Source organism: Pyrus communis, chromosome 5, assembly GCF_041283825.1.
Source record: "Pyrus communis isolate YQ-2024b chromosome 5, ASM4128382v1, whole genome shotgun sequence".
Classification (NCBI taxonomy): Eukaryota; Viridiplantae; Streptophyta; class Magnoliopsida; order Rosales; family Rosaceae; genus Pyrus; species Pyrus communis.
In genome coordinates, this window is record NC_142569.1 from 26,876,882 (window position 1) to 26,948,970 (window position 72,089).

General features: G+C 39.1%; 2 protein-coding genes and 2 pseudogenes across 2 annotated transcripts; 2 read left to right on the top strand and 2 right to left on the bottom strand.

Moving 5' to 3' along the window:
- Nucleotides 1-7,998: 7,998 nt before the first annotated feature.
- Nucleotides 7,999-11,640, top strand: LOC137726711 (cytochrome c biogenesis protein CCS1, chloroplastic-like). Its single transcript, XM_068465646.2, has 8 exons — nt 7,999-8,522; nt 8,915-9,134; nt 9,227-9,338; nt 9,479-9,751; nt 9,914-10,179; nt 10,432-10,588; nt 10,678-10,761; nt 11,128-11,640. The coding sequence occupies exons 1-8, from the start codon at nt 8,072-8,074 to the stop codon at nt 11,281-11,283; spliced, it is 1,719 nt and encodes a 572-aa protein (XP_068321747.2). The 5' UTR covers nt 7,999-8,071; the 3' UTR covers nt 11,284-11,640.
- A 1,624-nt stretch (nt 11,641-13,264) lies between these two features.
- On the bottom strand, nt 13,265-16,366 carry LOC137725313 (4-hydroxy-3-methylbut-2-enyl diphosphate reductase, chloroplastic). The gene is made up of 10 exons (XM_068463959.2): nt 15,948-16,366; nt 15,650-15,846; nt 15,103-15,282; nt 14,883-15,014; nt 14,690-14,764; nt 14,496-14,601; nt 14,314-14,408; nt 13,880-14,065; nt 13,636-13,722; nt 13,265-13,511 (listed from the first exon to the last, which is right to left on the bottom strand). Exons 1-10 carry the CDS (start codon nt 16,204-16,206, stop codon nt 13,446-13,448), a joined length of 1,383 nt encoding a protein of 460 aa, XP_068320060.2. The 5' UTR covers nt 16,207-16,366; the 3' UTR covers nt 13,265-13,445.
- A 22,605-nt stretch (nt 16,367-38,971) lies between these two features.
- LOC137724982 (BURP domain-containing protein 3 pseudogene) lies at nt 38,972-44,419 on the top strand (annotated as a pseudogene).
- A 5,614-nt stretch (nt 44,420-50,033) lies between these two features.
- Nucleotides 50,034-50,932, bottom strand: LOC148697045 (uncharacterized; annotated as a pseudogene).
- Between the last annotated feature and the right edge of the window lie 21,157 nt (nt 50,933-72,089).

Genomic DNA, 72,089 nt, shown 5'->3' on the forward strand with positions numbered 1-72,089 from the left:
GATGCATTGCATAAGCTGAAATATGCGCTTCATCAAGAATTACTTTCTTTAATTCCAAATTATTCGACACACACATTCTACTATCCTGCATAAGCATGCCATTAGTTTCCTGAACTCTGAGATCTTTCTTTTTCCCTTGACTTCTTACTTCAATTAACTCTTGGACTTCTACATCATCCATCTAAGCCTCAAGCACTCAATCAATTAAAATTGGTCTAACTTGAAAATTAGCAAGTAAAGCTTCCTCCCAATCTTCTACCTCTAACTTCACTCCTGTTGATCTCAAGTCTACCAGAAGAGGAATATGACAAGCATACAAAACGTTCATACGGCCTTGATATTTTCTGCTAAGTGCATCAGCTACCACATTTGTATGACTAGGGTGATAGTCAATCGTGCAATCATAATCACTAAGTAGTTCCAACCATCTCCGCTGTCGAAGATTAATATCCCTCTGAGTGAAGAGATATTGAAGACTCTTAAGATCTGGAAAAATCTTACATTTTTCTCCATAAAGATAATGTCTTTAAATCTTCAAGGCAAAGATAATGGATGCTAACTCCAAATCATGTGTAGGGTAATTCCTCTCATGAGGCTTTAATTGTCGTGAAGCATAAGCAATCACCCTACCATGTTACATCAGCACACATCCCATACCATTCAAGGAAGCATCACTGTAGACCTCAAAATTACCACTATCATCTGGGAGTGCTAAAACAGGTGCATGAGTGAGATAATACTTCAACTCCTGGAAACTCTGCTCACAATTATCATCCCACTCAAATTTAACCTCTTTTCTAGTCAATCTCGTCAATGGCAAAGCAACGACTAAAAAATTTTTAACAAACCGTCTGTAATATCCTGCTAAGCCAAGAAAACTCCATACCTCAATGATGGTTCGAGGTTGCTCCCAATTCTCCACTGCTGCTACCTTTTGAGGACCCACCGAAATACCTTGAGCAGATATGACGTGTCCCAAAAATGACACTTGATCCAACCAAAATTGACACTTGATCGAACATGCTCTGATTTAGACTTAGAGTATACCAGAATATCGTCAATAAAGACAATGACAAACCTGTCTAAATATGGCTGGAATACTCGATTCATCAAATCCATAAAAGTTGCTGGTGCATTCATTAATCTGAATAGCATCACCAAAAACTCATAATGATCATGAGTCCTAAAAGCTGTCTTAGGGACATCCTCACTGCTGATCTTCAAATGGTAATAACCAAACCTCAAATCAATCTTAGAAAATACACAGGCACCTTGAAGCTGATTGAACAAATCATCTATGAGCGACAATGGATAACGGTTTTTAATTGTTACCCGATTCAATTGCTTATAATCAATGCATAGCCTCAGAGTCCCGTCTTTCTTCCTCACAAATAACACTGGAGCTCCCCAAGGTGAAGTACTAGGCCAAATAAAACCTTTATCGACTAATTCCTGTAACTAAATTTTCAATTCCCTTAATTCAGTAGAAGCCATTCGATAAGGAGTCAAAGATATAGGATCCGTACTTGTAAGCAAATCAATAGTGAACTCTACATCTCGGTCTAGCGACAATCCTGCTAAATCATCAGGGAATACATCAGGAAAATGCCTAACTACTCATAAATCCTCCACACTACTAGGAGCAACATCATTCAACACCACATGAGCTAAATATCCCTGGCAACCTTTTGATAATAATCTTTTTGCTCTCACGGCAGAAATAACGCCATGCCTCACCCCACTCTGCTCACCCACAAAAGTAACCATAGGTAATCCAAGATGATGGAAAGTAACTATTTTCCCATAGCAATCTATATTGGCACAATTATAATGCAACCAATCTGTGCCCAAAATCACATCAAAATCAACAATATCTAACGGGATAAAGTTAGCTGGCATAACTATATCCTCCACCATCACTGGACATCCTACATATACACAATCAACATAATATCTCTCTCCTCTAGGCATAGCAAACTCTAGATCATACCCTAGAGGTGTAGGATGAGGTTGTGTCACTTAAGCAAATGTATGAGAAATGACAGAATGTGTAGCACCACAATCAATTAACACTCTAGCAAAGGGACCAAGAATATTTAACATACCCATGATTAAGTCAGGATTCTTTTGAGCATCCTGCAGCGTGATGTTGTGGATACGCCCATGGGTCTACTGTCGTCCACCACAACCTCTGTTAGTCTGACCACCTCGACCCTGCATATTACGCCCCTAACTAGGCTGACCAGACTGCCTTAAAGATCCTGCACTACTGGAAGCAATCTCTCCTTGTTGGGGCTGTCCTCGCTGGTACCATTGAGATCCACCAGCTGGAATGGGAGGATACGGCGTATAACCTCCAAAATATTGAGGATAACCACTTAGGTAATAAGGATCCTGGGAATACTGATACTGCCCTGAAGCATAAAGAACGACGTCACCCTGATAATGGTAAGCACTACCACGACCCATCTGACCATAACTACCAAACCCTGGAACTTGCTGGAACGGCACTGGTGGTGGCAATGAAGGCTGCTGAGGCCTCTGCAGCACAACGAAACCCTTCCTCTACTATCATCCTCCTGTCTCTAGAATCTAGAACCCCGAGAAAATCTACCACCTCTTCCCTGACCAATGGCACTAAAACCCCCATTGGAAAAACTGGAACTAGCTTCACTTCTCTTAAAGCTCTGAGTCTTGCGAGGTCCTTGAGATGCTTGACTTTGCACAAGAAGCACAAGGAGTAGTGGTCGCCATAGAATGCCACTTCTTCTTAGTACCCAATCTAAAACAACGAAGCATCTTAACTGAATTAGCAGCAACTTTCGGATCATAGCGAGACAAATCAGTGAATCTCCTGTAATACTCATTCGCTGTCATCTTCCCCTGTCTCAATTGAGTAAGTTCTTGCTTCTTGCGATCAATATACTCAGGGGGAATAAACCTTTTCTGAACAACTGCTTAAACATTTCCCAGTCAGCTGCTTTCTTTGGTGTTATCGGATAAGCCTTTTGTTTCCACCAGGATGCTGGTTATTTACCTAAGAACCATGTAGTCATCTTGACCCACCTTTCATAAGGAAGATTCCCTTGACTTTGCAACACTTGGAATGTCTTTTCAAGATGGTTGAGCCACTGCTTTGCCCCTTCATGACCTTCATTACCCTTAAACTTATCCAACTTTAAATTATACATAGTCTCCAAGGGTGTCCTTTGAGGAGAGCGGAGCGCAAACTGAGTAGCAGTAGCAATAACTTCCCCTAACTGAGCTATATCGGGGAAACTAGGCTCAGCTGAACGACGTGGCTTTCTACGAGGCGACATAGTTCTGACAGAAGACACCAAAATAATCAGAATATTCATAAAATATGCAAGACTGCCAAACCTAGGCTCTGATACCAAACTGACACACCCCGACCGAAATCAAGGCGTGCTGGCCGTCATGTGAGGGTGACGTAGCCATGTGCACAATGTGAAAGCAATAATAATAAAAAAAATGCAAATAAATAAAAAAAACTACTAGCAGTACTAGCTAAGATAACATGCTAGTGCGAGATTAAGTGTGATAACACAACCAGAGCATAAGTAGCCTAAGTGCAGTCCAACAGGACAAATACTAATTATACAACACCCAAAAGTGACCATACAATGGTGATAATCTGTCAGAGCTGCTGTGGATTCCTCGCAAGCCACCAAAAAGTACTCCTAACTAGAACCTGGAGGGGCGCAAAACGGGAAGTATGAATGGGCAAAACAAAGTTGTTCAAATCATTTCATTTCTCAAAAGTTCTAACCCCTCGCTGTAAAACCTATATAATTTCCCAGAAAATAGAATAAATATATATATATATATATATATATATATATATCACACCATGCTCAGAATAGCAAAATTCATGTGACATCCCGACCACGCCCTCACGGTTTTGTTTCCGGGAACTCACACGAGAACCTCCCAGTGGGTCACCCATCATAGAATTGCTCTTGTGCGTTACTCGCTTAACTTCGGAGTTCCTACGGAACCCAAAGCCAGTGAGCTCCCAAAAAGCCTCGTGCTAAGTAGGGATGGGAATATACATATAATGATCACTCCCCTGGGCGATGTGGGATATCACAATCCACCCCCCTTAGGGGTTCGACGTCCTCGTCGGCACACCACAACCAGGGATTGGCTCTGATACCAATTATCACATCCCAGCCCGAGGCGGATCACTTCCCAGGCTCGCACTAGCTGAACGACATGGCTTTCTACGAGGTGACATAGTTCTGACAGAAGACACCAAAATAATCAGAATATTCATAAAATATGCAAGACTGCTAAACCTAGGCTCTGATACCAAACTGACACACCCCGATCGAAATCAAGGCGTGATGGCCGTCATGTGAGGGTGACGTAGCCATGCGCACAATGTGAAAGTAATAATAATAAAAAAAATGCAAATAAATAAAAAAAAACTACTAGCAGTACTAGCTAAGATAACATGCTAGTGCGAGATTAAGTGTGATAACACAACCAGAGCATAAGTAGCCTAAGTGTAGTCCAGCAGGACAAATACTAATTATACAACACCCAAAAGTGACCATACAATGGTGATAATCTGTCAGAGCTGCTGTGGATTCCTCGCAAGCCACCAAAAAGTACTCCTAACTAGAACCTGGAGGGGCGCAAAACGGAAAGTATGAATGGGCAAAACAAAGTTGTTCAAAATCATTTCATTTCTCAAAAGTTCTAACCCCTCGCCGTAAAACCTGTATAATTTCCCAGAAAATAGAATATATATATATATATATATATCACAACCATGCTCAGAATAGCAAAATTCATGTGACATCCCGACCACGCTCTCACGGTTTTGTTTCCGGGAACTCACACGAGAACCTCCCAATGGGTCACCCATCATAGAATTGCTCTCGTGCGTTACTCGCTTAACTTCGGAGTTCCTACGGAACCCAAAGCCAGTGAGCTCCCAAAAAGCCTCGTGCTAAGTAGGGATGGGAATATACATATAATGATCACTCCCCTGGGCGATGTGGGATATCACAATCCACCCCCCTTAGGGGCTCGACGTCCTCGTCGGCACACCACAACCAGGGATTGGCTCTAATACCAATTATCACATCCCAACCTGAGGCGGATCACTTCCCGGGCCCGCTCCACCACCGTAGCATGATATTGTCCGCTTTGAGCCCCAACCACGCCCTCACGGTTTTGTTTCTGGGAACTCACACGAGAACTTCCCGATAGGTCACCCATCTTGGGAGTGCTCTCGCGCGCTACTCGCTTAACTTTGAAGTTCCTACGGAACCCGAAGCCAGTGAGCTCCCAAAAGGCCTCGTGCTAAGTAGGGATGGGAATATACATATAAGGATCACTCCCCTGGGCGATGTGGGATGTCACAATTCACCAATATACCATGTCAAATATCTCAACATAAAAAAATATGTAAGCCAGGTGATATAACTCAATGCAAATGATATGTCAACCAGAGTCACCTAACATGACTTGTACGGCTGAATCTAGAGCTCATCCATCTAGTCGGAGTCACCTAACGTGACATGTATGGCTTAAATCCACATCTCAACAAATATACCTGTACACAAGTCGGAACCACCTAAAGTGGTATGTACGATAAGACTGGGTGTAAATAAATACGCTCAAGTGCTACGATCACGTGAAGACTGTGCGAATAATAGCAGGTCACCCCCGAGTCGGAACCACTTATAGTAGTCTGTACGACAGGATTGTGCACCTAACTTGGATCCAAGATGAGCATATAATGCGAGAGGTGAACATCACGTGAAGGACGGTGCCCTAACTCTGGGTGGGAGCACTAACACCGGGGTGCAGGTTTATGAGCTCTCAACACATCTCACATAATCATCAATCTCACAACCATAATCTATAAACTTACCTGGTACTTACCTGTGCACCCACAACACCAATCATAAATATATGCAACTACTAATGCATGAGTAAAATAGGCAGATACTTTGCATCGCCTTTTAAGATGTATAATCATTCAAATTCATTTTGTGGGAAAAATTGCCAAGTATATAGGTATATACTAAAAAAACAAAAGCCCACTCACTGGTATGTGGAAGGGTCGTAGCCCCCGAGCCTCGATTAACTGCACTCGTCTTGAGAATAGGTCTCACCTATATGCGAAACAACTGTATAAACGTTAATTTAAAGCACAAACCAAAACTAGGTAAGAACTTCTCAAACATTGCTCAAATGGGGTGTTTGAATATACCAACGTGATCTATTCAACACCACGAAATCTCCATATTTTTAGAAAAATTTTCCAACCACCCACGCGCCAGCATCGCGCAGGCACGTGCCTGGCACACGTACAGAAACCCTAATGGCATTAAGGAATATTCCGTCCAAAAATGGAATATACCGTTATATATACCTGACGCCATTAGTAACGTCGTTAATATATTCTGTCAAAGTTGACGGAATATTCATCGTCTTCTTCGGTGATCCTCGCCGAAGCCGCCGCCGGCCACCGTTTGCGTCGCCGAAAACTGGAAAAACTTAGAACTTCAATATCTTCTTCATTTCTCAACCAAATTCCATGAAATTTGTATCAAAATGAACCTTACAACGAGTAGAACAAAACCTTACCACTTTTAGAACTTAAATACAACGGAATCTCGCCGGAAAAACCCACGATAATCCAGCCAAACTTGAAACTCGCCAAACTTAACTTCCCGACGTCCAAAACACTTCGTTTTTTTCTTCTCCAATCTTCGTGAAGACGTTCTAAAGCTCCCTCGAAGCTTAAAAACTTCCAAAAACTTCACGATCACAATTGCATGAACAATACCCAAATCAGAGCTCGCGAGAAACTAGGGTTTTCGAAGGTTTTAAGTCCAAACAAAGGTATGGATCAACTCCTAGGCTTGCAAGGACCTTGAATGTTAACATTAAAAACTCGATATGTGCCTGAAATGGTTGGTTGAAGGTTTGTCCGTATGCTTGTACGGAAATGGCAAGAAAATCCGAGAGATGGAAGAGAGAGGTCTGAGTGTTTGTGTGTATGGTACGTAGGAGTGTGTGTGTGTGTGTGGTCCAGCTTGATCACCAACCAAAAACCACAAAAAGCTAAGTTCTAATTGGGTCCAAAATGATAGGGACTTAACATAAATGGTCCACATCCAAAGTAAAACCACACAACACCACAAACGTTCAAGGGTACTTTAGTAATTTCACACCATCGATACAAATATTTCGGGATAGGCTATGACAGGGAATCATCCAATACGTCATATACATATAGATAAAAAATAAAAACCCACATAGTTATCTGATTATTAAACCACTTAATAACCAAGTAATGCTAGGAAGGTACATAATTATACTACATTAGTAATCATATGATATTATAAATGATTCATCAACATCCAATCACTCATTAGTTGACATGACATATACACATTATTTGTCATTTTAGATGGTACACCAATGTGATACAAAATGTAGTATAGCATTATTCATAATAAAATGTAAAATGAGTTTCTCATGAACCGTTTGATAATCATTTAGTTTTTAGTTTTTAGTTATTAGTTATTAGTTTTTTATTTTCAATTTTCACTTTTTTGAAAAATGAAATATTGTTTGTAACTATTTTCAACTTTCATTTAAAAAGTAAAAAAATAAACACTGAAAATCAAAGTGAAATCTCAAAATCAAATTTTGAAAGTTCAAGAAAGTATTTCAATTTTCATTTTCTTTAAACCTGAAAATTGAAAGTAGTTACAAAACAAATTTTAATTTTCAAATATAAAAAAAAAAAAAAATGAGAATACAAATTTCATCGAACGACATTTTAGTAAATATAAAAATAAATCGACAAACATGTGTGCTTTGATGGTTCAAATTCGTATTTGACGAGAATCGAACATAAAATATATCAGTTATAAAATAAAATGAATACTATTACACTGTAATACTAAATAACGAGCGTTTAATTGTATAAAAAAAATATCTTCCTTTGGGATAAACTAACAAAAGTACCGGTCGTTACACCTCACCTCCTCAACTGAATCAGTTGCGGAGCTTGATATCAATGGAGGCTCTAAACCCCACCACAGCCCCCAAATCATGTCTACCCAGAACCCATTTTCTCAAGGCCCCTCTCCTCCACTGCCCCTTCAAGCCCATCACACTCTCTTTTCACAATTTTCAAATTCACAGACGTTCCTTCCGGCGGCCACCTCTCTCCCTCTCAGTCACCACCACTTGTGGGCTGAAGACCCCTCAAGACAGGAAGAAGAGCAAGAAGAAAGGAAATAACATAACCAAGCAGATTATACTCTCCGAAAGAGTGCCACCAACTCTGGTGGAGAAGAGTGGCGACGCCGACGGAGGCGAGGAAGCTCCGGTGAAGTCAGGGAGTGGGAGTGGGAGTGGGGTGATGGGTCTGATGAAAGGGTTGTCGAGAAGGGTTCTGTCGGTTCTGTCTTATCTGCCTTTGGCTATTGGAGAAATGTTTGCCATTGCTGGTCTTATGGCTCTGGGTATGTTGAGTTTTTGGGTTTTGTTATCTTTGAGTAAGCAGCTTAATGACTTTTGCTTTTGGCTTTTTTCAGTTTGTTGTTTGCTAAATTGGGTTACTTGCTGGTGTGCTTGTTAGTAGTTGCTTTAAATTTGGGTTTTTTTTTAATTTTCAATCCAGTTAGCTTGTTTCCCTGGCTTATAACTGTGGGGTGGAAATAAAATTTGATTTATTTGTTTTGGATAATTTTTTTGTTTTTCATGAAAAATTAGAGTTTATAAGCAATGCTCTTTTCGGAATGCTCATAATTGTAAGCAATGCCTTGTTTTGTCTTATGAGGTATTGTAAAGAGAGATGTTTTTATCTTCATGTGGAATTTTAAGTAGGCCTTGTGTCAATGCAATACTTCTGCAGGAACTTTCATTGATCAAGGTGAGGCCCCTGATTTCTATTTCGATAAATACCCTGAAAGTAATCCCGTGTTGGGAATTTTCACTTGGAGATGGGTTCTCACCCTTGGGTTTGATCACATGTTCACATCGCCCATTTTCCTTGCACTTTTGACTCTCCTTGGTGCGTCACTAATGGCCTGCACTTACACTACACAAATACCCCTTGTCAAGGTTGCAAGAAGGTTTGCTTTCATTTTTCGTTTTACTTTATGATCCCTAACTGGAAATGAGTTGCGCACTGCCCTATTAACCGTGGATTTAATGGTAATAACAGATGGAACTTCATGCAATCTTCTGAGGCCATCCACAAGCAGGAATTTTCAGACTCTTTGCCGAGAGCATCAGTTGAAGATTTCGGTGTTGTTCTTATGGGAGCTGGATATGAGGTTATATATTTTTATATTCTTCTTTCTTTGTTTACTCTTTTTAGGAAACTTTTATTTTTTGTTAATTCCTCCCCCTGAATTATTTTTATCTCCTTATATTTACAGCTACGTGTTCAATATGGGTCGCTTCATCCTTTCAGGTATTCTTGAAGGGGCCTTCTTTATATGCTTTCAAGGGGCTGGCTGGTCGGTTTGCCCCTATTGGAGTACATCTAGCAATGCTGCTAATAATGGTAGGTGGAACTCTTAGTGCAAGCGGGAGCTTCAAAGGAACAGTTACGGTTCCACAGGGTTTGAATTTTGTTATAGGAGATGTGATGCACCCTATCGGGTTTCTCTCTACTCCAACTGAGGCTTTTAATACAGAGGTTCATGTCAACAAATTCTACATGAACTACTACGACAGTGGTGAGGTGAATGTTTATGTGCTCTATTTTGTTTGCTTTATGCTACCTTATCTCGCATGTTCTAAATGATAACGTTTATAATGACGTAATCATCTCCCAAATTTTGCTTGCTCAGTACTACTAAATGCATAGGTGGTTTACCTTTTCGTCCCCTCGTTTGTGTCTCAGGTATCACAATTTTACACTGATCTTTCACTATTGGACCTTGATGGTAAGGAGGTGCTAAGGAAAACAATCAGTGTAAATAACCCTTTAAGGTATGGAGGGATCACGATTTACCAGACAGATTGGAGTATTTCGGCGCTACAAGTTCTCAAGGATAATGAAGGACCCTTTAATTTGGCGATGGCACCTCTTAAGATCAATGGAGACAAGAAGCTTTATGGGTCCTTCTTACCCATTGGAGATGTGAATGCTCCTAATGTTAAGGGAATGTATGTGATTCTCCTACAGCTATATCTTTTCTTGTACCATTTGAATATGGAAGCTAAATTCCCAATTGGTTCTTGTTGGTGTTTCGAACAATTACAGAAGGCTCAATTGGGATGGAGAACCTTTAAAGCTTAGACGTTGCTCTATTTCCCCTGCCTCTTCATCCTTAAAAAAGGAGGGGCAGTGACCACATCTTTATTGACAGATAATTGTTTCCGGTTGTTGCTTACCTACATTCTTTTATCTAATTTCAGATCAATGCTTGCTCGTGATCTACAATCGATTGTCCTGTATGATCAAGAAGGAAAATTTGCTGGAATCCGACGACCAAGTTCCAAGCTTCCAATTGAAATTGATGGCAACAAAATTGTTATTGTAGATGCAATTGGGAGTAGCGGTCTTGACTTGAAGGTGATGCCTAAACATTTTCTTCAAAATTGGTGTACAATTTTCTTCAACTGCATCCATTCTGCCTTGAAACTAAATCGTGTTCTTATCAGACTGACCCAGGAGTGCCGGTTGTATATGCTGGATTTGGTGCTCTAATGCTCACTACTTGCATCAGTTTTCTTTCTCATTCGCAGGTAGAATTCAATTATACGTCTTACCGGTCAGTGTTTTGTGTTTATAAACCAGAAATCATGTACCCCAATTTTGATGAAGGTTAAAAATGGTTTATATTTGTCTTCATCAAGTAGGCTTACATGTAATCTGGTGTCATCAATTGGCACTACCTCGATTATAATCGAACTTTATAGTAGGATCACATAAAGTTTCTAATGCACAAGTATTTGTAGTTTGGGATGGTATCATAGATGGGTGCCTATATCTTACATTGATATTTCTTTCTTTGGTTTTGTTATACGTAATTGTTACGATTGTTGAAACTGTTCCCCCAAATTATTAATATATGCTTATGTTCTTTGTTTTCTCCTCTGCTCAAACTAAAGATTTGGGCCTTACAAGATGGAACAGCAGTGATCGTAGGAGGAAAAACTAACCGAGCAAAGGGAGAGTTTCCAGAGGAGATGAACCGCTTGCTTGATTGTGTTCCAGAATTAGTTAACTCGCCTCTTTCCAGGCAATCAGATAGCATTGTTGGCTAGTCTTTGAGGCATCTAAGATGGAATAGCTGTTCTTCTGAGCACCGAAATTAAATCCAGATATCGCTCCAGTTTAAAATGATTGCACAGAACTTCAAACAAAAAGAGAGAGAATTCATTACAAATTTATGAAGCAGAATTCAACACGTTGGCAGAGCAGTTGAATTTGTTTTTATATGTATACGTACCAGCATCATACCATTGACAGTATGGTTTCCAGTGCAAGTGCAAAGTCGAAGCTCTTCAATTGTATGTATTTATTTATATATGTCCAATTTTTTTCTCCAACAACTATCAAACTTACCATGCACATTGCAACAGTTGAGCCGCGTTCAATTCAGACAAGGGTACCATTCTTTACATCGACTTGGCTTTGCATTCTTTCAGTTTGTTTGTGCAAATATGTTGATACTTGTTTCTTTTGGTCGGCCAAGATGATTGCAACATTAATTTCCCGGGTTGAACTAGTCATAATCAGTCATATTACTTTTGCCTTTTCACACATGCGCCAGCTGATAGCAGGGCACTGGATTGATAGCTTGGACTTCAAGTAATGCAATCGAGCTTTAGAGAAAGCTCTGTTAATTGGTCTTGACTGCATAAAACCTTACCTCACCCCCCCTCCCCCCCCCCCTCTTGCTGTAGTGATTGCTAATGATCTGTATTCGGCTTCTGTCGAGGATCTAGCCACTGTTGTTGCTTTTTAGCATTCAAGCTTATTTAATTTGATCCAGAAACACACTGGTAGACGTTCTGTTAAATGGCGACCTTGCCCGGTCTACATCAGAATAGGAGATTATGTTCAAATCACTCCTTTTGAAACTCTGCTTAGATCCTTACATTTCAGCTTTATTGAGAAGAATCAAAACATATTTGGTTTTTTACACTGAAGGGTGAGGGATTTGTGCTAATTCACGCAGAGCCTGAACCCGAAGATGATCTCATTTTTACAGTTAATATCTTTGCACCGAAACTAAAAAGACTAGAACCTGAAGAGTCTCTATTGATGTTGATGCTCCAAATCTTAAAAAGCTCAGTTACGATGGCAACATGTAGGTATTTTACTCGTCAAAGGATGCGAAAACCCTAAGGAACGCCAGAATTAACTTCGCGCGGACCATGCAGGACGAACCTTTGAATTTGCCCATCATGATGTTCCTCTTGTACACAGGCTTTTTACTGTAATTGTCCACGTTGAGTATCTACCACTTTCAGGTCCTATTTTCCGGGTAAGTATATGCTTCTAACTGGTTTTCTTGGAGGCTCGATCGTAGCCTTTTTATGTCCTGGAAATATCGAGTTTTGATAGTCATTCATTCGTCTCTACTTTTATTTCTCGTGAAGGATCCCAACTCGGTACATCAGTACATCAATATCTTGTGCATATGTTCAATAAATCCTTAGCACTCCCATGTATTGGTCGATCCATTTGGAAACACAACGAGGATGACGTAGAACATGAATGGATTTCACCAGAGTCTCTGCCTATTTGTTTGTTGTCAAGCCTCAAGACTGTTTGCACGAGTGGATTCCGGCGGCAGCCAGATGAGATGAAAGGGGTAGAGTACCTGTTGAAGCACAGTGAGGTTCTGAATATCACGGTACTTTACACCCCAAGTAACTATTTAGATGAAGAGATGAACTTGTGGAAGGACATTTTTCTTCCATCCTGGGTTTAAACCATCTCTCTTCCTCCGTAGTTTAAATGAATTTATAGATTATTTTATCACCTATTAAAAGTATAAATGAAACAAAGATGGCCTTGCGAGACGGTGTTTATTATTGCTTTATTTTTACTCCAAGGTTCATTTTTGCTTGGTTTTTACTGACAAGGCTTCCCTTTCCAAGGTTGTGAATGGTCCTTCCTTTGGCGAAATGTGAACGTGTTTGGAGCACTTGTGCTTTCGATTGTCTTTCTGTTTAGGTTTTCTATAGCGGCCGATTGATAATCATTTCAGTTTTAGTTCCTTGTGAAAACGATATCTAATATGCAAAACTTCGGTTGCATTGAGAATGTTATTGAGGAACTTGTGTATGAGTTTACACTTCTAGGGTACAAGGAGCCTTACAAAATAAGATACAGTAAGACTTTCCGCTCGATTAGACAACGATCAAGCTGCGTGCATAACCGGGTACGGTGTACCAATGATGATGCCCAACTTGGATTACGCTAGTTGCAGGACTTCTTCACGCTTGAGGTCGAACACCCTGATAAGAGTGTCTTCAACAACCTGGAAGAAACCCAAATGGATTTGATCAATTATTAAGCTAAGAAGCAAAAATTTCGGCAGATAATGTGAATTCAAACAAAAGCGGTTCAGTGGTTCAAATAATATTCACATGGATGAGAGTTACCTTATCGGGAGTAGATGCCCCAGATGTCACTCCAATAGTGACAGGACCTTCCGGCAGCCAGTTTTCTTTCTCAACCAACTCGCCATGCTACCAAAGAAACACAACAGACAGTTATGATACGTACCGAAAAGAGAACAAATAACTGTACATGAAATTTTGTTTCTGTTACTGTTTTCCGAAAGAACGACGTAAATTTGTAAACCATAACAAACTAAATTGCAGTTCTATGGCTTCAGAGACTCACATTGAGCTTATAAGCTATTCTGTTTCCAGGGCCTATTCTCTTCTCACTATCAATCCAATACGAGGGAATTCCACGTTCTTCTGCAATCTCTTGTAGGTGAGAGGTGTTACTTGAGTTCCACCCGCCAATGACTAACAAAAGATCTAGCTTTTCCTCAACGAGCTTGTACATTGCATCTTGTCGCTCCTGTAAAAGGAGCATATACATCACCGTGTACATTCTCAAAATTTTAAATTTTCTTAAAATGTATACAAAACTATAAACTAGCTTCACAAGGGTATGCAAGTTGCTGCTGCAGTGGGGCATTAGAATAATAAACACAATCTTACAAGAAGATAAAACACAAAGCATGGTTACAAATTGTTCCATGGCACACCAACTACAAAGAAATCTAAACCAAACCCAAAAAACCATGAACTAGCGAAAGAACTTGCCTGAGTTGCATCACATATTGTGTTGAAGCTCACAAAGTGGTCATTTATATTTTCCACTCCGTGCTTACTCATCATGGTCTTCTCTACTAATTTTCCTGTTAGATTGCAGATGCAATAAATAATTTACTCAAATAATCTGTTCGCCGCAGATGGACCAACATAACATAACTTCAAGGACTAACCAATCTCTTCAGTTTCCCCCTTAAGCATTGTTGTCTGATTTGCAATCCCAACTTTTACCAGGTCTCTGTCTGGATCAAACCCCGGAGAGAGTGCCTTTTTAAATTTCTGCATTCAAAGCCAATAAAACACTTCAACACTGCCTGATAGTATCACACAACCAAATGAATTGATATAAGCAACTTAAAAACAGCACCTCCATAAACGCCTCTTTAGTTGAGCTAGACCCATTAAGTTCCCCGCCAAGAATATAGTCACACACATACGTTGCCTGAAATAAATTTGACATTAATAACTAATTAGCTTGACAAACAGAACAACTGAAGCTAAAGAGTAAAAACTTTTAACTTCGGCAGCAGTTCTACGAGAAAGTACAAACCATTGTATACCTCATCCATGTTTTTCACTATAACATACTTCCCGGCAAAAGAAGCAGTGGCCACAGTCTCCTCATGAGAATATTTCCCATGAATGATCGAAGTGTAATCTCCTTTCTTGTGCTTCTCCACAGTATTCCAAACCTTCACACGAAAACACCAACATAACATATCAGAACCAATTTAAATTTTCGCCAAAAATATTAAACGGACTAAAAATAAAATTGCCAACCTTGGAAACCCAGGGGCAAGTAGTGTCAACAATTTGAACATCTCTGTTACTCAAGTCGAGCATCTCATCCACTCCGGCTCCGAAAGCAGGCAAAATGACCACATCGTCCTTGTTCACCACCTCAAACTGCTTCTGACCTTCCTCTATCGGAATGTTCTCCACCTTCATCTCCTCCAACCTCTGCTCATTTCATCTCAACACAATCAATTAGATAATTAACTAATATTTTTCTTTTTTTTTTTATCACAGACGATATTAATACTCAAAGCTACACTAATGGAGCGTTTTAACCTCGGACAATCCACAACTAGCCACAATCCACCATTAGATGATTAATTAACTTTTTATTTAAAAAAAAAAAAAAGGGGAGTGGCAAGCCACGATTATCTACTCCCTGGCCTGGAGAGGCTATGGAGAATTTCACCCTGCCCATGGCCATGGCCACAGTCAAACAGACTCACCAGCTCGGAGCATCATCAGTACCTCCCACATTTTTTTGTTAATACAAACAGTAAACCAAATACAACTGCAAAAATTAATTAAGCACCTTATTGACCGTTGGATTGTGGATGATTTCGTTGGTGATCCAAATCTTATCATCGGGAAACTGCTTTCTGGCCTCGTAAGCAATCTGCACGGCTCTTTCAACGCCCCAACAGAATCCGTACGCCTCCGCGAGCTTCACCGTCACATTTCCCCAGGTGTACTCGAACCCGTTCTCCTTCAACGTCTTGATAATATCGCCTTAAAACATCAAAACTCAACAATTAAACTTAATTAATCGACTAATTAACTGCTTAATTACTGATTCTGAGGTGTAGCTGCACCGATTACAGCTTTCTCACTTGTGTACTCGCGGTTCATGAGCTCCAGTGTCGCCTCTTTGTGGCCGAAGCCTCTGCGGTTGTAGTTCTTGCTTCGAGTGAGGTTCTTGCGGAAGACCTTGGCGTCGAAGTCGGACTCGACAGCGGAGGAAGAGGAGTCGCCCGAGCATCGGACGGTGAAGGGTTTCCGGCAACTGAGAGATACCCTCCCGGCGAGGCTCTCTGAGAGGAAGAGATCGTTACGCGGTGTAATTCGGGCGAAGTGGAGAGTGATCGCCATGGCTGAGAGAAAGGGAGAGAGAGAGGGAGAGGCGCGTGGAGAGAGACTGGAGTTGGTTGGCACTTGGCAGTGGCGGTGTTCCGTTTATCTTGTGGGCAACATTGTGCCCGTGCCCCATGAATATTACGTGTTTTTTTATATTTATTATATTTTTTTTTTTGTGAGTTGTCGTTTTACGTGAAGAATCGGGACTTAGGGGTCGTCGTTTTGATACCTGGACGGCGGGGACGGATGTGTGAAATTACCGAAAAGGTTACCGTAAATGGCTGGTTGCATGAATCGTAATAGGGAGATGAACGCGTGGCTTTTGGAATGTTCCAACAAATTTGAAAACACAAATAATGGCTCTTACCATTTAAACATATTTGGACAACAAAATAATTTTGTGGATTAAGAAATTTTGTCTAAAATTTGGTGGCTCGGAAACAAAAATGGAAAAATGTAGAAGTACGTAATTATTTGGAGATTCGTGTCATTTAGTGATATATAGTATTGAGAAATTTCTCAAGTTTTAAACCAATTTGATTTCATTTAATAAAATGAAAGCTACAAATTATAATTTATCCAAAAATAAATAAAAGCTAATTTATCCGATAGTTATAATTCATGATATCATTTGATTTCGGTGTGGCATTTCATGACGAATCCAATAGTTATATTGGACATTTAGTTCACAATATGCTGCATGTGAAAGTTAAGGTGATTGACATTACAACAATAGTATCAACTAATTACTGTAAAAAGTAATGAGCTTCAAGTGGTTCAAGCTATTGGAAGTGTGCTTGATGGATCCTCCTCAACGAACCGATGGTTGATGATATTAAGACAAGCCCATGATGTTTTTGTATACAAAGACTCATATTTGTAAACCCGTTGATGTTGTTGAGCATAGATTCGAAAAGTCAACCTTTACTTTTTAATTTAGATTCCTGATGATTTGAGGAGCCACCTAATTTGATGGGCAACGCACTCCTTGAGGAATGTATGGTTTCTTAGCACTTTGAATAAAACTACTACCATTTAGCTTTAAAAAAAACATTCAAAAAATTAAAGCATACTCATTAATTAGTTCAAAACAAAATAGTACATCTAAGAAAACTACCAAACAAACCTTTAAAATTCCATTCCACTTTTAACTAATTTCTCTAAAACTGTAGTACCCTTACCACACTTATTGCAATACCCAAAAAGATTGCCAAGGATTGCAAAACCCATTTCCAGCTCACACAAAAAAGTGGTTGGGATTATGACCTGACCCTGCCATCTAGTCTTCCGCAGCTGACAGATCTATAACTCGACTCTTCTTTATGCAACTTGGCTTTTGGGCACACTTCCGGCGTTTTGAACAGACCCTTGAAGTTATGCACATTATTAGTGACGGCTATAAGCCTGTTTGTTAATAGCATCAGAGTCAAATATACCGCCAACAAAATTTCATGCTCGACGAGAATGTAATCCTTTCCTGAGGGCATTTTGTGCGTTGGAAATAAAAATGCACCATGACAACTTATTCTCGACAGAGGACTTTTGGACGTCAGATACAGTGCTTTTTTGAGGATATTTAGGGGCCCTAAGAAAAATTGGTCACAAATGACAAGTGTGGAGCTTAAAATAATTTCAAAAATTCTTGAGGCGATATGTGAACTTTTATTCAAAGAAGACAAGATTGCCCTTAATAAATGGGCAGGCTTCTTAGATGCTTCCACGCACAACTCACACCCCTGGAGGTCTTAGCAGTTGAATACGACTGCCCACAGCTCACCTGCCCTTGCCAAGGAATTAAAGATAAGAATTAATTACCCAAATCATATCTTTAATACATTCCCAGTTGAAGATTGATTCCAATCAAGTAAATAATCCTAATTTAAATCAATTAGGGATAATTACTCCATTATCTCAAGATTTAATATCCTATTAAATATCTTGGAAATATTTAGAGAATATCTCTCCATTAAACATTATATGGCCGCCCCTAACCCTATAAATACTTCATATTCTACCAAATTTTGAGAGGTTTTGCAACCCTAAAAAAGCCCTAAATACTTTACTCTCTCATAGAACCTAACTTAGGCATCGGAGATTCGTTGACCTAACCCCCCCCCCCCCACCTCATGGGCGCGTGAGGCTTAGGTCTCTGATCAAAGGTATTGATTGTTTTGCAGGTGCATTTTCGTCAAGACTAAAGACGGTGGAAATTTGCGTCGACAAATTGGTGCTTTTATTGAGAGCTGATTCAAAACACTCGAAGAAGCCTATGGCATTTGTTTCTTGAATTTTCTATTACGTTGAATTTCTCACACGTCGTATCAATTAATTTTTCCTAGAAAAGTTTCTTGATCAATCCCTAGAGAAAGTATACAATGGTAGGAAATTCAGCAACTATGACGAACTGAACCTCCTACGTTCAATGATTTGGACTAGAGAGTGGAGACGAGGACATAGCCCCATGACGGAGGTCCTCAAGGCTCAACATGACGGCTGGAGGAGCCCCATCGCCATAAAGTCGCGCCACCACCATCACCACCGTGACCCACCAGGCCACGACAAGGCCACAAGGCCATTGTACCACTCCCACTGTCACTGCCCTTGCAGCGCTGCACCCAACCAAACCCTAGGAAAGAGGCCTAAGTCCATTTCCAAGCTCATGGGCAGGAAGCCCAAAATTTGGCAGCTGCCATAGCAGGCCTAGGACAGAAGCCCAGCCTACTGCAACAGCAGGCCCAAACCCAAGCCCAAAACACAGCAACTGCTGCCAACCAGGCAACTCAACGGGCTCAAGCCCAAGCCACCCAACCAGCAGGCCCTGATGTGGTAACCCAACGGCCAAGAGGCCCAAAGGCCATACAGGTCCAAAGCTAGCAGACGCCGGTCCAACACGCCCCGCGACCCGCTCCGAAGACCCAGATTGTGGACCAACCGATTCCAAGGCCACCTTCAGCGATCCAGATTTCGACCACAGGTCTCGCAATCAATTTAGGGTTACTTACACCCTACTTTTCTGCAGGAATGCTCGCTTTGGGCTCAAGCTTTGTACCTGTAGTCCACTATACTTCCACCACACATGGAGATGCCTATTTTCCAGACTCTTCCAATCCAAATGGCGAGCACCACCTACCCCAGCAGTTCGCCAATTTGACGAACGCCCTCACGCAGCAGACTACTTTAGAGAAGCAACTCCTCGACCTCATCGAGATACAACGCGCCCCAGACGAGGTGTCCTAAAGCAGGAAAAGGGTGGGAAAATGTGACTCATTCTAGCGACATCTCAGCAAAGAGCCGCTCAGCCTATCATGAACCCTGCATTCGGGTAGTGTGCACTTTCGTTTGGGCCATCGGGGAAATGTCTTTTCCTGCCTAAATGCATAAAGAAGCGTTCATTCCCGACTCGGCTCATGAGTCAGTATGCACTCGAGGTTGGGTCCATGCTCCGACGAGCACTCAGGACATTCCAGGCGAAGCATCCATATAAGGCTAGGCCCATAAGGAGATCCTTCTACAAGGCAACGGAGTAGGCAGCTGCACAACGTCCAGATGAGAGCACAAGAGCAGTCCAGCTTAAATTCCATTGGCAGCCCTTGCCAAGCATGATGACGAGCAGCACAGCACAGCAACAGCGACACAGACGAGCAGAGCATGCCGAAAAGCAACGGGGACCAGCAGGTCAGCATCGGGGGCAGTTGAAGGCTCCGTTGCCTCAACAGGTGCAAATCCAGGAGGAAGTACAAAGGCTAGTAGCAGAGCAGCTGAGCGGATTCTAGCGCATTAACACCACTGACAATGCCCTTCGTAGAGACGGGGCCAACCTAAGCAGGTCACCATTTTCAAACGAGATCGAGCAGACGAAGCCACTGCGAAAGTTCAACTCACCACATTTCACCTTGTTCAAATGAGATGAAGATCCAAACAAACACTTGATGCACTACCAAAGTGCCATAACCTTCTATGTCAACAACAACGCATTCATGTGCAAAATCTTTGCCACGACGCTCCAAGGCGAGGTGCAAGACTAGTTCTACACCATGCCGCCACGCTCAATCTGGAACTTCAGCGAACTTTCTTTGGTTTTCACTAAGGAGTATTCATCCTACCGTTCGATTAAGAAGAAATCTAACCACTTCTTCAGCATGAATGACCTAAATGAGTCACTCCACACATACGTCAAGAGGTTCAAGGTGGAGAAGACGAAGATTGTTGGATGTGACGACAGCATCGCATGCTCAACTTTTCAAAAAAGGCTCCCAGCAAATCACCCATTTTTCGAAAAATTGATCATGGGCGAGAACTTAACCCTGGCAAACTATTACTCTTTGGCAGAAAAGCATGCACTGTGGGATAAGGCCAAACAGTTCTACATAGATGAGCAAAAAAATAAGCGAATAGACCGTTCCCCTAATGTAGATGATGCAATACCTAAGGCGTTCACCAAGTTCACAGTTTCGATTAGCTAGATTCTCCGTAAGCTCAAGAATGAACCATGGTTCGACCTGCCACTACCCATGAATGGTGATCTTCCCAAGCTGGATCAGACAAAGTATTACGCATTCCACCAAGGGCTGGGTCACACCATCAACGGCTGCCTGAAATGGAAGCAGTACCTCGAGGAGCTGATGAAGGAAGACCGATCCGACGAATACCTCGACAAACCAGCTGCATAGCCTATGCAAGCAGCATAAGTTGACATTGAACCCCGTTGAAGATGATGCGGATTAATGGCATATTTGCTAGGTCAGAGTACCTTGGTTTATCACCTCTTGAACTCTGTTTAGGCCTATCCCAATAAGTTTGAAGTCTCAAGCAGTTCGACAAACAAGACCTCGCAGGCCGAGGATTATCCCAGTTGTTATGCAGTTTCTACCTTCTAGCATAGTTGAAGTGTTTCTTTATTCTCAATAAAGATCCAAGAAGTTATTCACAAATCTGGCTCAACTGTTGCCTATAACAATTGCTCAAAGCCTGATTTGGGTAAGCTCTCCAGAGCGAGAGGGTAAATTAATTCCCCAACACCCATCTGGGTTAGCTCTCCAGCACGAGAGGGTAAACTAATTCCCCGACACCCATCAAGGTTAGCTCTTTAGCGCAGTAGGGTAAACTAATTCTCTGACACCCATCTAGGTTAGCTCTCCAGAGCAAAAAGGTAAACTAATTCCCCGACACCCATTTGGGTTAACTTTCCAGCGCGAAAAGGTAAATAATTCCCGACACATATCGGGGTAAGCTCTCTAGTGTGAGAAGCTAAACTAATTTTCGGACACCCATCAGGGTTAGCTATCTAACATGAGAAGGTAAACTAATCCCCCGACACCCATCTGGGTAAGCTCTCTAGGGTGAGAGGGTAAACGAATTCCCCGACACCCATCAGGGTTAACTCTCCAGCGCAAGAGGGTAAACTAATTCCCTGACGCCCATTTAGGTAAGCTCTCCAGCGCAAGAGGGTAAACTAATTCCTCGACACCTATCTGGGTAAGCTATCCAGCACGAAAGGGTAAACTAATTCCCTGACACCCATCTGAATAAGCTTTCCAGCCCGAGAGGGTAAACTAATTCCCAAACACCTATCTAGGTAAGCTCTCCAACGTGATAGGGTAAACTAATCTAGAACATCTGGACGTGGATGGGTGGTACGACTGCTCAGCTTCCCCTGAGTGCAATAACTACCTGCGCTGGACGACTCCCAGAATTAGCCACGATAGTCCTTCCTATGGAATAGACTTAGCCAACTAAATTATTCAATTCTGCAGGATCCTGGGTCTCTAACCGGAAAAGATGTTAAGTGCAGGACCCCTACCCACGAAAGAATTCATGTGACAAGATGGTCCGTCCTCGACGTGCAAATCTTCATGAAGTGGCTTAATTTTAAAGTGTTGTAATACTAGTTAAGCAACCTGCAGAATTAAAGTTGCGACTCAGAAGGATATGACCTCTGAAGCCCGATTTTGCCTACACCTCACGCCTAAAACGCCTTGAGAGCCAGGGATGACGCCTGAAGTGGTTACGTGGGTTGTCTGCTTCTGTAAGTAAGATGCCCGGCCAACAACCCAACGGGTAAAAGCCCAAGGCAATCTGTAAGCCGAGACTTACACATGCTATGACTACGCGGACTCGCCTGCTTACTTATAAGCAGCGCTTTTGGCCGACGGTCTACGGTTTAAGTTTTGTTGGGACAAAGCTGAGGTACAACTATAGTGGATACACTGACCTTCTCTGTTGCCTACGGGAAGCATAAGTCCGCCCGACAACTATAAATTAAACACTTCGCAACATGCCCCGGGAGGCCCAAGGCTCAAGAAGCCACACAAAAGCCGAAATACAACCATAGAGGCTACGTGAATTTCTCTACTTCCCATGAGAAGCAAGAGTCTGGCCACCGGCCCTATAGGTTAAACATTTTGCAAATACGCCCCGGGAGGGCTAAAAGTTCATGAGGCCATCCAAAGCCGAGATTCACAGCTATAGTAGCCACACGAACTCGTTTGCTTCCTACGAAGGTAACAAGTTTGGCTGTTGGCCCTATAAGCTAGAAGTCTCGCACTCTTTACTCTTGTAGGTAAAGCTCTATGAGCATCAAAGCCAAAATTGAAGCCTAAAGTGACCACGCGAGTCAACTGCTTCATCGAAGTAGACAACTCAACTGCCCATCCTACGGCGAAGTTTTGCAAGTTGCCTCCAGCAGGCAAGCCTCCCAAAGCCCTGAAGATGAAACTAAAATCTAAGTGATGATGTGGGATCAACTGCTTCGTTGAAGTAGCTCACCCAGTCGTCCGCCCTACGGTAAAGTTTCACAAAAGACATGGTCAAATAGAAGGATGAAGCAAAAACAAGGAGAGTTGTTTATTAAATTTCTAGCAAATTGATAAATCAGGTCCAAGGCTAATGAAGTTCAAGCAAAGTAGAACAAAAAGGAAAAGAAGAAAATTCCTAAGTCTAAGCAAAAAAACTACTCATTGGCAACCTATGTAACCATTGGTTCCTCAACTGCCACGCCTTCAGCAGCCGCACCGCTTCCATCAGCTCATCCTCAGTCACCACTGCCTGGACTGCCTGACCCTCAGCTGCTTCACCAAAGGCAACCTCAAATGAGAAATCAAGCAAATGAACTGGAGAAATGGAAAAAGTCTCGAAGTCCTTCTCGAAAAATTCATAATCTGACGGCCTGCCCTGAAGATGGTCTGCATAACCAAACTTGTATAAATCGGCCTGGCAAGAAACAAGCGCCACTTCATGACTAGCTTTCTTATTCTTCAGTTGCACATTCTCCTCAACGAGCCTAGTATGAGCACCCTATAGCTCATCTAGTTCATTTTCAGGTTCTCGCTGGTAGACAGTGCACTATGCAGATCCACCTCCTTGGACTCAAGCTTACTGGTAATCTAATTGAGATGAGACATTTCAGCATGCATGAAGTAAGCTCCTCGTCCTTGGCAAAGCAAGCAGATCATAGCTTCGAATTGACACGCTCAAGGTCCTCGATTACCGGAGAAACACGACTGACTTCCTTCTCTGTAGCTTCTAACATCACTTGAGTCGCACTAAGCCTAGCATGCAAATGGGTGATCTCCTGATGAGCGATCTCCAGCTGCAAAGAAGTAGGGGCAGAGACATCAGACCCCTTTAAAATGGCGAGTCACCAATGCCACTTCGGCCTCCTTGGCACACTTGACAACATGTTGATTAACGCGCATAGACTCAGCTGCCAGGATTAAGGTCTTATGCATTTTAGCAATCAGGGATGACCTCTTCAAGTAGGCAGGATGATAGGAGCATATTCATGCGACTTAAATGGCTTGTTCTCGTGCATTTACGTTATGTTTCTCTAGTTATTTTAGTCCTTTATGCTTCTTTTGTGTGTTTTCAGGTTCTAAGGGCAAGGTATGCAAAAGGATGCCTTTTGGAGCCTTTTGGAGCAAATTAGAGATTGGAATGGATATCATATGCTTGGAGCCAAGAGGATGGACGAAATTAAAGACTTGAAGTAGGAAAGTTAAATCCTAAAAGACCTCATGTTTAAGCATCATTGAAGACTCCTGCGCATTTTAGAACACAAAAACAACATTCCTTGCAGCCTTAGGACATTGTCGTGTGTTTCCTTGTGTCTCCCTTCCTTGCCATGCAAGGAAGGGCTTTTTTTTCCCTATTTTAAACACTTAAATCATTCACTTATCATATCAAACACTTAAATCATTCACTTATCATATCATTCACTTATTATAAGCATTCACTTATCATATCATTCACTTATCAAACCATTCACTTATCACTTCCATTCACTTATCACTTATCACTTCCATTCACTTATCACTCACCACATATCATTCATTTATCACTTAACATATCATTCATTTATCACTTAATACATCATTCACTTATCACTTATCATACTCATAATCATCTACACATTTCAACCATTTAAACATATGCATTTCAACTCACATGCATCATCATCATGCAACCAACCTTGCCACATGCTTTCCAAGCTTTCCCCCTTCATCATTAAGCCACATTCACTCCCATTTCTCTCCCCTTAACAGCCCTAAACCGTGCATAATTAAAGGACACCATTCAACACACACATGCACCAAAAGACAACATTGGCATGCATCACATGCATTTCCAACACTTCCCCCTTTGTGTTGTGCCTTCCCTTCCACTTTCCAACCACATTCTTTCAATTCCCACTTCATCATTACACCACCTAAGCCACATGCACTCCCATTCTTTAATTAAGCCACTTAAACCACAAAACAATCACACAACACACCAACACACATGCATCCTGAAATTCTTTGCCATGCAATCACATGCATTTCCCTTGACATTTTCAGCCATCACACTTCATCATTACACCACCATTCACTCTTTAACCCACACACACTTCACACAAACAACATTCACATGCATTCACATGCATTTCCAACACAAAACACACTCAAAACCGTGGCCACCTTTGCATTTCAGGATTCCCATTTGCATTTTCAGATTTCCAGCTTTCCCTTTTATTTTCCAGCTTTCATTCTTCATCATTGCAGCCATTCCACATGCAATTCTCCATCATTCCTCCACACAAACACCTTAAACAAATAGCCATATACATCTCCACTCCTCCTATAAATACCCTTGCATTCCCATCATTCAAATGATCTCATTCCATTGTAGATACCACAACACAAACACTCCATTCCTTCTCTAGCCGTGAGTTTCTCTCCATTTTCTGCACCATTTTCTCCACCACTCCTCACCTATTTCCATAATTCCCCACTCCATTCCACACTTCCATCCCCCCAAACCAACTATCTTTAGACCTTGTGCTACAACGAAGAGGAAGAGAAGAGGGCCTAAACGTTCATACAATTCAAGTTTGAGTTGTTGGAATGTTTAGGTGTTTCTTTGATTTCAATGTTTAATTTTAATTCTCTTTGTTTTGTATGAGGAACTAAACCCCCCCCTAGCTAGGGGGGTGATTCGAAATATATGTTTATGCTTGCATTTTGATTTGATTACTTCTAATTGCGTTTCATAAGTTGTGGATTCAATTTGTTTAACCGTTTGATTGATAACTTATTTATGTATGTTTATTAAGAATGCGCGCTTAATTTTCATGCATGAATATGACGCTAGAATATAAGTGAGTTTCACCTAATCGTTATGAACTTATATTCACAAGTAGTGGAGGTTGCTTATAAACAATCGCGTTAAACGAATTCTTGGCATAAGTTTCATGCAATCATAGTAACGAATGCCTCGTCAACACTTATAGTTTTCATGATGCTTAATGATTCTTGCTTGTTTCTCTATTATGCAATTCATGTAGGGAACTTGTGAGGAATGCTTTGGGTTGTCGTATGCAATCATCCAATTCATTAACTTAAGGAAAACTTGACGGTTAATTTAAGCGGTCCTAATTAACCCGGGGTGTTGAGAATTCATGGTTTATTGAAATGCAATTGGAAATCATTTTATTATGCAAGTGTAACATGTATGGAGATGAACCCCTTAGCTAGCCATACCATCCATTCATTTCCGTCAATTTCATATTTACAATTTGTTTTCTTTACAATCTATCCATTTTAGTTTAAATTCGTCCAAAATCAATCCCCCCATATTTCGTTTAAGTCTTAGTCTTAATCTTTCTTATTTTTAGTTTTGAATTCTTCGAGTTTAGTATAGCATTTTAGTTTGTGTTTTTAAAAGCATTTTGAGTCTTTTGATTTGTTTTAATGTTTTAAAGTTTAGTTTTACATTCTTTGAGTCTAGTTTAGTGTTTTATATTATGTTTTTACGTTTTTAAGTCAAATCCAAGTGATTAACAATCCCTCCTAATCCCCGGTCCAGAACGATCCCTACTTATACTTATACTACAATTGTCAAAAAGAGGGTTTAATTTGTGTGCGTATAAATCACGCATCAAATTTTGGCGCCGTTGCCGGGGATTAGCAAATTTGCTAATCTCTTGGATTGTTCGTTTCTGTTATGTATTTTAGTTTTAGTTTTTGAATGTGTTTTGTTTGTTGAATTCAAGTACTAGAGAAGAACAACATGGCACTTGATAACGCTTCTCTTTTGTCACAGCTCATGGAAAGGTCCCAAATGCAAAGAGTTGATATATTTGATCTTCAATCAAGGAATAACGTGTTTTCCAATACTTACAGTTCAGATTGGAGTGATCATTCAAACTCTACGTGGTGGGAACCTCAACATGTTCAACAAGAAGGATATTGGCAGCCATACGAGGAGTTCTATTCAAGACCTATGCAACCTCCACAAACTCATATTCAATATGCCCAACCAAATTTAAGTTCGTCAATAGATTATAATCAAAAGATTGATGAATTAATTTGTTTGGTGCAGGGCTTACAAAATCAAGACAATGAGGCTCAACAAGAAGGATATTGGCAGCCGTATGAGGAGTTCTATTCAACGCCTATGCAACCTCCACAACCTGCCCAAAGTAATGTAGGTAATTCAAATGATAATGATACGATTTTTCAATTACTTACTACTCTGGAAAAGCAAATTGGGTAGATAGCGGAGTTTGAAGGACAATTTTGCGACCAAGGCGAACTCCCTAGCTCAACCATTGCAAATCAAAAGGGAGAATTTGAAACTGCCAAGGATATCATGTTGAGAAGTGACAAGGAGGTTGGAACGGACTCTCAACCATTAAAATCAAATCACAAGGAGGAGGAATACACCCAACCCACGGAAAGGGTGGAAACACCTTTACCGGAGGCACCTATTGCTCCTATGCCATCTAATACAGGTATGGTTGTTCCAAATTTCATTAATTTTAACCCCGTTCCAACAAGTATCCCTATTCCTTGTAGATTCATGACTTCCAAGGAAGAAGAAGGTGAAAAAGACATCTTGGAAGCCCTTCCAAAGGTGACAAGTAGGGAATGTCATGAATGCATCAAAAAGGATATACTTGAGACAACAATGCCCAAAGAAGTTGAATTTGATGACATTGGACAAGTCATAACCATCACATGCAATCTGGCCAAGTCCAATATCCCTGAAACTTTCAAAGGAGTGGTGTTTGTCATTGAGTTCTTATCGGACAAAACAAGTAAGTTTTTTTTTCCAAATTCCATTAGATTTTATACTAACTTGCTATTTTTTTTGAATCAGACACCTACACTAGAATTCAAACCACTGCCGGTTCACTTCAAGTATCACCTTCCATTCAAGGACCAATTCCATGCCGTTTGATTTTATTTATGTTAATAAAAATAAAAAAAAATAAAAAAATAAAAAAAGAGAAAAAAAAAAAAAAAAAAAAAAAAAAAAAAAAAAAAAGATGCTAAACATGGAGAAAGGTGGAGCTTCACAAAGGTTGTTTGCGTGAAGCCCCACTACGAGGCGCAGAAGCGGAAGGCATAGAAGCGGGAGGCATAGAAGCGGGAGGCATCGGAGCGGAAGCCATCGGAGCGGGAGGCATCGGAGCTAGAGCATTCCAGGCCTCAATACTTGGCCAAGCGCTGGATGACCCAGGAAAAAGGTGCCTCTGGAGATAAGACGCAAGCCTTTGACGGTCATTGTGAATTCGACCCTCAGATTCTTGCAGCTCATCAAGCTTCCTCTTCATGCCCGCCGAATAGTTATTTGCAAGCACATGCAAACTTCTATTCTCGTACTTAAGCTGTTTGATTTCCTGCTTAAGACTTTCCACCTCTGCCATCAACGATTCCACTTGGCGGGACCGAGCAAGCAGGCGTAGTCCCATGTTGGACACAGAGCTCGCACACTGAACACTAAGTGCGAGGGACTCTTGAACGGCCAACTCATCGGACCGTCCTGACAGCAGCCTACTATCTTTTGGAGTGAGGAGGTTCCTAGCTACTATTGTAGCTGTTGTGGCGTCCTGCATCACAGAGTCTTCACCTGAAAGATGACCGTTAGAAGATAAAAAAGAAGGACGCCATACATTACCTTGACGGGGCGCAACCGGATCGCTGCTGAGACTCAAATCTAAGCTAAGGTTCGATGAGTTTGCCATTTTTTTTTCAAAAGTGTTCAAAGAGAATGGGTGGATGGAGTTAAATTTCGAAGGGTCGGAGACGATTTTCAAGAATGGGAAATCTTCAGAGTGTGTTTGTGGCGGTGATCGATACCTCAATAAGAAGCCAAGGCGACGCGTCCACCGATTCAAAAAGCCGGAATTTCCGGCGTAATTTAGGCGACGTTTTCTCGGCTTTTCAGAAGACGCACGTGGAGGCCATCATCGCAACTACACCTCTTTAGCCGACAAGCGCAAAGTTCGGCGACGCTTTCTCTGCTTTTCAGAAAACGTGTGCAGCTTTGTCAAAAGGAGCCGCATCTGCACTACCACGTGTCGTTCAGAAAGCGAAGGGGCGTCGTTCAGAAAGCGAAGGGGCGTCGTTCAGAAATCGAAGGGGCGCCTGCTCAGAAATCGAAGAGGCGTGTTCAGAGATCGAAGAGGCGCCACTATTTCAAAAAGCCGGATTTGCGGGATCAAAACGTTTGTCGACAAAGGTAAAAAGCACCACCACTTGATATTATCTCTATATATGTCGACCTTCGTCTTTTATGGCAGGGCAAACCTGAAGAAAATGCCCAACTCTCCCTCACCTCTGAGGGCGCACTCCCAGCAAAGCCTTTCGAAATACTCAATTCTTTCTTCTTCCCCAAAGATGATACCAGATGCCTGGAGTACAGATGACCCAGGAGGAAACAGCACAACAAATACTTGTGCTGATTCAATCACCGCTTCTTCAAAAGCAAAGGTATCTCATATCATCAAGGTCAAAAGCAAAAGTATCTCATATCATGCTCTTTCCCTGTCTTTTTCTTTGTCCTTGTTCTTACTCGCATGGCAAAGTAAAAGAAGCAATCAGCCGGCACTTGGAGTCAGTCTTCCGATCTGGAGCCAACTGCCTGGAATCTATTCCTGATTGCTTACCTAGCGTTGCTCTCGAGTAGTCATCTTCAACGGTTGATACACTTCCGGAGAAGGGACCACTTCTGCAAAGGGGAGCGAGTAAGGCAAGTGAAAATGATACATTGAAGCATGTGGAGACAAACATAGGCTGAGTTATCCTCCAACCCTTTTCAATACGAATTGGAAAGATTGAACAAAGAAACAGACCAAAGGGGTAAGCTCAGACCTTCGGGGAAGACCAAAAGAATCCTCCAGCCCAGTAGCACAAAGGAAAATCAATGATGGGCGGAAACCAGTTCAAGAGTAAGCCTGTGGAATCACAAAGATCAAAGCCTCAATGCAATTACCAAGGAGAAGATGGAATTTACACTCTATAACCAGATTTGCGTCTCTAAACTCTTCTCTTTGTTAATTACATTATGCCATGTTTAGTATGTTTAAGTGCTTTTTGTGTGTTTACTTATGTTTTGTGTGAATCTATGCTTAAAACATTGAGGACAATGTTTGATTTAAGTGTGGGGGGGTAACTAATGTTGTTAATGCAAATTCGTGGGATTTTATCACCCATAACTTCAAATGTTGTTCCTTGCTGTTTTAAGGTGTTTTTAAACTGTTTTAGCGTGTTTTGTTTTATAACTCCGAAAAACACATAAAAATTTGAAAAAAATGTTTTGAAAAGCCTAAAAAGAGTGTTTTGAGTCGTTTTTGTGTCGTAGGTTACCTTCCAACACAATGATAAGGATTTGGTTTCTAATTGCATGACTGTTAAAAAGAGTTATGAACATAGAGAAAAGTTTGATTTACTCTTGGTATATGCTTGGTTATGGTTATAATGTATGACTTCACATGCAATCATAAAAGAAAAAAATTCGTTTTTGTAACATGCTTGAAGGAAGGAACTCAAACAAACGCTACAACCCTGAGAGACTTGAGCCTATAACGTTCTTTGGAGAGTATAATCTGTGATTTCTTGTTTTCTAAAGTCGTTGCATGATCTCATTATTCTTTGCTTGGTTACTACTTAGAAGGCGTTTCATCATATAGTTCCAAATGCTAGAACTCATGCCCATTTCATTCAAAGCATGTTATTGATTTGCATAACATATATCAAGATGAAGTTGTGTAGTTGCCACCATAGCCAAATAGCCTCACTTCCCATATTTCGTATTTGTTGTAAGTTTTAACCCCGTTGAGCCTTGTTTAGCCTTGTTTAGCCTCTATTCTTTGTTTACCCATATTTTCCTCACCTAGCCTAGTTTAGGACAATCCACACCCTTGTTCTTAAAAGATAGTGAGCATGACTTAAATGAATTCCTTTTGAGTTACATTATGCAAGAAAATGAGTGTGGGGGAAGGAATGCTTGTTCTTAAGTATGTTTGAGATTCAAAAGAAAAGAAAGATAGAAAGAAAAAAAAAAAAAAAAAAAAAAAAGAGCTTGAAAAAAAAAAAAATAATAATAAATGAAAGAATGAGTGATTGAAGAAAGGGTCCAAAAAGTGAATATGGCCCTAAGTTTTGTGTGACTTTCCCTTGGGTGTTCAAAGTTGACTTCTGCGTTCTTAAGGGAATTCTAAGTGCTTGATTCAATACTTTGCTCACTATTGCTTTAAGAATGTTTGTTTATCCTTCACCTTTCATTGTTAGCCAATACCCTAGCCCCGTTACAACCCTTGACTTCTATCTTGAGTGTTATGGGTTTCAATTTGTGGAGTTTGAACTTGGTATGAGCTTATGGTGTCACTGGTTCTCGCATCTAAGTAGTAGCATTCCATTCATGAGATCATATCTAAACATGCTTATTAACTCCAGAAATTGCGTTCTTTGTGATACATATATGTGAGTGTTCGTTTTCATGTTTACATCAATCTTCTCACATATGACTAGATTAGGGTGTGTAGTTAGAAAATCTGAGTAAAAATCGAGTGCATATCTTGTAAGGAATTGAGCAAATTCTCTAAGGCATGTTACTACATTCAAAACATGGTTTTAAATGCTTAATTGTGAACTAGTATATGGTGACTATGATTAAGAATGTACTTAAGTGTGAAGATGACTAAAATCTGTGGGAATGATGATTTTTAACGTGTCATGTGCATTGGAAATCCCTAAAACGGTTGTTGGAAGGTTTAGGTTGTGTTTTACTTGTTTTGTTTCGTTTGGTTTTGTTTTGTTTTTCTTTCTGTTTTGCTCGAGGACTAGCAAAAGATAAGTGTGGGGGTATTTGATAGGAGCATATTCATGCGACTTAAATGGCTTGTTCTCGTGCATTTACGTTATGTTTCTCTAGTTATTTTAGTCCTTTATGCTTCTTTTGTGTGTTTTCAGGTTCTAAGGGCAAGGTATGCAAAAGGATGCCTTTTGGAGCCTTTTGGAGCAAATTAGAGATTGGAATGGATATCATATGCTTGGAGCCAAGAGGATGGACGAAATTAAAGACTTGAAGTAGGAAAGTTAAATCCTAAAAGACCTCATGTTTAAGCATCATTGAAGACTCCTGCGCATTTTAGAACACAAAAACAACATTCCTTGCAGCCTTAGGACATTGTCGTGTGTTTCCTTGTGTCTCCCTTCCTTGCCATGCAAGGAAGGGCTTTTTTTTCCCTATTTTAAACACTTAAATCATTCACTTATCATATCAAACACTTAAATCATTCACTTATCATATCATTCACTTATTATAAGCATTCACTTATCATATCATTCACTTATCAAACCATTCACTTATCACTTCCATTCACTTATCACTTATCACTTCCATTCACTTATCACTCACCACATATCATTCATTTATCACTTAACATATCATTCATTTATCACTTAATACATCATTCACTTATCACTTATCATACTCATAATCATCTACACATTTCAACCATTTAAACATATGCATTTCAACTCACATGCATCATCATCATGCAACCAACCTTGCCACATGCTTTCCAAGCTTTCCCCCTTCATCATTAAGCCACATTCACTCCCATTTCTCTCCCCTTAACAGCCCTAAACCGTGCATAATTAAAGGACACCATTCAACACACACATGCACCAAAAGACAACATTGGCATGCATCACATGCATTTCCAACACTTCCCCCTTTGTGTTGTGCCTTCCCTTCCACTTTCCAACCACATTCTTTCAATTCCCACTTCATCATTACACCACCTAAGCCACATGCACTCCCATTCTTTAATTAAGCCACTTAAACCACAAAACAATCACACAACACACCAACACACATGCATCCTGAAATTCTTTGCCATGCAATCACATGCATTTCCCTTGACATTTTCAGCCATCACACTTCATCATTACACCACCATTCACTCTTTAACCCACACACACTTCACACAAACAACATTCACATGCATTCACATGCATTTCCAACACAAAACACACTCAAAACCGTGGCCACCTTTGCATTTCAGGATTCCCATTTGCATTTTCAGATTTCCAGCTTTCCCTTTTATTTTCCAGCTTTCATTCTTCATCATTGCAGCCATTCCACATGCAATTCTCCATCATTCCTCCACACAAACACCTTAAACAAATAGCCATATACATCTCCACTCCTCCTATAAATACCCTTGCATTCCCATCATTCAAATGATCTCATTCCATTGTAGATACCACAACACAAACACTCCATTCCTTCTCTAGCCGTGAGTTTCTCTCCATTTTCTGCACCATTTTCTCCACCACTCCTCACCTATTTCCATAATTCCCCACTCCATTCCACACTTCCATCCCCCCAAACCAACTATCTTTAGACCTTGTGCTACAACGAAGAGGAAGAGAAGAGGGCCTAAACGTTCATACAATTCAAGTTTGAGTTGTTGGAATGTTTAGGTGTTTCTTTGATTTCAATGTTTAATTTTAATTCTCTTTGTTTTGTATGAGGAACTAAACCCCCCCCTAGCTAGGGGGGTGATTCGAAATATATGTTTATGCTTGCATTTTGATTTGATTACTTCTAATTGCGTTTCATAAGTTGTGGATTCAATTTGTTTAACCGTTTGATTGATAACTTATTTATGTATGTTTATTAAGAATGCGCGCTTAATTTTCATGCATGAATATGACGCTAGAATATAAGTGAGTTTCACCTAATCGTTATGAACTTATATTCACAAGTAGTGGAGGTTGCTTATAAACAATCGCGTTAAACGAATTCTTGGCATAAGTTTCATGCAATCATAGTAACGAATGCCTCGTCAACACTTATAGTTTTCATGATGCTTAATGATTCTTGCTTGTTTCTCTATTATGCAATTCATGTAGGGAACTTGTGAGGAATGCTTTGGGTTGTCGTATGCAATCATCCAATTCATTAACTTAAGGAAAACTTGACGGTTAATTTAAGCGGTCCTAATTAACCCGGGGTGTTGAGAATTCATGGTTTATTGAAATGCAATTGGAAATCATTTTATTATGCAAGTGTAACATGTATGGAGATGAACCCCTTAGCTAGCCATACCATCCATTCATTTCCGTCAATTTCATATTTACAATTTGTTTTCTTTACAATCTATCCATTTTAGTTTAAATTCGTCCAAAATCAATCCCCCCATATTTCGTTTAAGTCTTAGTCTTAATCTTTCTTATTTTTAGTTTTGAATTCTTCGAGTTTAGTATAGCATTTTAGTTTGTGTTTTTAAAAGCATTTTGAGTCTTTTGATTTGTTTTAATGTTTTAAAGTTTAGTTTTACATTCTTTGAGTCTAGTTTAGTGTTTTATATTATGTTTTTACGTTTTTAAGTCAAATCCAAGTGATTAACAATCCCTTCTAATCCCCGGTCCAGAACGATCCCTACTTATACTTATACTACAATTGTCAAAAAGAGGGTTTAATTTGTGTGCGTATAAATCACGCATCACAGGACGCTTCGCAAATGAGTCTGAGCGGATGACAACTTTCCCAACACCGTCAACAAACTTGGCGCATGCATCGACGTCCTTAAATAGGTCAACCTTCAGCAGCGCACAAACCTCGGGAAACTCTCTTGCCTCATACTCAGTGGATTTCTCACAACTACCCGTGCTAGCAAATTTCCCCTTCTCAGAAAATGAGTCAATCACAGCAAAAGAAGGAACAGGCCTAGGCGCCACCTTAGCTGCAGAATCCACATTCCCGTTATTCATATCGGTGAGCCTCTCAGAAGCTGATCTAGACTTAGCTCTCGACGGATGCTTCGATACAAACCTGGACATTGGAGGCGTTGTCGAACCCTTCCGCTGGGCAAGTCTCTTAGCGATGAAAACAGTCACCTTTGGAGCAACAAGTTTCAAAGGCTTAGGCTCAACGGTTTTCTTCGCCCCCTTAGGGGAAGTTTAATCAATGACAAGCTTCTCGGCAGTAGATGAGCTCCCATGAGTAGCAGAAGAATTCCTTAGGTTCTTCTCAACAGAAGGCTCACAAGTAGGAGAGGAATACCTCTTCTTACTACCATCATTGGTAGTAGGCTTTACAGCAGTGATCGGACGAGCTAACGCCTCATCCTTTATCAGTTTTATCTCTTCCTCCGGAGGCAGGCCACATTTCTCCTGACGAAGAGGGCTGAGCAGCCAACGCCATTCACAGTACTCAGCAGGAATATCCAAGGCGACGTGCACTTTCTTTATATCTGCTGAAATCCTTGGAGTTGAGCCAAACTCCGAATCTACGCAAAGTAAGAAAGATGATCAATAAATTGAAGTCATGGAACATCTTAAGCAAAATTCAAGTAGGACAAGAATGAAGCAAGTCACTTACCATTGATAAAGGTAGTCGGGACATGCAGCTCAAGAGAAGAGTCAAACTCCCACTCTCCGCTCACCTCCAAGGTATCTCTCACCCACTCATGATCACCTTTGCTAGAAGCATCGAGCAGCCTATGGCGAGATCTCAGCTGCCCACATTTTCCTTGTGGTCGATCTCAAAAAAGTACCAAAACTCATTTATGGTTAAGCCAAGATCAAAGAACCTGCTCAAGTTTGAGAACCTCACCATCACACGAACTGCATTTAGGGAACACTGAGCAAGTGTGTATTTCATGGAGCAGATCACCTCCTGGAAAAAAACGCGGCATGGGAAAAGTAAATCCTAACACGCAACTTGTGAGAAGAGTCAGATTCCCACTCTTTTTCCCTCCTCTAATCCTTTTTCTACATGAATTTGTATCATATCAATCCCTCTCCAATCATGACAATGTGCCACATCCCTGCCCTATAAATACCTCATCATTCTGCCGTAAAAAAGAAGAACATACAGAAGAGAGCAATTGAGAGATTTTTAGAGAGTTACAAAGGTGTACTGCAACAAGGAGAAGGAAGGAAGGGAGAAGCCTTTGTGCCGTGCCCGTGCCCAAGCTTTTGGGAGTGCTGGAGCGTCTTTGGGGTGTCTTCTATCCTTGTTTTAGTTTTACAATTATGTTGATTTCGTTGTTAATTTCTGCAATTATGTGGAACTAATTTCTTTTTAGTTAGAGGTGAATTCAAAGCCATGAACATATATGTGATATGAATTGATTTCCTCCAGTTATTGTTTCATAGAACATGAATGCGATTTACTTATCTGTTTAATTGATAACTTATTCTTGTATATTGATTAAGGAGACCTACTTAGTTTGCATGCATGAATTTGATGCTAGAATATAAGGGAATTTCACCTAATCGTTATGAACTTATATTCATGAGTTATGGAGGTTGCTATTCACGATCACGTTAAGTAAATTCCTGGCAGGAGTATTATGATGTTCATAGTTACGAATACCTTGTCAATGCTTATGATTTTCATAGAACTTAATGATCTTTGATATGTATCTCTATTATGCAGTTCATATAGGGAACTTGATAAGAATAATTTGGTTGCGTCGCTGAGTCCAATTAATTGAATTTAGGAAAATCTGAAGGTTAATTTGTGTTTCTCACGGTTAACTTGGGGCATTGTCATTTATGGTTTAAAGAAATAATAACTGGAAATCGATTTGTGTTGCATGTGGTTCATGTGTGGAGAATGACCCTCTAGCTAGGCTTTCACCCTTAAAACACCCAATTTCGTGTCTAACCTGCTTAGTTTATGCAATCTGTTTAGTTTAATTAATTTCTTTGAAATCAATCCCCCCCTTTAATTAAGTGTGTTAGATTAGTTAGAAACGTGTTCAAATATGTCCAATTTAGTGTTTTGAGTCTGTTTGCTAGTATTGTGTTGTTTAGAGTCTTTTTAGTGTGTTTTGAGTTTTTAGTGTCTAGTTGAGTGCTTCTAAGTCTAGTTTTATGTTTTTGAGTCACATTTGTGTAGATTAGCATCCCTAGTTAATCCCCGACCTAGAACGATCCCTACTTTCATATACTACAACTATCTTAATATGGTTTAATTTGTGTGTGAGTTTCTATCACATCAAATTTTGGCGCCGTTACCGGGGATTAGTAAAATTGCTAATCCCTTTGTTTTTTTTGTTTTTTTTACTTTTGATATTTGATTTAGTTTTCTTTTTTTTTTTTTTTTTTTTTTAGGTACTAGAGAAACAAGACATGGCAATTGCTAGTGGTCAAGCTCAAATTGCGAATCTTACTTCTCAGTTGTCATAGTATATCGAAAGGACCACAATGCAAAGTGTCCCTACATTTGGTGTGTCCTATAGGCAAGGATATCAAACTTATCAACATCCTCAATTAACTGAGAATGGAGGTGCCTGGGGTTATTAAGGCCATAATCAATCAAGTAACAACCTGTTTTCCAACACTTACAATTCAGATTGGAGAGATTATTCAAATTTTATGTGGAGGGAACCTCAACAAGTTCAACAAGAAGGATATTGACAGCCATCTGAGGAGTTTTATTCAAGACCTATGCAGGCCTCCCCCACACCAATCCCGACCAAATTTAGGTTCGTCCTTGGATTACGATAAAATTCTTCCAATACTAACTTCTTTGATGCAGGGTTTACAAAATCAATCTAAACAGATGGGCGAATTGAAGAAACAAATGGGGCAAATGGCAGAATTCATGGGACAATTTAGAGAACAAGGCAAACTGCCTAATTCAACCATAGTGAATCCAATGGGAGGATTTGAAACCGCCAATGCCATCACGTTGAGAAGTGGCAAGGAGGTTGGAACCAACCCACAAACGTCCAAATCAAGTCAAAAGGAGGATGAAAAGCTGCTGCTCGAGGAAGAGGAGGATGCCAAAGTCATGGCAAGGGAAGCACACCCCTTGCCGCAACCCCCTAAGCACCCTATTCCATCTAACTTAACTAAAGTAGGTTCAAATTCAATTCCTTCTAACGTTATTCCACCAAATGTGCCTTTCCCTCACAGGTTTATGCAATCTAGGAATGAAGAAAATGAAAAAGACATTCTAAAGACATTTAGGAAAGGCAAGTAAATATCCCGCTCCTTGATGCAATAAAGCAAATTCCGAAGTATGCTAAGTTTTTGAAGAAGCTTTGTACAACAAAGAAGCGAATTCGAGAGAAAGAGGTGGTACATGTAAGTGAAATGTTTCTGCAATGTTACAAAGGAAATTGCCTCCTAAATGCAAAGATCCAGGTAGTTTCACAATCCCTTGTGTAATTGGTAATACAAAGTTTGAACAAGCTATGTTAGATTTAGGTGTTTCCATTAATGTAATGCCCTACTCTATTTATGCATCTATGAACCTAGAAGAGCTTAAAAACGATGGTGTTATAATTCAATTAGCCGATCGTTCTAATGCATATCCAAAAAGAGTTTTGGAAGATGTTTTGGTGCAAGTTAATCATTTAATCTTTCCAGTTGATTTCTATGCGCTTGAAATGAAAGATTCGGCCCATTCTCCACCATTGCCGATCCTACTTGGAAGACCATTCACGAAAACAGCCCAAACCAAGATTGATGTGGCCAAGGGATCGTTAACAATGGAGTTTGGTGGTGGTATTATTAAATTCAATGTTTCTAAATCTGTTAAGAATCATAATGGTGTTCGTTCTTGCCATTGATGTGAATAAAAATATAGGGCATGAACGTTCAACACCTATCAAGAAGGATGTATTTCGAACCACCATCGAATAGGGAATTGGAGTGGAGCACAAAGAACACACCACTACCCTCAAAACACCCAATCTGGCCGAGAGCATCCATAGTGATTTTGTGGACAATGTTGCCACTTTTGAGTCTTCATTGCAATACATTGGTGCGCCACCTATTCCAATTCCAATTCCTATTTCAACTACCTTCTTTGGTGTAGATACCCAATCAAATCCAAGGTGGTGGGAGAATTTACATTGACTTTAGGAAGCTCAAGGCCACAATCAGGAAGGATCATTATCCCCTTCCGTTCATAGAGCCAATGCATGAGTATTTTGGGGAGCATGTCGTGGAGGAGATACCCCTCCATTCCGTGGTGGGCACTAATGGAGCTTGAATGGAGGTATCGTCAGGTTGAAAGACGTTAAAGCAAGCGCTTCTTAGGAGGCAACCCATGTGTTCAAATAAAGAGAACTAGGAATCTCCGACTCCTACAATCAGATTTGCTTTTTTTTACCCTACTCTTTATTGTTTTTTACTTTGCCATAATTGTCATGTTTGTTAGTTGTGTGTTTGATTGCTTGTGTGTGAGTCTATGTTTGCAACATTGAGGACAATGTTTGGTTTAAGTGTGGGGGCATCAGATTTTATCACCTATCACTTCTAATGTTGTTTCCACTGTTTTTAAGCGTTTTTAGTGTGTTTTGAAGTGTTTTAATGTGTTTTGAAAAGGAAATATGAAAATTTTGAAAAAAAAAATTCGAAAACTGGTTTGAAAAAACTCAAAAAGAGTTGCTACTTAGAATGCGTTTCATCACTATAGATCCAAATACTAGAACTCATGTCTGTTTCAATCAAAGCATAAAATTGAGTGCATAACATATAACAAGATGAAGTTGTTTAGTTATGCCAGAGCCAAAAAGCCTTACCCTTTGCATATGTATTGTAGGTTTAACCCCGTTGAGCCTTAGTTAGCCTATTTTAAGCCATATTATCCTTACCTAGCCTAGAATAGGATTATCCATACCCTTGTTCTTAAAGGATAGTGAAGCATGACTTAGAGAGAATTCCTCCTAATCTACAATTTGCAGAAAAACAAGTGTGGGGGAAGGTTTTTCGTTGGAGATTTAAAAGGTTGTATGTTTGTGTGCCAAAGAAAGAAAAAAACGTGAAAAAGAAAAAAAAAAGAAAAAGTTGAAGAAAAGAAAGAAAAAGAGTTGAAAATAAGTGAGAATGAACTCACAAGTATTGGTTGTTAAAGAATGGGTCCAAAAGTTTGAATCTAGCCCTAAGTGTTGTGTGAATCTCCCATGGGTGTTTAAAGTTGATTTATGCATTCAAAAGTGAATTCTAAGTGTTTATTTCATTACTTTGCTTACTATCTCTTTAAGAACTTTTGTTTATCCTTACCTTTCCTTTTTAGCCAATACCTTAGCCCCATTACAACCTTTAGACTTCTATCTTGATTGTTATGTGTTTCAATATGTGGAGTTTAAAATTGGTACGAGCATATGGTATTCCTGATTCTCGCGTCTAAGTAGTGGCATTCCATTCATGAGATCATATACATGTTAATAATTCCAGAAAGTGCTTTTTTTGTTATAACATATGTGAGTGCTAGTCTACATGTTTACAAGTCTACATGTTTACATCAATCTTCTCACATATACCTAGTGTAGGAAGTGTAGTCAGAAAATCTTTGTGAAAATAGAGAGTATATCCGATGAGGAATTGAAGGATTCTCTAAGGCATGTTACTACATTCAAAATGTTGTTTTAATTGATTAAATGCGAGCTAGTAAGTGATTACTGCGATGAAGTATGAGTTCGAGGGTAAGGATAGCTAAAATCTGTGGGAGTAGTGATGTTTTTTAACACGTCATGTTTCATTGGAAATCCCTGAGACAATTGTTGGAAGGTTTAGGTTATGTTTTGTTTGTTTTCTTTTGCTCGAGGACTAGCAAAAACTAAGTGTGGGGGAATTTGATAGGAGCATATTTATGCGACTTTATTAGTCTGTTTCCTTGCATTTTCTTACTTAATTTCCATTTATTATAGTGATTTAGTTTATTTTCGTCTGTTTGTAAGTTCAAATGGCAGAAGTGGCAAGAAAGTGCATTTTGGAGCAGTTTTTGGTTTGGAATGGATAGCTTATGAATGAAGCAAGGTGGATGGACGAATTTGAATTCAAAAGAGGCTAGGAACATGCTACAAATCTGGAGAAACAAATTCAAGACAAAGAAGATAAGAAAACAGCAAGAAACATGGAACCTTATCTAACCTTATCTTATCCAACATTATCCACACTAATCTTACCTTATCTCACCCTATCCTAATCCTATTTCACCTTAATTCCAGCTGCCAAGGGGAGTTATTTCAGTTTAGAACACATAAAAACCTGGTTCTAGAAGGCCTATCATTTCTCCTAAAAAGGTGCCGCAACAACCCTTCTAGAAGCTCTAGAATCTGCCGCAGGTTGCATCCTTGTTGGAGTGTGTTGTGTAATCCTTTTTCTACATGAATTTGTATCATATCAATCCCTCTCCAATCATGACAATGTGCCACATCCCTACCCTATAAATACCCCCATCATTCTGCCGCAAAAAAGAAAAACACACAGAAGAGAGCAATTGAGAGATTTTTAGAGAGTTTCAAAGGTGTGCCGCAACAAGGAGAAGGAAGGAAGGGAGAAGCCTTTGTTCCGTGCCTATGCCCAAGCTTTTAGGAGTGCTAGAGCGTCTCTGGGGTGTCTCCTATCCTTGTTTTAGTCTTACAATTATGTTGATTTCGTTGTTAATTTTTGCAATTATGTGGAACTAATTTCTTTTTAGTTAGAGGTGAATTCAAACCCATGAACATATATGTGATATGAATTGATTTCCTCCAGTTATTATTTCATAGAACATGAATGCGATTTACTTATATGTTTAATTGATAACTTATTTTTGTATGTTGATTAAGGAGACCTACTTAGTTTGCATGCATGAATTTGATGTTAGAATATAAGGAAATTTCACCTAATCGTTATAAACTTATATTCATGAGTAGTGGAGGTTGCTAATCATGATCGGGTTAAGTAAATTCCTGGCAGGAGTATCATGCTGTTCATAGTTACGAATGTCTTGTCAATGCTCATGATTTTCATAGAACTTAATGATCTTTGATATGTATCTCTATTATGCAGTTCATGTAGGGAACTTGATAAGAATAATTTGGTTGCATCGTTGATTCCAATTCAATGAATTTAGGAAAATCTGAAGGTTAATTTGTGCTTCTCACGGTTAACTTGGGGCATTTTCATTTATGGTTTAAAGAAATAATAACTGGAAATCTATTTGTGTTGCATGTGGTTCATGTGTGGAGAATGACCCTCTAGCTAGGCTTTCACCCTTAAAACACCCAATTTCGTGTCTAACCTGCTTAGTTTATGCAATCTGTTTAGTTTAATTAATTTCTTCGAAATCAATCCCCCCTTTAATTAAGTGTGTTAGATTAGTTAGAAACGTGTTCAAATCTGTCCAATTTAGTGTTTTGAGTCTGTTTGCTAGTATTGTGTTGTTTAGAGTTTGTTTAGTGTGTTTTGAGTTTTTAGTGTCTAGTTGAGTGCTTCTAAGTCTAGTTTTATGTTTTTGAGTCACATTTGCCTAGATTAGCATCCCTAGTTAATCCCCGACCTAGAACGATCCCTACTTTCATATACTACAGCTATCTTAATAGGGTTTAATTTGTGTGTTAGTTTCTATCACATCAGTGGACGCCTAAGCAAGTCTAGTTGTCCTTTATTAATTTTTAAACGCTTAGAGATTATCGTGGCAGTGACCAGCTGCTTAGCGCCTAGGCAAAATTTTTTAGAATAATGTTCACTAGCCACTAGGTTAATGTTGAATTAAATTCTCCATTTTTTTCCGCGCAAAGAAACAAATAAGAAAAAAAAATTATTTATAGGCCACTGCATTCTCTGCATATTCTGTTTCACCCACTGGTGACAGATAATTTTTTTTTTTTTTTCAATGGTGACAGACAATTAATCTAGAAGCAGATGAGGACCTTCACACAAGGCATGTGCATAGGGCTGCATGTTTTACACCTCATCCCAACAAATTTGGCACTTTAGTTCTGACTTCCTTTATAAAAATCGAACCAATCTACTGTTGTTTACCATAGGAGCCTGAGTTTCTTGTTTCATCCTTTTTAATGGGGTTCCTTCTTTTCAAAATCTTTGCTTTTCTCAATGTAAGTAAACACCGTAAAATTGAATTTCACAATGATTGTTTTTTAATCATATATGTGTTTGGGTGCGTGTGTATCTGATTTCCTTTAGCTCGAACTAATGAGCATTTTAACTATTTGCAGCTAACACTGGTGGTGGTAGCAAACCATGCTACTACTTCACTCCCACCTCAACTTTACTACTAGAACTCCATTTTTCCAGACACACCAATGCCAAAAGCTCTTAGTCAACTTGTCCAACCTGGTTTGTATATACAATCTCTTACTCATAGAGCTTATCCCATCATTTTACTTGTATGAAAGAAAAAAGAACAGAAAAAAATGATTTGATTCTTTTGAAGGGTATTTTAAAGGAATAGGAATAATTGAATGAAATTGGAGTAGTATCCATAAACACTGGTCTTGAAACATGTTATGCATGTGTGTAGGAGGAAGTCATTGCTGGATAGAGAAAAATTAGTGAGTGGGAAAGAAATTGGATACAAAACTGAATTGAATTAATACTCTTTGGTTCTCTTAATATGAAGAAAGTATATGTAGATAGTACAATTATTTTGAAATGTATGTACTAATCAAATGAACCGTCACAAACTATTATGGGTTAGTATTGATACTCCAAAATAGTTATCCTGCAATCCTCATTGAATGAAACATAAAATAAAAAAATACGTAAGAAGAATTAGGGAATTGTGACTATTTTTGTCAATTTGCTAATTATAACAATTCCTTTGTAAAAATCAATCATCATCTTAAAACTTACTCTTTTTCTCCATTTATGTTCATAAATCTGCAGACTTCACTAGTGTTGGCAATGAAGACTAGTCTTTTCTAAGCCAAGATGCTGCCCAAAATGACCCACCCTTTAGAATATACAAAGAGACGTGGATTTCTTGAGCCAAGATGTTGTCCAAAATGACCCACCCTTTAGACATTACCCTAAAATTGGGGTCCTGAATAGAGTAATTTTCTTTGTGGAGAAGGACATGCATCCTAGGAAAACAATGAAACATCACTTAGCTACAAATTCAACAAGAGCAACTTTCTTGTCCCACAAAACTGCAGAATCAATCCCCTTCTCATCTCTCGAACTGCCGGAAATTTTCAATCAATATTCAGTGAAACCGAGGTCTGTGGAAGAGGTTATAATTAAAGAAACCGTCTAGGAATACCAAACTCAGGGCTTTAAAGGAGAAGAAAAACAGTGTACCACCTCTTTAGAGTCGATGATTGAATACGCCACTTCTAAGCTCGGAAGAAATATTAATTAGCAATCTCCACAGAGGTGGAAAAATGAGCTGCCACTATGTAGAATTACACAATATCCCTCGGAATGAAGAACCTTTCTGTCGCTAATAAGAAAAGAGTCATTGTGTGTCACAAGATGAGCTACCTGTATGCCATCCACTACTGCCATACATTTGGAAGAACTAAGGCTTATATGGTGCTTTTGCAAGGATCTGACGGGACAACAGCGAAAGCAGTAGCTCAGACACATCTGGATGGAACCCAAATAGTTATGCCTTACAAGAGGTGAAAGTTAAACCAGGAACGGTTACCATCTGCCTTTTTCTTACCGAGAGCGAAATTGCCTGGGTTCTAAAATAGAAAGTCTAGCTACCTGGCATGATCACTTGGCAATGTGCTTCCCCTATAAGAATATTTCAATAAGAGATAGCATGATATCCCGCTAGGTATAGTTACAAAAAAGAATCTCATAATAATGGGATGTTTCCTTCATGAGAAAAACGCCATATGACAATATATTAACGGATCACTCATCAACAACCACATAGCTACATAAGCGGTCACTCATCTCCTCACCCGAGCTTCTTTATCTTTCATTCAACCCCTAATCTTAGTAAAGCTGTAGTATCGAATGGGTTTTGCACCTGGAAAGAGGGAAGAGAAAGAGAAGAAAATGAGGTTAATTTGTGAAAAACAGCAGTCGTCATAGGCAAGGGAGCAGGTAATTTAAAGAAGTTAAGGTTCTACCATAAACCAATTGGTAATATGGAGAATAACTCAACCTCATAAACCCATGCAAGGACATTCTCCCATCAATATGAGATTCATTCTCAACACGCCTCCTCAAGTGTTGCCAATTTTCAAGCCTAAGTATGACAAGTCTCAAGACATTTAGTGTTGGACACTATGACAAACACATATGTACTCGAAATGGTAATTGATTAAACTGAACAACGATCAAAAGGGAGTTCAAACATACATGTCATATCAGATCTCATGAGTTGCAATATGCAAAGTAGTCATCTGACTTGAGGCATCATAATTGTCTGATGTTAGGTCCTTGATCTTTGACTATGTCAAAGGCAATTGAAAATGTCCACGAAATTGTTGGGGTCAAGCTACGTAGTCATGTAGGCATGTGAATGGATAACAAGGAATCTCTAACCTTCCATGATGAAAGGAGAATACTTTGAAATATGATTCAAGAGTCTTTGGCCAAAGCATATGAATATGACTTAAGAGGAATGTTCTAAATCATATTCAATTAAATCATATAAAGAAGTATCATGTTGGATAGTAAACATGAAACAAACTATCACTTAAACAATGTGATCAAGAGTATTGTGTTAGAAATTAACCATATTACATTGTAGTTGTAACTGGATAGGTTCTCCAACCACTTCTACTTAGCTTGGGTAGCTATGACATATTGCTAGGTGTCACTTATGGTTTGTGGAAGCACTAAGATTAGCAAAACACTAATCTTCATCAAAGGGAGAATTGAAATGTTGTTTCAATTCACAATCGATCGTTAAGAGTAACAATCGCCCACTGCCTTGCTAAACAGAACCTAATGGATCGCAGACCGAGTAAGGATGAACGTGAAGATATATAAATGAGAAGGATAAGTAATTAAATAGTTTAATTGAGAATGGTCAAGATTATTTATTTATTTAATTAATTACGAAAGGTTCAAATTGGGCCTTTAAGTTAGTTTTGGGCTTCGAGGCCCAAAACGGTTTTGGTCCTAAGGCCTATTATGTTTAAGTTGTATGACAACTAAAACAAAATGGGAATCAGCCAAAGGAACTAAGAGAAGCCGGCCATGGTGAGTAAGTTTGCATAATTGCCACTCACTTTTGAGTGAGTACAAAAAGGAAGTTATAGGCAAAAGCTCAACAGGGTTTTCTTTGGACAAAAAGAGAAACATTTCACTCTCTCTTTCCAATAAGAGCAACTCCAGTATTGCAAAGGCCTCTTAGGGCAAGTCACTATTGAATAGCCTCTAATGTAATTGTCTTTAATGAACAGTAACTGTCTTTTGCATCTTCACCCCTGCACTAAATAGCCATGGCAATAGGCAATAAAATATTAGTATTTTTTATTTTAAAAAATAATTTTATTTGTAATTTTAGATAAGATTTTTAATCGTTCTCGTTGAGCCACGTGTTATTATCCGAGAAGACAATTTTTGGTGATAGATTTCGATAAGATATTTATCCAATGCCATCATGCCACGTGGCGTTACCTTTTTAGAATCATTGAGGATAGATTTCCGATAAAATTTTTAACCAATCACGTCGTGCCATGTGTCACAATCTGTTTACAATCTTTGAGGATAGATTTCAATTAGATTTTTAACGAATGATGGCATGCCATGTGGCATTATCTACAACCTAATCCCTTCTTTTTCCTTCATATAACTCACCATCCATCCTAAGAAATCATACACCAAAATCAAAATCTCTATCATTATTCATAGTTTTTGCTTCATTCTTACAATGTCTTCTTCTTCAAGGATGTTGTGGGAAATCGAGGAGTAAGAGAAAGAATTGTTTAAGCAAGGGGAATAAATGTTCAGTCTCTAGGTGACCCAAAATGAGATAGAAGAGGATGAGGATGAGGAGCGTAGAATGAGAGATGACGAAGCAAGAAGCCAAAGAACCTCACATTCTCGTTGAGTCATCCAAGCTGTGGCTCAGATCTGCAGGCCCAGTCGTTCCACAAACATTGATAAAAGTAGGCAACCACGAGGTAAGGATCTTTTGGACAATTATTTTGTCTGTAATAGTGCATTCCCTGATACGTACTTTAGATGTTGTTTTAGAATGGAACAACATTTGTTCAACAAAATCATGATTGTTGTTTGCAACCATGATTCTTACTTTGTGCAAAAGAATGATTTTTTTGGTGGTACGGGTCTCCTTCCTGAACAAAAAATTACTACGGATGCTTGCATATAGAGTATCTGCAGACCAAGTGGATAAGATAATGAGAAGGGGAAATCAATCATTCTTAAGTCCCCAATGAGGTTTTTCTTTGCAATCGAATCTCTCTACACTGCAGAGTACCTCTGGAGACCTACTAAGATGGAGTTGCAAAGGCTTCTGAAGAAGGCCGAGATGCAAGGTTTTCCTGGGATGATTGGAAGCATCGACTATATGCACTTGATAGAAGCATATTTATGCGACTTAGTTAGCTTGTTTTCTTGCATTTACATAGTTAGTTTCAACTTATTATAGTGATTTAAGCTATTTTCATGTGTTTGTGGGTCTTAATGGCAAAGGAAGCAAGAAAGTGCATTTTGGAGCTATTTGGAGCAGTTTTGGGCATGGAATGGATAGCTTGCATATGGAGCAAGGTGGATGGGCGAATTTGAAGTCAAAAGAGGCTAGGAACATGCTACAAATCTGGAGAAACAAGTTCAAGACAAAAAAGATAAGGAAAGAGCAAGAAACATGGAACATTATCCAAACAACCTTATCTTATCCAAACCTTATCCTAACCTAATCTTGTTCTACCTTATTTCTAGCTGCAAGGGGACCTAAATACCTGATTTCTAGAAGTCTTATATGCTCCTAAAAGGGTGCCGCACCCTTCCCCTTTATCCCTTCTAGAAGTCCCAATTTCTGCCACAAAACACATTGTTTCTAAAATCCCTAGAAAGGTGGCGCCTCTCCCTTTTCTAAAAGCTCTAGAACCTACAATCCTTTTCCTTAGAGAATTGAGAAATCCTTTTCCCTTCAGATTTTGGTGCACCCTAGTCATTTTCACACCTGATTTCTACCAAACCCTAATCTGATTTCCCTAAGGTTTGCCATGCATCATATATATATTTAAGTTTGTGCCGCACCTAGGCATCCACCCATCCATTCATTCATTCATTCATTCAGCCATCAAACACCATAATTCACACCACATGCATCCAAATCACCCTAGTGTCGCAGCAAGGAAGGAAGGAAAAGAAGAGTATCGTGCAACCTGCCATCCAAGGGAGTGCCGCAAGCTTGCCATTGGAGTGTGGAGTGTTTTTGGGTTCTTTCTATCCTTAGTTTTAGTTCAATGTTTATTTTAATTTGGTTTTCAATTATGATGAACATGAGGAACTAATTTCTTTATAGTTGGAGGTGAATTCGAAGCCATGATTATATGTTTTATATGAATTGATTACATCCAGTTATTGTTTCTTGAGTCTTGAATGTGATTTGCTTATCTGAGTTATCAAAACATGTTTTTGTATGTTGATTGAGGGTCGACACTTAATTTGCATGCATGAATTTGATACTAGAGTATAAGGGAGTTTCACCTAATCGTTATGAACTTATATTCACAAGTAGTGGAAGTCACTAGTCATGATTGTGTTAAGTAAATCCTTGGTATGAGTATCATGCTTTTCATAGTTAGGGAATTTGATAAGGATAATTTGGTTGTGATGCGTATCCCATCCAATTCAATGAGTTAAGGAAAATCTGATGGTTAATTTGTGCTATCATGGCTAACTTAGGGTGTTGTCATTCATAGTCTAAAGGAATCATAACTGGAAATTGGTTTGTATGCATATGTCATGTGTGGAAAATGACCCTCTAACTAGCCTTTCACCCTTTTTAATTCACCAAATTCGGTATTATGCAAAGTTCTGTTTTAAGTTTTAAATTCGTCAAAAACAATCCCCTTTCCATTGAGTCTTGTTAGTTGAGTAAAAATCTATTTTCTTTTGGTCTTTTGAGTCAAGTTAAGTCTTATTTTCGTCAAAATCACTTGTTAGGTCTAGAATTGAGTCTATAGAGTCTAGTTTAGTGTTTTTAAGTCTTATTTGTGTTGATTAGCATCCCTAGTTAATCCCCGGTCTAAAACGATCCCTACTTACATATATACTACAATTGTCAACATTAGGGTTTAATTTGTGTGTCAAGTTAATTTTCACAACACCACTGGACCTGGAAAAATTGTCCAAGTGCATGGCAAGGAGCTTATGGGGACAGAAAATGAGCAAAAAGTATCATTTTGGAGGCGGTGGCTTCATTTGATATATGGATCTGGCACGTTTTTTTCGGTTTTCAGAGAGCTCAAAATGACCTCAATGTCCTGGCCTAATCCCCAGTTTTCAACGATGTCTTGCATGGAAAAGCACCAAGAGTCACATACTGGGTCAACGGACATAAGTACCACGGGCCATACTACCTAACAGATGGCATTTACCCAAGGTGGTCATCGTTTGTCAAAATAGTGCCACGTCTGGGAAGTGCAAAGGAGAAACACTTTGCAAGTTGTCAAGATGGGTGTAGGAAGGATGTGGAGCGTTGTTTTGGTATCCTTCAAGCTCGTTGGGCGTCAGGGGTGCTGCCATAATGTTTGATTTAGAGTCGCTTCAATCCATCATGATGACATGCATCATTCTTCACAACATGATTATGAAATATGAGTACGATTATGATGTCGTTGATGAATATGAGCCAGACACGATGAACAATTCCAGAACATAAATATATTGTGCTCATGACGCCAACGAAGAACTCGTGCAACATGAACCATTAGAAGGGGATGGACGTTACAATGAAAGGCTCATTCAACAATATGCTGCACATCAGGCCCCATATATGCACAACGCCTGGCAAATTGACTTGATAGAGCACCAGTGGGAATTGAAACATGCTCAACATACTTAAGTTCATTTAGTGTGTTTGTTTTTATTTGGTGTGTTTATTTAATTTTATTTGGTGTGTTTTTTAAGTTCATTTAGTGAGTTTTTTTTTATTTGGTATATTTATGTAATTTTATGTGGTTTGTTTATGTCATTTTGAATAAAGATTCTCCTAGTTTAAATAAATTACCAAATTAAATAAATATACTCTTAGTTTAAATAAAGTACTAAATTCAATAAATTAGAAACAACATAAAGTACTCTACTCAATAAATAAGAAATTACAACCTAAAGTGATTGGAAAATTATGGGTTCCGATTAAAAACAAATTGCTTAGTTCCTCGTGAATGGAAAATCATCACCTAACCAATTTGTGGTTCTAGGATCATCTCCTCTTGTCGTGCTAGGACTATCTCCTCTTGCTCTCGCTTCTCTTGCACGCCTCCTTCGCACCACGTCCGCTTTCTCCGAATTTCAAAAATATTTAGAATTCGGAAACATCGCCTTTACAAGCTCCTTCATAATGTCGCAATCTTGTTGAGCCTTTCTTTCTTCTCTAAGCTTTTCCCTTTCTTGCCTAAATAGCTCTCTTTCTCTCTCATTAGCTTGAAATAATCTCTCAACAGCTACAGCTTTTGCATCCTATCTAGCCTTATCAGCCTCAAATTTAGCCATTTCCCGCGCCAAAGTCAATTCATCTTGGCGAATAAATTCTTCCATATATTTTGCATAATCATTCTTGGAAGCATTCCCTTTTCTCTTTGAAGCCTTCTCACCTTGAGGCCTAATTGGATAACAGGTCGACCCCGATGCTTGTTCAAGGGGCGTTTCCAGCACTTCTTCTGCATCATCTTCATGAACATACCAGGCATGATCGGGCGTAGAGTGTAGAGGAGTGCTGTTCACGACAACTTCTGGACCAATAGGCATAACTCTGAATTTAGGACAATCTTTGACAATATTCCAACATTCCCACCAGTTGAATGATTTGTTTTTGTTTTTGGTTTCGGCATTATACCAAGCTTGTGCCTAAAGTGTCTACACAATGCGGGAAAATAATTAATTATAATCAAAGTAGCTAATGTAAATTTGGGTATAGTACAAACAAATAAATAATATATTGTTACTTGATCTGCTAAATTTTCCCCACTTCGAAGATTACTACTAGCTTGTGCCAAGGTGTCTCTCCACATACTAAACAATTGACTGAATATTCTCCAACGACTAGACATCGATTCTTTGGTTCTTTTCCCACCAATTTTCTCAAGATAATTGGTATGAATAAGACTCCACATTTCTCGCAACTGCATATCATTACCCGTAATCGGATCATGAGTAACTTCAACCCAGCTAGAACACAACGTAACATCTTTAGTAAGCATCCAATTTGTACCTGCATCATTAGTCATTTTGTTGGAAACCAATTGGATTGAAAGTTTGAGAGAAAGATTGGAATGTGGTTGAAAGTATTTGAGAAAATATGAAATTGTGATGTAAGGTCGAAGATAATGAGAAGGTATTTATAGAAAAGTTAAATTTTTTTTTTTTTTAAATTTTAAAAAAAAAAAATTTGGATTTTTTATTAATTTTTTATTCACATAATTAATTTCTGCCGTTGGATTAAAAAAATTTTGAAATCCAACCCTCCAGATTGTGCCACGTGGCACAATAGTAATATTTTAGATTTTTTTACTATTTTTTTTTTTTAATTTATAAAAGCCAATAACGTGGTCCATTGATCTCAAATCCAATGGCTGAAATTAATGAAGGTTTGAATTTTTTTTTTTTTACCGTTAGGAATCCAACGGTCCATAAAAAGTAACCGTTGAAATCCAACAGACGCGAAGAAGCCACGTGTCCCAGGCAACGGTAACATTTTAGAATCTACGCCACAGGCCCCAGAGTCTGAAAACTTGTCGGGGACACGCCCCCACGTGCACGTGTTATGCACGCGCCTGACACAAAAAAATCTGAAACGTGGCTAACGCCGCCCTGACGTCAACGTTACATCACCCCCACTTCAGGCTCTTGAGCCACCGATTTGTGTCAGGCATGTTGCTTGGGGCCCCTCCTGCACTAAAGCCCATATGGGCTGGAGTTGATTGTTGGGGCGATTGGCTCATGTGCAAACGTCGGTCCATCGTGCTACTCCCCCAGCTGGACTTTCTCCAAGGAGGCCCGCCACTTAGAGGGAATTTTATAGCATCAAAAATCTTTCTAAGTCATCCATCTTCTCTTCACGAATACATCTTTGATGTGCAGACTTAAGAGGCACAAAGCCTTTGGTGCTTCTGGAGATCATTTCCTCACATCTTCTAAAAGCAAAGGTGAAAAAATTCAAGCAGCAAAAAGCCAATAAGAATGAAAATAACCAAGGAGCAAGGAGGTGACTTGAAAGCCCTCCACTTGGGTGAATCCCTTGTGTGAACAAGGATGAGCTTCAAGGGTGAGGAAAGCTCAAACTTTCTCTTTCTTTTGCAAAAAGTCTTTAGGTTCACCATTCACTAGGCTTTAAAAGTCATGAGCTTATAGAATTGTTTTGAACGCATGCCTACATTAAGAGTTGTTTGTATGCTTGTTGATGCGAAATATATTAAGCACACAAATTAAACCCTCTTCTGACAATTGTAGCAAAGTATGTAAGTAGGGATCGTTCAAAACCGGGGATTAGGAGGGATTGCTAAACTCTTGAAAACTGACCTAAGAACTCCAAAACAAAGTTAAAAACACTAATTTGGACTCAAAGAATGAAAAACCAAAGTTAAAACACTAAAACAAAACAAAAACTCAAAACAGCAACTAGAAGACTCAAAACTGCCTAAAAACCACTTTCTGGGCAGTTTTGAGCACCTACACTAATTTGGACGAAATTGGTTGAAAACTTGACTCAAAACACTTAAAAACATGAACCAAAACAATTTCTAACTAAATTGAGACTTCAAAGTAAAGGGGGATTTGATTTGGACGAAATTAAAGTTGAGAAAACAGATTGCAAAGTAAAACTGATTTTGAAACGTTTTTGGGGTTTTTAATGGATGATGAACTAGTTAGGGGTTCTTTCTCCACACATGACAAGTATGCAAATGACTCGATTTCCAGTTATTCCTTCATAGAATTATGAATGACAATGCCCCAAATTAACCGTGACATCACTAGTTAATTCTCAAGTTTTCCTTGTGTTATTGAATTGGATGACATCATACGACAACCCAAAGCATTCTTCAAAAGTTCCTTACATGACATCATAATAAAGATACAATCAAAGATCATTACGTTCAATGAAAACTATAAGCATTGACAAAGCACTTGTGACAATGACATCATGACACTTATGCTAGGATTTGAACTTAACGCGATTGTGACTAGCAACCTTCACTACTTGTGAATATAAGTGTGTGACAATTATGTGAAACAAACTTATATTCTAGCATCATATTCATGCAAGCCAATTAAGTGTCGACCCCTAATTAACAAACACAAATACGTTATTACTCGCACAGTTAAGCCAATTGCATTCACGATTCAAGAACTCATAACTGGAATTTATCAAATCAACTTGCACACATAGTTATGGCTTCGAAATCACCCCTAACCAATAGGGGTTTAGCCACTCATGTTCATAGCAAAATGAAAGGAAAATAAATTAAACATTGAAATCATAAAACGAATTACACCTAGAATGCACCAACGACGAAGCTTGAGCATCCAAGAGTCTTTCCTTCTTTCTCCTTGCTACGGCACAAAGGTGGATGGGATGGTTGGGATGTATTTTAGGATCAGGGATTATGGAATTGGATGAAGGATAGGCACGGCAAGGTGTAGTGTTTGGCTGGAATTGTGTTTTTAGGATTTTAGGATGTGTAGAGTGGTGTGGCTAGATGAATGGACGAAAATTGGGTGAATGAGTGATCCCCCAAGTGCCTTGCTGCAAAGCCTTATTTATAGGGCTAGGAAAGGTTTTTGAACTTAGTTGAAACCAAAAGGTTTTTTGTACCAGAAATTCTATACATGAAACACTTAAAGGATATATGTGTGTAGCTTGGACAAGGTAGGAGACAAGATAGGACGGCTAGGAGACAAGGTAGGACGGCTAGTGACAAGCTAGGACGGCTAGTGACAAGCTAGGACGGCTAGGAGACAAGGTAGGACGGCTAGTGACAAGCTAAGACGGCTAGTGACAAGCTAGGACGGCTAGGAGACAAGCTAGGACGGCTAGTGACAAGCTAGGACGGCTAGGAGACAAGCTAGGACGGCTAGTGACAAGCTAGGACGGCTAGGAGACAAGCTAGAAATTAGGCACCATGTGTGAATAGATAAAGCCTTCTAGAAATAAGGTTTTTTAGGCCCCCTTGCAGCTCCCTAACTGAATTCAAGCCTTCAAATTCGTCCATCCTCATGCCTCCATGCTTGCACTATCCAATCTTGGCCCAAAAATGCTCTAGAATGCTCCAAATTGCTTCTTTTTGCATACTTTGACCCTAAAACCTGAAATTGCACGAAAATGACTTTAAACACTTAAACTAACTAAGGAAAAACAACATAAATGCATGAGAACAAGCCAATTAAGTCGCATAAAAATGCTCCTATCAAATTCCCCCACACTTAGTGTTAAGTCACATTTTGCATGCATTTATATCTTCTTTATTTGGCATCTTTGTGATTGTTTTGGAGTAAACTAGTTGCGTTTTACATTGTTTTGTGTTAGTGTGCAGCCAAGTGTGTAATAATATCAATCGGAAGGCAAATGATGAAATGTGGTGCAATTCGACCACATTGGATGGTTCTAAACAGAAAGTGATGCATTGGAGTCACTTTGGGTGGTTCTAAACAAGGCAAAAACATGCAATCACATGCATGTCCACAACCTGCCCGTGCACTCCCATTTGGTTCCAAATCAGATTATGCACCTCTAAAACATCAAAACATGCATTCACATGCATGTCACAACCTTGTGCCGTGTATTCCCTTGCTTTGTCCAACTCCCATTACTTAAACCATTCAGCAATATTTACACCAAAACATGCATTCACATGCATGTTCAAACACTTTGCCGAACTCACATGCATTCCATTCCCCTTCTTCAAATCTCTTTGCAGAAATACACATGCATTTCAATTAAATAAAACCCATGCTTGCACCTTTCCCTTTTGTTATTCACCCATTATTCCAGAAAATCAATCATTCTAAGTCCATGCCGTGTGTCCCTTCTCCTCTCCAGATTTTTACAAAGCATTTTCTGGTGGTCCAAGTCACCTTTGCAGGTTCCACTCACTTGTGGCAGCAAGAGCATGTGTTTCTTTGAATACATTAATCCCTTGCAGAACATTGCACATGCCGTGAGTCTTCCATCTCAGAAACACAAATCATTTCCATCATTTATGCTCTGCCATTTGAGTTAAACAACTCCTAGATCCAATCTGATTGTTGGGGGATCACACACACTCCATGTTGCTCCATTACTCTCTCCCTTTCCCATCCGCAAGTTTTCTTCCTCATTCAGTCCATTTACACAGCCACAACCTTCCCCATTTCACCTATAAATACTCATTCATTCATCTCATTTTGAAGACAATTCATTCACAACAAAACTGCCTTGGGGCCGTGCCCTTCACAAAGTCCATCCATTACATTTCATTCACTCATCCATTTCAGAATGTAGACATCAAACTTCCCTTGTGCCGTGCTCTCCCTTACAATCCAAACACCATCCTTCCATTCCTCCACCACTTCCCAAACCATCCACACCATCAAACTATCCCTAGACCTTGTGCTACAACGAAGAGGAAGAGAAGAGTGCCTAAACGTTCATACAATTCAAGTTTGAGTTGTTGGAATGTTTAGGTGTTTCTTTGATTTCAAGGTTTAATTTCAATACTCTTTGTTTTGTAAGAATGAGGAATGGAAGATAAGAGGGCCTAAACGTTCATACAATTCAAGTTTGAGTTGTTGGAATGTTTAGGTGTTTCTTTGATTCTCTTTGTTTGTACCATGAGGAACTTTCTCTTTCGATGTAACCTTGCAAGAGTGCCATGTAGTTAATTCAGAATTCTCATTTAATCTATCTATTTCTTGTTTCATTCTCCAATTTAATTGTGACTTAGTGTGTTGATTTTAGTGCTTGATCATCATTTGAATTAACCACAGGTTGTTTAGCCAAGATTAAAGCACACATCATGCATAATCTTGGTGGATATGTGAATGAATGAAGGGAATGTTTTGCAAACATCCTGTCGAGTGTTCCCTTTGGTTTTGTGAAAGTTTCTTATGCATTACATATTCTTGATTAGGAACCAAAGTTGCACATCACAATTAGGTTCATGATTAGGGACATTTGATCAAATCCACACATCATATGGCTGATCATATCTAAGTGAAACAAACTCAAGAAATAAGTAGAGGGATGAGTATAATCTGACTTAACAAGCATGGACTTGGTTTAGCAATGGTGAAATCGAATCTCTAGCTACATCTCTATTTGTGTTATCTCATTTCATTAGTTGTTGATTCATTCATTTTGTGTTTACTTCTTTTCCTTATGCTTTAATTTACAATCTGTCATTTAGTTTAATCAAAACATAAATCCCCCTTTACTTTAATGTCCAATTTAGTTAGAAATCATTTTAGTTTGTGCTTTTAAGTGTTTTGATTCATATCATTTCCCAATTTCGTCCAAATTCACCAAAGTGCTCAAAACTGCCCAGAAAGTGATTTTAAGGCAGTTTTGAGTGTTTTGGGTGATGTTTGAGTCTTTTGGTTTGTTTTAGTGTTTTAAGTGTTTAGTTTTGCATTACTTGAGTCTAGTTAAGTGTTTTATATTGTGTTTTTACATTTGAATCAAGCCATAATCTTAAATTCGTCCAACATTGGATTTAAGGTCAGAAACTGCTTAGTTAGTGTTTTTAGGCAGTTTTGAGTCTTTTGAACTTGATTTGAGTCCTTTGAGTCTTTGTGAACATTTTTAACTTTGTTTTTACGTTTTTGAGTCAAATCCAAGTGATTAACAATCCCTCCTAATCCCCGGTCCAGAACGATCCCTACTTACATATATACTACAATTTGACGAAAAGAGGGTTTAATTTATGCGCGTATAATTCTCGCATCAAATTTTGGCGCCGTTGCCGGGGATTAGAAAATTTGCTAATCCTTTGGATTGTTTTATTTTCGTTTGTTTTTATTTTTATTCCAGATTCTTATGTTATTTTGTTTCTTGTTCTAGGTACCAGTTTATGACTCGGAGTTCTCATCCGATTCGTGAACATATCCTGGAGTGATTGGGTTCTTCGTCCGGCTGCAAGACGTAAAAGAAAGCGCTACTTGGGAGGCAACCCAATGCACTAAAAAAAAAAAAAAAAAAAAAACAAAGCATGTTCATATAAAAAAAAAAAAAAAAAAAAGAGGATACTAAACATGGAGAAAGATGGAGCTTCACAAAGGTTGTTTACGTGAAGCCCCACTACGAGGCGTCGGAGCGGAAGGCATAGGAGCAGAAGGCATAGAAGCGGGAGGCATAGAAGCGGGAGGCATCGGAGCGGAAGCCATCGGAGCGGAAGCCATCGGAGCTAGAGCATTCCAGGCCTCAATACTTGGCCAAGCGCTGGATGACCCAGGAAAAATATGCCTCTGGAAGTAAGCCGCAAGCCTTTGACGGTCACTTTGACGGTCACTTTGCATACGACCATTGGATTCTTGCAGCTCATCAAGCTTCCTCTTCATGCCCGTCGAATAGTTGTTGGCAAGCACATGCAAACTTCTATTCTCGTACTTAAGAAGTTTGATTTCCTGCTTGAGACTTTCCACCTCTGCCATCAATGATTCCACCTGACGGGAGCGGGCAAGCAGGCGTTGGCCCATGTTGGACACAGAACTCGCACACTGGACACTAAGTGCGAGGGACTCTTGAACGGCCAACTCATCGGACCGTCCTGACAGCAGCCTGCTATCTTTTGGTGTGAGGAGGTTCCTAGCTACTATTGTAGCTGTTGTGGCGTCCTGCATCACGGAGTCTTCACCTGTAAGAAGACCGTTAGAAGATAAGAAAGAAGGGCGCCATACGTTACCTTGACGCGGCGCGCCCGTGTCACTGCTAAGGCTCAATTCCAAGCTAAGGTTCGATGGGTTTGCCATTTTTTTTTTTTAAGTGTTCAAAGAGAAGGGATGGAGTTAAATTTCAAAGGGACGGAGTCGATTTTCAAAGAATGGGAAATCTTCAGAGTGTGTTTGTTGGCGGAGATCGATAGCCCTATAAAAAGCCAAGGCGACGCGTCCACCGATTCAAGAAGCCGGAATTTCCGGCGTAATTTCGGCGACGCTTTCTCGGCTTTTCAGAAGGCGCGTTCAACTTTGTCAAAAGTTCACGTGGAGGTCATCATCGCAGCTACACTTTGGCCGACAAGCGTAAATTTCGGCGACGCTTTCTCTGCTTTTCAGAAAACGCGTGCGACTTTGTCAAAAGAGCTCTGACAGAGCCGCATCCGCACTACCACGTGTCGTTCAGAAAGCGAAGGGGCGCCTGTGCAGAAATCGAAGGGGCGTCCGTTCAGAAATCGAAGAGCCATTTTTGCTCAGAAATTGAAGAGACGTTTGTCGACACGGGTAAAAATACCACCACTTGATATTATCTCTATATATGTCGACCTTCGTCTCTTATGGCAAGGCAAACCTGAAGAAAATGTCCAACTCTTCCGCACCTCTGAGGGCGCAATCCCAGCAACGCCTCTTGAAATACTCAATTTTTTCTCCCCCAAAGAAGATACCAAAAACCTGGAGTACAAATAAGACAGAAGGAAACGGTCGATCGAAGCATGTGGAGACAACCACAACAAATACATGTGCTCCTTCATTCGCCGTTTCTTCAAAAGCAAAGGTATCTCATATCATCAAGGTCTAAAGCAAAAGTATCTCATATCATGCTCTTTCCCTGTCCTTTTCTTTGTCCTTGTTATTACTCGCATGGCAAAGTAAACAAAAGCAATCAGAGGCACTTGGAGCCAGTCTTCTGTTCTGGAACCGACTGCCTGGAATCCATTCCTGATTGCTTACCTAGCGTTGCTCTCGACCACTTCTGCAAGGGGAGCAAGCAAGGCAAGGAAAATGATACATTGAAGCATGTGGAGACAAACGTAGGCTGAGTTATTCTCCAACCCTTTTCAATACGAATTGGAAAGATTGAACAAAGAAACAGACCAAAGGAGTAAGCTCAGACCTTCGGGGGAGACCAAATGAAGCCTGCTGCCCAGTTCAAGAGTAGCACAAAGGAAAATCAACGATGGGAGCAGTGCAGTTCAAGAGTAAGCCTGTGGAACCACAAAGATCAAAGCCTCAATGCAATTACCAAGGAGAAGATGGAATGTACACTCCATAACCAGATTTGCGTCTCTAAACTCTTCTCTTTGTTAATTACATTTTGCCATGTTTAGTATGTTTAGTTGCTTTTTGTGTGTTTACTTATGTTTTGTGTGAATCTATGCTTAAAACATTGAGGACAATGTTTGATTTAAGTGTGGGAGGGTAACTAATGATGTTAATGCAAATTCGTGGGATTTTATCACCCATAACTTTAAATGTTGTTCCTTGCTGTTTTAAGGTGTTTTTAAGATGTTTTAGAGTGTTTTATTATGTTTTGTTTTTATAACTCCGAAAATCACATAAAAAATTTGAAAAATATGTTTTGAAAAGCCTAAAAAGAGTGTTTTGAGTCGTTTTTGTGTGTTTGTGTCTTTTGGTACCTTCCAACACAATGATAAGGTTTTGGTTTGGGGGTGTGGGATGGAAGGTTTGTGTTTTGTGTTTGTTTTATGTGTTAGTTTCGGTTAAGAGTGTTTTTGCATGCTAATACGAATGTATATGAGGACTATGTTTGAAAACAAACGATTAGGTTGCTATGGAAAAGAGTTGCATCTTGTTGTCATTTATAAAGCTATAACTCTTGAAATTATGATGATAGAGGTACCATACTCAAATTCTGGAAGAAGAATAGTGGAGACTACCCTAGTGAGTTATTTTGAGCCTATTTGCTTCTTTGAGAGGGTTTAAAGTGTTTCTACTCCTATCTCTTTCTTTCAATTTCACTTTAAATGATCTCATTACTTCTATTTTGATTGGATGTTAAGAATTACTCTCTTTGCAGATACCATGTGTTTAGTATCATTCGTGAATGAACTCAATGAGATGATGTTAGGCTATGCATGTTTAACTACTAAAAGGCTTAAATCCTACCCATTTGTGTGCTCCATTCACCCTCGTTGCAGCCAAACACTTTAGCCCAATTCTTTCATCACCCACACCACATTCTAGCCCATTACAAGCCATACCTTATAGTTTGGAGAATACCAAGGTGATGAAGACTAAAGGTAAATTGAGCTTAGAACAAGATTGTGGCATGTACCGAGGGCACCTATGTTGAAGATTCTTCTAAAAAAAAAAGTTATAAAAAAAAAAAGAAAAAAAGAAAAGAAGAGAATCAAAGTGGATACAAGTTCCAAATCTCCTCATGATAAGACATAGGGCCTGGATGCCAAAAACAAAGAAGAAAGAAAACAAATGCAAGTGAAGAGCATGATCCTCAAGAACACTTTGGTAAGCCCCAAGCTCTAGTATTTCATATCACTTCTCTCGTAACCTATAACCTAAGCCTTACATTACAATCTTGAGAAAGACCTAGCTGATCATTGAGGATGTATTCATGGGTGATGGTAAGTGTGTGTGTTATCTATATTCTTAGCATTTGATTCATTTCATGAGATCTACTCAGAAATTGTGCTTTCATTTCAGATTTTATATGTGAGAATTTTGATTTCCTTTACATAATTTCACTCATATATGTTGTTGAGAAACTAAACCTTAAGATCTGAGTGAAAACTTGAGTGAAATCTGTGAGGAGTAGAGTTGAGGCGAAGTCTATCTTAAGCATTTGGGTATGGTGACCTTGAAGTTGTAAGACATGGAGAAATATCTTTATACGTTACAATTGATACGATTCTTTGAAGTGGAAAACTTTTGAGTTTGAATATATGACAGATTCTTCATTGGTTCTTATTAGTTTGTATAAAGCATGTTTTAACCAAGTTGTTTGCAGATTTTGTAAATGTTTGTGGGTGTCATCACTGTAAACCCTCAGGAGACACAACTCCTCCAACTAGGGACACCTAGGGGTTCAAAGGCTTGTTGCACATGCTCAGTGCAATCGTTTAGCCAGCGAAAGTGGTTTAGTTAGATGTTTGTATTTTGTGTGTTTTAGTTTTAAGTTTGCTCGAGGACTAGCAAAAACCAGGTTTGGGGGTATTTGTTAAGTCACATTTTGCATGCATTTATATCTTCTTTATTTGGCATCTTTGTGATTGTTTTGGAGTAAACTAGTTGCGTTTTACATTGTTTTGTGTTAGTGTGCAGCCAAGTGTGTAATAATATCAATCGGAAGGCAAATGATGAAATGTGGTGCAATTCGACCACATTGGATGGTTCTAAACAGAAAGTGATGCATTGGAGTCACTTTGGGTGGTTCTAAACAAGGCAAAAACATGCAATCACATGCATGTCCACAACCTGCCCGTGCACTCCCATTTGGTTCCAAATCAGATTATGCACCTCTAAAACATCAAAACATGCATTCACATGCATGTCACAACCTTGTGCCGTGTATTCCCTTGCTTTGTCCAACTCCCATTACTTAAACCATTCAGCAATATTTACACCAAAACATGCATTCACATGCATGTTCAAACACTTTGCCGAACTCACATGCATTCCATTCCCCTTCTTCAAATCTCTTTGCAGAAATACACATGCATTTCAATTAAATAAAACCCATGCTTGCACCTTTCCCTTTTGTTATTCACCCATTATTCCAGAAAATCAATCATTCTAAGTCCATGCCGTGTGTCCCTTCTCCTCTCCAGATTTTTACAAAGCATTTTCTGGTGGTCCAAGTCACCTTTGCAGGTTCCACTCACTTGTGGCAGCAAGAGCATGTGTTTCTTTGAATACATTAATCCCTTGCAGAACATTGCACATGCCGTGAGTCTTCCATCTCAGAAACACAAATCATTTCCATCATTTATGCTCTGCCATTTGAGTTAAACAACTCCTAGATCCAATCTGATTGTTGGGGGATCACACACACTCCATGTTGCTCCATTACTCTCTCCCTTTCCCATCCGCAAGTTTTCTTCCTCATTCAGTCCATTTACACAGCCACAACCTTCCCCATTTCACCTATAAATACTCATTCATTCATCTCATTTTGAAGACAATTCATTCACAACAAAACTGCCTTGGGGCCGTGCCCTTCACAAAGTCCATCCATTACATTTCATTCACTCATCCATTTCAGAATGTAGACATCAAACTTCCCTTGTGCCGTGCTCTCCCTTACAATCCAAACACCATCCTTCCATTCCTCCACCACTTCCCAAACCATCCACACCATCAAACTATCCCTAGACCTTGTGCTACAACGAAGAGGAAGAGAAGAGTGCCTAAACGTTCATACAATTCAAGTTTGAGTTGTTGGAATGTTTAGGTGTTTCTTTGATTTCAAGGTTTAATTTCAATACTCTTTGTTTTGTAAGAATGAGGAATGGAAGATAAGAGGGCCTAAACGTTCATACAATTCAAGTTTGAGTTGTTGGAATGTTTAGGTGTTTCTTTGATTCTCTTTGTTTGTACCATGAGGAACTTTCTCTTTCGATGTAACCTTGCAAGAGTGCCATGTAGTTAATTCAGAATTCTCATTTAATCTATCTATTTCTTGTTTCATTCTCCAATTTAATTGTGACTTAGTGTGTTGATTTTAGTGCTTGATCATCATTTGAATTAACCACAGGTTGTTTAGCCAAGATTAAAGCACACATCATGCATAATCTTGGTGGATATGTGAATGAATGAAGGGAATGTTTTGCAAACATCCTGTCGAGTGTTCCCTTTGGTTTTGTGAAAGTTTCTTATGCATTACATATTCTTGATTAGGAACCAAAGTTGCACATCACAATTAGGTTCATGATTAGGGACATTTGATCAAATCCACACATCATATGGCTGATCATATCTAAGTGAAACAAACTCAAGAAATAAGTAGAGGGATGAGTATAATCTGACTTAACAAGCATGGACTTGGTTTAGCAATGGTGAAATCGAATCTCTAGCTACATCTCTATTTGTGTTATCTCATTTCATTAGTTGTTGATTCATTCATTTTGTGTTTACTTCTTTTCCTTATGCTTTAATTTACAATCTGTCATTTAGTTTAATCAAAACATAAATCCCCCTTTACTTTAATGTCCAATTTAGTTAGAAATCATTTTAGTTTGTGCTTTTAAGTGTTTTGATTCATATCATTTCCCAATTTCGTCCAAATTCACCAAAGTGCTCAAAACTGCCCAGAAAGTGATTTTAAGGCAGTTTTGAGTGTTTTGGGTGATGTTTGAGTCTTTTGGTTTGTTTTAGTGTTTTAAGTGTTTAGTTTTGCATTACTTGAGTCTAGTTAAGTGTTTTATATTGTGTTTTTACATTTGAATCAAGCCATAATCTTAAATTCGTCCAACATTGGATTTAAGGTCAGAAACTGCTTAGTTAGTGTTTTTAGGCAGTTTTGAGTCTTTTGAACTTGATTTGAGTCCTTTGAGTCTTTGTGAACATTTTTAACTTTGTTTTTACGTTTTTGAGTCAAATCCAAGTGATTAACAATCCCTCCTAATCCCCGGTCCAGAACGATCCCTACTTACATATATACTACAATTTGACGAAAAGAGGGTTTAATTTATGCGCGTATAATTCTCGCATCACTTAGCTTTTGCTAGTCCTCGAGCAAAACAAAGAAATAAAACAAGACAAAACAAACAAACATAATCTAAACCTTCCAACGTTTGCCTCAGGGATTTCCAATGCACATGACATGTTAAAGATTATCATTCCCACAGATTTGAGTCAATTTAACACTTAAGCACATGCTTAATCATAGTCACTACTTACTAGTTCACAATTAACCAATTAAAACAATGTTTTGAATGTAGTAACATGCCTTAGAGAATTCCTTCTATCCTTAATAGATTTGCACTCTATTTTCACTCAGATTTTCTAACTACACACCCTATACTAGTTATATGTGAGAGAATTGATGTAGATATAAAAACGAATGCTCACATATATGTATCACAAAGAACGCAATTTCCGGAGTTAATAGGCATGTTTAGATATGATCTCATGAATGGAATGCTACTACTTAGATGCGAGAACCAGTGACACCATATGCTCATACCAAATTCAAACTCAACAAATTGAAACACATAACACTCAAGATAGAAGTTTAAGGGTTGCAACGGGGCTTGGGGTATTGGTTAACAAAGAAAGGATAGGGAAAACAAACGTTACTTCAAGCATTAGTAAGCAAAGTAATGAAATTAAGACTTAGAATTCACTTAGTTTGCAGAAATTAACTTAAAAACACAAGGGGAAGACTTTAAACAACTTCTTGGGGCCGAATTCAACTTTTTGGACCCTTTCTTCAACAAACAACACCTTGGAACTCTTTTTCTCATGTTGTTCAACTCTTTTCATACTTTTTTTTTTTTTTTTTTTTACGAATTTTTCTTTTCTTTTCTTTCTACTTCCCCCACACTTGGTTTCTGCCATAAAGGAATTCCATTTGAATCATGCTTACTATACTTTAAGAACGAGGGTATGGATAGTCCTAATCTAGGCTAGGTGAGGGTAATGTGGGTTAACAAAGAAAAGGCTAAACAAGGCTCAATGGGGTTAACACCTAAACATATAATGGAGTAGGGCACACGGCTTTTTGGCTAAAGTGGTGGTCACTACACAACTTCATCTTGAATATGTGTTATGCTAATCAATACCATGCTTTGAATGAAATGGGCATGACTTCTAGTGTTTGGAACTAAATGATGAAACGCCTTCTAAGTAGCAACCAAGCAAAGAATAATGAGATCATGCAACGATTTTAGAAAACAAAGAATGCACAGATTTTAACTCTCCAAATAAACGTTTAGGTTCAAGTCTCACAAGGTTGTAGCGTTAATTTGAGTTCCTTCCTTCAAGCATGTTACAAAAAATGATTTTTTTTCTTTTATGATTGCATGTGAATTCATAAGTTATAACCACAACCAAGCATAAACATAGAGTAAATCAAACTTTCATCCATGTTAATCACTCTCTTTAACAGCCATGTATTTAAAACCCAAATCCTCATCATTGTGTTGGAAGGTACCCTAAGACACAAACAAACACACAAAAACAACTCTTTTTTGGGTTTTTTAAAACAAATTTTTCAAATTTTTCTTTGATTTTCGGATTTTTACTTCAAAACATACTAAAACACACCAAAACTGCTTAAAAACACTTAAAAACAGCAAGGAACAAGTTTTGAAATAATGGGTGATAAAATCCCACGAATTTGCATGAAAAACACTTAGTTACCCCCCCACACTTAAATCAAACATTGTCCTCAATGTTTTAAGCATAGAATCACACAAAGAAACACACAAACAGCAAGTAAAACAACTAAATAGGCAGATTAGAAAGAATCAACAAAGAGAAGGGTTTAGGAACGCAAATCTGGAATTGGAGTGCTTTCTAGGTCTTCCTTTGTTGAATGGCATGGGTTGCCTCCCAAGTAGCGCTTTCTTTAACGTCTTGCAGCCGGACGAAGAACACGTTCAGGCACCATTGGTGCCCACGGCATGGAGTGAGATCTCATCCACAACCTGCCCCACGGCATTCTCATAGTATGGCTTCAATCTATGTCCGTTGACCTTGAATTCCACCCCATTCCTTAAGCTTTGGACTTGAACTGCACCATGTGGAAAAACATTAGTAACAACAAAAGGTCCAATCCATTTAGAACGTAACTTTCCGGGAAATAAACGTAGACGAGAATTAAAAAGTAAAACTTTCTGCCCAATTGTGAAGGTTTTGCCCCTAATCATCTTGTCATGAAACGCCTTCGTCTTTTTCTTGTAAATGCGGGCATTCTCGTAGGCTTCATTCCTTAGTTCCTCAAGCTCATTCAATTGGAGCTTCCGATGTATTCCAGCAGCATCTAAGTCCAAATTGAACGTTTTGATGGCCCAATGTGCCTTATGCTCTAGCTCCACGGGTAAGTGACAAGGTTTTCCATAAACTAGCCGAAATGGAGACATCCCTAGGGGTGTTTTGTAGGCAGTGCGATATGCCCATAGTGCATCGTCTAAACGCATGCTCCAATCCTTCCGGTTAGGCCCCACGGTCTTCTCCAAGATTTGCTTGACCTCTCTATTTGATACTTCGGCTTGGCCACTTGTTTGTGGGTGATAAGGTGTTGAAACCTTATGCTTGACATTGTACTTCTTGAAGAGTGCCTCAATGGTCCTATTGCAGAAATGTGAACCTCCATCACTTATAAATACCCGCGGCATCCCAAATCTAGAGAAAATGTTAGTCTTGATGAAATCTGAAACCACTCTAGAATCGTTAGTACGGGTAGCTTTTGCTTCTACCCATTTAGAAACATAATCAACCGCAAGCAAAATATAAGTGAAACCAAATGAAGAAGGAAAAGGACCCATGAAATCAATACCCCAAACATCAAAGATTTCAACATTGAAGATGGGTGTTTGCGGCATTTGGTCTTTTGCACCAATAGAACCTGTTCTTTGACATCTATCACATGTTAAGCAAAACATTCTAGCATCTTTGAACAATGTAGGCCAATAAAAACCAGATTCTAACACTTTACGAGCTGTCCTTTGGGTACCAAAATGGCCTCCACATGCATAAGAATGACAAAATGCTAGAATTGAGTTAAAATCAGAAGTTGGCACACATCTTCTAATAATCTGATCTGGGCAATATTTCCATAGATATGGATCATCCCACACATAAAATCTTGCATCATGTATCAATTTATCACGTTGGACCTTGCTTAGGGTGTTAGGAACTTGCTTAGTCACCAAGAAATTGACCAAATCGGCATACCAAGGGGTACTTACCTCAATGGACAGAAGTTGTTCATCCGGAAACGTCTCAGAAATGGGGAGGGATTCTTCTTCACGCACCAATCTACTCAAGTGGTCAGCCACCACGTTTTCACAACCTTTCTTGTCCCTAATTTCAATATCGAACTCTTGAAGTAGGAGCATCCAACGAATGAGCCTTGGTTTGGCCTCCTTTTTGGTGAAAAGATACTTCAAGGCTGCATGGTCAGTGAAAACAATTACTTTAGTGCCAATAAGATATGATCTAAACTTATCTAAAGCAAATACAACCGCCAAGAGTTCTTTTTCGGTTGTAGAATAATTCAATTGAGCATCATTTAAAGTGCGGGAAGCATAATAAATAACATGTGACTGTTTATTTTTCCTTTGACCCAAAACAGCCCCAAGTGCATAATCCGAGGCATCACACATCAATTCAAATGGAATGGACCAATCCGGGGGAGTTATGATGGGTGCCGTGGTTAGGAGCTCTTTGAGATGCTTGAATGACTTCTCGCATGCCTCGTTGAACTCAAAAGACACATCTTTTTGGAGGAGGCGGCATAGGGGTTGTGCAATCTTGGAAAAGTCCTTGATAAATCGTCTATAGAATCCTGCATGACCAAGAAAAGAACGAACCTCTCTAACCGAAGTAGGAGAGGGTAAGTAGCGTATGATGCGAGAATTATACGCGCACAAATTAAACCCTCTTTTCGTCAAATTGTAGTATATGTATAAGTAGGGATCGTTCTGGACCGGGGATTAGGAGGGATTGTTAATCACTTGGATTTGACTCAAAAACGTAAAATAACAATATGAAACACTATACTAGACTCAAAGAATGCAAAACTAAACTTTAAAACACTAAAACAAACCAAAAGACTCAAACATCACCCAAAACACTCAAAACTGCCTTAAAATCACTTTCTGGGCAGTTTTGAGCACTTTGGTGAATTTGGACGAAATTGGGAAATAAAATGAATCAAAACACTCATAAACACAAACTAAGATACTTTCTAACTAAATTGGACAATAAAGTAAAGGGGGATTTAGATTTTTACGAAAATTGAAATAATGAAACAAATTAATAAACTAGACAGAATGTAAATATGAAATTGAAATAGAATGAATGGAATTGAAATGAATGAATGCTAGCTAAGGGGTTCATCTTCACATATGTTACACTTGCATAATAAAATGATTTCCAATTGCATTTCAATAAACCATGAAACTCAACACCCCGGGTTAACCGTGATGCACTAATTAACCTTCAAATCTTCCTAACGTTATTGAATTGGATGGGTTAGCGCATACGACAATTCAAAACATTCCCCACAAGTCCCCTACATGATTGCATAATAGAGATACAAGCAAGAATCATTACGCTCTATGAAAATTATAAGTGTTGACGAGGCATTCGTTACTATGGATTGCATGAAACTTATGCCAAGAATTCGTTTAACGCGATTGTTTATAAGCAACCTCCACTACTTGTGAATATAAGTTCGTAACTATTAGGTGAAACTTACTTATATTCTAGCGTCATATTCATGCATGAAAATTAAGTGTGCACTCTCAATAAACATACATAAATAAGTTATCAATCAAACGGTTAAACGAATTGAAACCACAACTTATGAAACGCAATTAGAAGTATTCAAATCAAAATGCAAGCATAAACATATATTCGAATCACCCCCTAACCAAGGGGGGTTTAGTTCCTCATGGTACAAAACAAAGAGAATCAAAGAAACACCTAAACATTCCAACAACTCAAACTTGAATTGTATGAACGTTTAGGCCCTCTTATCTTCCATTCCTCATTCGTACAAAACAAAGAGTATTGACATTAAACCTTGAAATCAAAGAAACACCTAAACATTCCAACAACTCAAACTTGAATTGTATGAACGTTTAGGCACTCTTCTCTTCCTCTTCGTTGTAGCACAAGGTCTAAGGATAGTTTGATGGTGTGAATGGTTTGGGGAGTGGTGGAAATGGAAGGATGGTGTTTGTGGAATGGGTGAATTTCTGGCACAAAGGCCTTATTTATGTGGTGAATGGATCCCCCCATTTGTGGCTGCAATGGATGCATATTTATAGGTGGAAATGCATGTGGGATGGCTGCAAAGTGGTGGAGTGAATGATTGAATGCATGTGGCTGATTTATGAAGAGTGAATGCATGTGGCTGATAGGTGTGAATGATTATGGGTGCATGTGGGTGGAAATGCATGTGTTTGCATGTATTAAAGCTATATGTGGCTGCAATGATGAAATGGATGGGAGTGATTTTCTGGAATGATGGCTGTGCATATGGTTTATTGGAGGATGAATGTGTGATGGTGTGATTGAATGATTAAAGTGCATGTGGGTGGAAATGCATGTGTTTGCATGTATTAAAGCTATATGTGGCAGATTTGTGGTGAGTGAATATATGGTTTTGCACGGCTCAAAGGGAGTTTTCTGCAATGGTTGTAATGATGAAATGGATGGGAGTGCATGTGATTAAATTAGCATGTGGAATGTGGCTGCAATGGATTAAAGAATGTGAGGGAATGATGAAAGGGGAAACATGACAGCTAGGTTAAGTGAGTGGGAAGTGCATGTGGCTGATTTAATGGAGGAACAAGTGCATGTGAAATGTTTGTGGTGAGTGAATGTGCATGTGAATTAAAGCTAGAGTGATGATGATAAGTGATAAGTGATAAGTGATATGATATGTGGTTATGATATGATAAGTGGTTATGATAAGTGATAAGTGGTTATGATAAGTGATAAGATATGTGGTTATGATATGATATGTGGTGATGATAAGTAATAAGTGATAAGTGATAAGTGATATGATATGTGGTTATGATATGTGGTGTGTGATAAGTGATATGTGATAAGTGATTGAGTGTATGATAGGATAAGTGGATGATATGATAAGTGGATGATAAGATAAGTGAATGATAAGTAATGATATGTGGGAGTGTGGCTGAAATGAAGGAGTGGAATGTTGGAATGTTATGCACGACTAAGGAAATTGGAAAGGTTTAAATGTCCTAAAACTAAAGGGAACAAGGTTCCAACACTTTGGTCTTCAATTAGGTCTTCAATTTCGTCCAACACTTTGGCGCCAAGCATAAGCTATCCATCCTTAGCCCAAAAGTGCTCCAAAAGTCTCCAAAATGCATCTTTTTGCTCCTTTAGCCCTTTGGACCTACAAACACACGAAAATAGCTTAAAGTACTAAAATAACTAAAGAAACATAACGTAAATGTACGAGAACAAGCCATTTAAGTCGCATAAATATGCTCCTATCAAATACCCCCACACTTATCTTTTGCTAGTCCTCGAGCAAAACAAAACAACAAAAGAACACGAAACTAGACAAAACGAACAAAACACAACCTACACCTTCCAACAATCGTCTCACGGATTTCCAATGCACATGACAAGTTAAAATTCATTATTCCCACAGATTTTAGCCATCTTTACACTTAAGTACATTCTTAATCATAGTCACCATATACAAGTTCACAATTAAGCATTTAAAACACATTTCGAATGTAGTAACATGCCTTAGAGAATTTCCTCAATTCCTTACTAGAATGCACTCTATTTTCACACAGATTTTCTGACTACACACCCTACACTAGTTATATGTGAGAGATTGATGTAAACATGAAAGACTAGCATCTCCCATATGTTATAACAAAGAAAGCATTTTCTGGAGTTAATAAGCATGTTTAGATATGATCTCAAGAATGGAATGCTCCTACTTAGATGCGAGAACCAGTGACACCATAAGCTCATATCAATTCCAAACTCCACATTATTGAACACATAACGATCAAGATAGAAGCATAAGGGTTGAAACGGGGCTAAAGGTGTTTGGCTAACAAAGAAAGGATAGGGAAAACAAACGTTCTTTAAGCAATAGTGAGCAAAGTATTGAATTAGGCACTTAGAATTCCCTTTAGAACGCAGAAGTCAACTTTGAACACCCAAGGGGAAGTCACACAAAACTTAGGGCCATATTCAAACTTTTTTGGGCCCTTTCTTCAACAATCACACTTGTGAGTCCATTCTCACTTATTTTCACTCTTTTTCTTTCTTTTCTTCTTCTTTTTCTCACATTTTTTTTTTCTTTTTCCCGTGCCTTCTTTAAGACTTAGGCACATACATACACACAAAAATCCCTTCCCCCACACTTATTTTCTGCAACATATTAATCAAAAGGAATTCATTTAAGTCATGCTCACTATACTTCAAGAACAAGGGTATAGGAAAGTCCTACTCTAGGTTAGGTAAGGGGTGATGTGGTTAGCAAAGAAAATAGGCTAAACGAGGCTCAACGGGGTTAAAACTAATATATACGAAATATGGGAAGTAAGGCTATTTGGCTATGGTGGCAACAACTTCATCTTGATATATATTATGCAATTCAATGTCATGCTTTGAATGAAACGGATATAAGTTCTAGCATTTAGTTCTATCATGATACAATTGCATTCTAAGTAGTAACCAAGCAAGGAATAATGAGATCATGCAACAACTTTAGAAAACAAAGAATCACAGAAAATAACTCTCCAAAGAAAGTAATGGCTCGAGTCTCACAGGGATGTAGCGTTTGTTTGAGTTCCTTCCTTCAAGCATGTTACAAAAACGAATTTTTCTTTTATGATTGCATGTGAAGTCATACATTATAACCATAACCAAGCATATACCAAGAGTAAATCAAACTTTTCTCTATGTTCATAACTCTTTTTAACAGTCATGCAATTACAAACCCAATCCTTATCATTGTGTTGGAAGGTACCCTAAGACACACAAAAACAACTTAAAAACAACTCTTTTTGGGTTTTCAAAACAATTTTTTTTTCAATTTTTATGGGTTTTTCGGATTTTTAAGTCAACACACTCTAAAACACTCTAAAACAGCCTAAAAACACCTTAAAACAGCAAGGAACAACATTTGAAGTTATGGGTGATAAAATCCCACGAATTTGCATTAACAACATTAGTTACCCCCCCACACTTAAATCAAACATTGTCCTCAATGTTTTAAGCATAGATTCATACAAAGCATAAGAAAACACACAAAAAGCACTTAAACATACTAAACATGGCAGAATGTAATTAACAAAGAGAAGAGTTTAGAGACGCAAATCTGGTTGTGGAATGTAAATTCCATCTTCTCCTTGGTGATTGCATTGAGGCTTGATGTTGTTGATTCCACAGGGGTTCCTCCCATCGTTGATTTTCCTTTGTGCTACTCTTGAACTGGGCAGCAGGATTCTTTTGGTCTCCCCCGAAGGTCTGAGCTTACTCCTTTGGTCTGTTTCTTTGTTCAATCTTTCCAATTCGTATTGAAAAGGGTTGGAGGATAACTCAGCCTATGTTTGTCTCCACATGCTTCAATGTATCATTTTCCTTTGC

What these genes read in the sequence shown, in the direction of transcription:
- LOC137726711 (XM_068465646.2), top strand. Translation starts at nt 8,072, where the DNA reads ATGGAGGCTCTAAACCCCACCACAGCCCCCAAATCATGTCTACCCAGA. An exon ending in CTTGTCAAGGTTGCAAGAAG is followed by an intron (nt 9,135 to 9,226) that starts GTTTGCTTTCAT and finishes TGGTAATAACAG; the next exon opens with ATGGAACTTCATGCAATCTT. An exon ending in GTTTTCTTTCTCATTCGCAG is followed by an intron (nt 10,762 to 11,127) that starts GTAGAATTCAAT and finishes CTCAAACTAAAG; the next exon opens with ATTTGGGCCTTACAAGATGG.
- LOC137725313 (XM_068463959.2), bottom strand. Translation starts at nt 16,206, where the DNA reads ATGGCGATCACTCTCCACTTCGCCCGAATTACACCGCGTAACGATCTC. An exon ending in GGGGGAAACTGAAGAGATTG is followed by an intron (nt 14,409 to 14,495) that starts GTTAGTCCTTGA and finishes GCAATCTAACAG; the next exon opens with GAAAATTAGTAGAGAAGACC. An exon ending in CAATATGTGATGCAACTCAG is followed by an intron (nt 14,066 to 14,313) that starts GCAAGTTCTTTC and finishes CTCCTTTTACAG; the next exon opens with GAGCGACAAGATGCAATGTA.